We start from the raw sequence: 67555 nt of genomic DNA on the forward strand, positions 1-67555 counted from the left end.
ACATGATTTAACTAGAAAAACTAACTGGGTTTGGGCAAAGAGGACAAACTCGTTGGATTGTAACCGTAAAGGATAAAACAGATCAATATTGAAGATAAAGGAGAAGAGTGAAATTAGGTGCAAACATAAAGGATAATTTCTGTAATTCTGTCATAATATTATTTACCTTTTTTTTTAATGTGATGCAGCATCTTTGATCTTTGTACACCCATATATCCTGCATATTTCCTTCCACTAGCATCTCTAGGGAATCTTGCTAAGGTATTTGATTGATATAAATATATCTTGATGGGGAACTTCCATATATACCCCTACAAACTTGAAAAATATCATGTATACTCATGTAAAACTAAAAATTCATATATGCTTTTACAAACATACCAATTCATTAAAAACAATTTAATAAATGACCATTTTACCTTATTTTTCTAAAACTTAAATTTCCATATATGCCCCCATTTTAACTTATTTTTTTATTTACCCATGTTTTCCTTAACTTTTTTTTACCAATTTTTAACTTAATTTATTTTACTTTTACTCCTAAAACAATAGTTTTCTCAAAACTGACTGCTTATCATTCAATTATCATGTGGTTATACCTGGTTTGGTTACTTGATTAAAGTTCGATTACTTGATTGAGTTCGGTTATCTAATTCGAACATCGATGTTCGATTATCTTCCGTCGAGAGAACAAAAAGGAGAGACGTGGTTTGGTTCAGCTTGCTTATCGTCGCTGTCGATCAAAATCAAATAAAAAATAGGGGTTAAACAATTATATATAAAGGGTTAGAATGGCCATTAGGTAAAATTCATCAAAGTTGGGTATATATTACATTTTTAGTTTAGGTTGAGTATATATGAAATTTTTCAAGTTTTTAAGGGCATATATGAAATTAATCCATTCTAGATTATGCCACATTAAATGCTTATTTAATATTTGTGCATTTGTGTTAGGTATTTTAGAGAAAAAGGTATTCTTTGTGATACTTGAAATTAGTTTTGTGTGATTGACTATTTGATCAGGCTGTAGCAAGAGGGCTAAAAGATCCTTCTTTTCGGGTGATTCAAAATCATTTTGCTGTTTCTGGAAACCTTGGAGACGTGGCAGCAAAGGTATGCAACAAAAGTGAACCGAACAAACATAAATGGAACATGTTCGTGTTTAACTTTAACCAAATAAATAACAGGCCATGGACAATTAAACGAATGCGGTTTTCTTTTTTGTGTTCGCTCGTCTAACTTTAACCGGACAAATGATCGAACATGGACATTTAAACGAACACAGTTTTCTTGTTCGTGTTTGTTCGTTAAGAAAATGAATGTGTTTAAGGTTCACCGGACGTAAAAACAAGAACTTAATTGAAACATAGATGAACAGTTATAACTGAACCAAAACTAGTTAAAAGTTAACGTGGAAAACTTTTGTTGGGCCTAAAAAGTTATTAAAAATAGACTCAATTGAAGTGAGCCAAAATAATTTAAGTGAATATATTAACGAACGTATAGTAGCGAGCTTAAACAGCAAACATAAATGAACTTAAATGAATGAACATAAACAACATTAAATGAACGAACGTAACAAACACGCTCAAAGAAACGTAAACTAACGAACATAAATGAACGTAAACGAATGAGCATAAACAAGTAAGAAGAACGAACATAAATGAACAAACCTAAACTAACGTCAACTAACACATATTAATGAACCAAAATGAATGAACATAAATTAGTTTTTATTGAAATGAACATAAACGGAAGAACTTAAACAAACGTAAACTAACAAACATAAATGAATGCAAACGAATGAACGCAAAAGTTCCTAAGTGAATGAACGAGACATGCATCCATGTTCGTTTGTTTAACAAAATGAATTACGTATTTTGTTCATGTTCGTTCATCTAAAGAAACATAAACAAACTTCCCGCCGAATAGTTCACTGAACATTCGTTCATTTACAGGCCTAGGAATGCCTATAGTCACTTTTACATATTCGCATTCTATCAAGTTGTTAACTACACATGTCAAAAAAAAGATAATTCATTATTTGATTAAATATTTTCAGGAAGAAGTTTGGGAAGTATCCGCACAGCTCATGGGCCTTGGTCTTGGCATATTGATCTTGGTAATCATAATGAGAACATTGCATATTAATGAAACAAATTTAAAGATGTACCCGACATTTTTTTTGGTTAACATAACCTGACCCTGACCATTTGACCAAATTAAAATTGACTCGTTACCTATTCATCCACATTACAACACCTTATTGCAGTCGGCACCTGGCCTTGTGAATTCATATCCGGTCCTAGCATACATGGATGACAATGCGGCTTTTACACCTCTTGGCTTCGTTATCAGTCTCTTTCAGTTCTTCAGTTTAATACAGTGAGATATTATAAGGTTATTCAAGATTATAAGTTAAATCTGAACTTAAGTTTTAACTTTTTAAACCCTTTGGTTATTAAGGTAAATCTAAAGCGGGCCCGGATCTTGGTGAACTTGCATGTCTCAACTTCAACAGTATTGGGTAACATTTGTGTCTTTTGATGTATATATAATATGATATTTTAGCATGTAGTATATAAGTTTCTGATTTTTTTTTTAAATTAAGGACGTGAGGAATGCAATAAAATGGAAATATCTTATCATGGGAGAAATTTTCAGTACCACGATAGTTTTTGGCGTGTCTTTGTCCGACATGCTCGCTGGTGAAACATCAGGCCTCAAGGTATTGCCTTAACAAAGTTTTTACTTTTTACTGAAGTCATATTCTGTTTCTATTGAAGGGTATTTTAGTAATTTGAGTGATAACAGATGATAATGTTACTGGTTTTTGATAGGTGAAGAAGCTTCTGGAACTTTAATCCAAGGAGAAATATACTCTCTTGTTTTGAACCCAGCAGCCTTTCAAAGATTTTGAAATCTTGTCTCATTTAAGGTATGCATCTTACATTTTACTTTTCTTTTTTGTTTAGCAATATAATCTTTGGAAAAATATATCTTCACTCATTTTATTATCTAGTAAACATGACCACATATTGTTCCTGTATCCTAAAAACCATAGGATGGAGCTACAAGCCTCTCGGTGTTGCGAAGTGTTTGGCAGGCATATTGGCTCTACAAGAATCACAGTAGACAAGAAAACATGTTTGATCAGCTTCAAGAAAGCCTGAAAGAACTAGATCACCAGTTTGATCAGTTTTTGCAGCAACTGAGAGACGTTGGATGGGACATGAATAGTATAAATTTGAGAGTTTGTAATGATGTTTTAATCGAAGATTTTCGGTGTATTGAGGATAACATTTGAGTTACATTTTACAAATTAACTAGTAGCAAACCCGCGCGATGCTGCGGCGACGACATATTGCAACACGGCTACCTCGTTTTTGTTAGTTTATCAATCATCTCGTGATATATTGTGGGGCCAATTTGAAGGCAAGGCAAGGCTTGTCCGCCATTTAGGGCCCGATTAATAAAATGAAACCATTTGATGTTTCATGCAGACTCGTTTAACTTAATGAGTAAATGAAAGTGACCTACTTCATTAAAAAAACAAAACAGTGAAAAACAATTATTAAAGAACTACTAAAATGCAAGAGCAAGTCAATTGCTAGCTTAACATGAAAATATGAATTAACACTCATTTAAAGTATCTCTACATATAATATTAAATATAGAATATGAAAAAGTAGAAAGAGATCTAAACTCAATCACGATAAATTCTATGTGCATGATAACAAGTAAAAACTAATAAGTGTACTACCAATATCTCGCTTGTTCTTGTATTATTCTTGTTGGATCATCAAATGTTTACACCATACACGAATCAGGCTAATATCCAGGCCAAGATACAAAGAAAAATCCGATAACTTTTTTATTTCTTATTGTTTAAATCTTATCAGAACATCGCACAAAAATCCACCTTTACTATTACCGAACGATTTGAAGTTGAGCTTGAACACAAAAATTTTCCTAAATGCAAATGCAATATCTCTTTTTTTTTTCCTTGTGCAGCATACCAAATTACTATGTCTCTTCTCTTCCACTTTCTCCACTTTCTTTTTATAAAATAACGTCTATGGAATTCAATTTTCAATCCACAGACAACAGTTTGAGACATTAAGAACATAACCTGCTAGTACATTTTCACCAAAATAATATTGCTCACATTTAATCTATTGAAATGGCTAAACATTACCCGGTGGAGACTTTTCATTAAGATTAGTAAACAAGCTGACTTTGATCTTAACCTTTTAGCTCCTTAGGATTTGTAAACGAGCTAAGCCCAAGCTCAATATTTTAGCTCGTTAAGATTTATAAACAGTCGACGGTTCATTTATAGCCCTACCGTCGGTACATTTTATTTTTTTAGTAACAAAGAATCTCAAAGACAACAATTAGAATTAGGATTTCATCGCTGATATCATGATGTAATGGTACGTGAATTAGAAAACATACTTAATCCATATCCAAATTAAGATTTATATATACATATGTATAAAAAGGAATTCAACTATTCATGTACCAATGTAGAGACATCTTCCTTTATTATAGGGACATTTGAATCTCAATTGCATTTGGTGACAAATTTGAATATAGTGACAAAGATAAGCCATTTCACGCTCATACTATGCATCAACATGAGTAGTCTACAATATATTCAAATTAGATATAGATGTATTTGTTCCCCAGTTTAAAATTACAAATGCTATTTCTTTCTGAAATTATTCAAATAGGTATTTCACATTGACCAAAATACACTTTATGATACAGATTTCCTTTGACTATCCACCAGAGTAAATTTTGACCCAGAACTTGTCAAACATTACCGACTTGCTGCTACTTTTTACCCAAGTTTTTTATTTTCTCAACGTTTCCGTACTTACACTTTTTGTCAAAGAATCTTCTAAAGCTTCTAAGGCTGCTTGGATTCACTTCATTAAATTTGACCCATTTACTAAAATTATAATTTTAACCCGTTTGGTATTTTTGACTTATTAATCATTATTAGCTGATATTTTTTTTTGGGGGGAACCTGGTAAACTTAATTAATAAAATGAATAACCGTATGCAATACAACTAAGAAAAAGCTAAAGACATACCCAAAGACGCCTCAAAGAAACAAAACCCTAACTACGAACTAACTTAAACAATAAACAAACCCGTAGTAGATGTGGAGCCCAAATGTGACAATCACCAAAATAGTCTACATAAAAACAAAGGACCACTTTGTTGCTTACCACCAATATGTTAATGAGCATACTTACCAACATTCTTGTTCCTAAAAGAGGGGGTCGGTGTTGCCATTATTTGGGCTGTCATCTTTAGAACCGAGCTAGACAGAGATTAAAACTGTAGGTTCGTTAACAGCTACGTAAGCATTTTTAGGTTCATTAACTGTTGTTGAATAACAATTTGATGCTGTGGACTTTGGACCAGGCCTTGGGAGTCGATGGCTTCATAAACCGCTTTTCCCTTGGCTTTTTTAGTCTGTTCAAATACTTCATCCTGTACATAAAAGTAAAAATGTAAACCATATATTTTTTTAGACTTGTATTAGGAGGTATACAGAAAAGGACTAAAATAGCCTCACAAGATTATAGAACTATATGATTTCAGTAAAATAGATTGTGTGTTTATTGACAACACCATACATAATATTGTTTTAAATTTAGTTTTTTTTGCGGTTGACTTTTTTGCATGTTATATAAAAAATGAAATTTAAAAGCATTAAGTGGATTATATATTTAAAATATCTAAACTAATAATAATATATCAACTCTAAGTCATGGCATCAATGTCTTACAATCTGATTACGTGGCAGTGTTACTCGAATGTCACATCTGAAAACCTACAATCAAAATCATAAACTGCAAATGTACCTTGATGCATGCTTAACATGCCCACATAGTTACTTGTTTTAGTTTAATATATTACATTACATAAAACATTAAATCACTCACATGAGACAACATCACAAAAGAACAACATCCAGAATTGAATCTATAGATATAGAGGAAGTTGAGAGAGATACATATCGGAGAGGGATATGATTGTGAATTGTGCATAGTGGTGATACTTCCACCGGTGTCGGAGACCCAACCAAGGTTGTAACTGGCGTGGTCTATAACATTTGTGATGTTGTGGAGGGAACAGTTACTTAATCAGAACCATACAGTTTTTGGTATTTTTTATATATAATGTTTATGTAGAAAAATAAAATAATTGAGATTTGTTCTAAATTTCAGCCTAACAAAATAATCTAACTTAACTATATCTAAATAATTTTCTATCATAAAATCATACGTGTCGCTCCCCCACCCTCTTAAACCACCAGATTACTTTATTTATGAAGGTCAGTTATTGATTTGATTTAACCCGTTTACCCTTATATGGGTCATAACATCTCCATCTTCCTTTCTCAAGACATTGTCATCTCGAACCTGAAATTGTTTATAATAATAATAATAATAATAACCCTATCTATTTATAATTTCGGTTAAAATCCATTCTTTCGTTCCAATAGTCGATTCATCATAAGGGTATCAAATCTTCACAGATCAAGGTATGTGCGACTCACTAATGTTTATTATTTTGAAAAATATCAAACCCTAAATAGATATGTTTTTTCACAAATCCATAGGTATAGGAGTCAGATTTTTATTCCTTATCGTCTGTTTTCATATCCCTTGATGATTTAGGGTTCTTGTAACGCCAATTTCTATGCTTCAATTAATTATCGGATCTCTTCCTTGAATTTCAATAGTATCATGTAATGTAACGATTTCCGAATTTTATTTTTGTTTTTGGCAGATTGTTTTTAAATTCGTTTGCCATGTTATCCAAATTTATCTTTCAATCTCCAAATCAGAGTAGTTCGATTTGTTGTTTTGTGAGATGTTTTCGTTGCCAATCAATCGATTTAAGGTAAAATTCATCTTACGAAAACATCATTTGTTGGTGAATTTGTTTTGTATGTGTGAACCTCTGATTCAAGGTAACTTTTTTTATTTTGAGTTTTGAAGAAGATATATTAACAGCTTAGTTTACTTTCATTCAGTTTATATTCTATCTATTTTGATTTTGTTATTTGATCGCCGTGTTCTTACGAAGAACAGGCTTCGGATTCAAAAGTACGATTCAAGGTAACTTTTTGGTTTTGAATGAGATGTGTTTATGAATTGAGTTTTTTGTAAATTGTTTATTGTTTTATCAGTTCGTTAGTATTTTGTTTTGTTTTTCTCAAATAAATATCGGTGACATATTCCGTATGATGATAAAGATTGTTGTTTTTTAACTGCCTACATCACGAATAATATGTAATATGTAATTGAAACATTGATTAACTCAAATGCACATAATTGCAAATATATAATATCAAACTTTGTTGATAAGTTTGCGGGTGTGTTTGGACTGCCTACTTGAACCAAAAAAAAAAAGAAGAAAAAAATAAGAAAAAGAAAACTTTTGGATCCTTTTGACTTACAGCTTGTGTTTGTGCAGGTGAAGATTGTATGGTTTACATTCTAAAATGAGGTTACTTGCCATTTTGTACTAGATAAGTTGACATGATGTTTTCAATTATTTCTCTAAGAGTGAAATGACAATTTCTTTCCTAATGTACCGTACCAAAAATGGCTACGGGTTAGTTTTGGATCTGAATGATAATTATTTGCATTTGTTTTCTTGGTTTGTATCACACAGATTGTAGTTAATGAGCTGTAGTTTTATACTATTTTGGTTTAGTAGTTCACTTGTGTCTAAAATTGGTCGTTGTTCATTTAGGTATAACAAAGACTGGATAGATGCAAACTATTTAGGAATAATTGCTTATATAAACTGTTTATCTGATTATCGTGAGTAAATTTATCAAAAAGAAGATAGCCAGTCTTCTACTTGTGGGATGTTAAAGGAGTCACAAGATCATATGATAATTTAGTGGAACTAATAATTTTGTATATGATAATCTTTGATGTGTGTTGAAATCCTTCTTTTGCTTAAATCTGGTCATCTATTTATTTAGGTTTAACAGAGATTGGGAGAAGTAAAGTAGTGAACTACTTATGAATAAAAAAAAGAAGAAGAGATAAAGAAAGAAAAAATATGATGGTTGGATATAGGAGATTACATATTTTTCTTCACGTAACTCATCTTTGATGGCATGCTTAAACATTATGCTCACACCAGTATTCATGAATGCTCTAAATTAGTTTACAACCACAAAACCTACTTAAAATTTTAAAATAGTCTTTTGACTACATATTATGTTGAGCATTTATTTTTGATTGCGAGCAGGGTAGTTTTTTGGTTTTGGCCATACAGATGTCAATGGCCAGTTTTTAAATTTTTCTGTCTCACTCTAGCTATAGTAAGTAATCAACACGACTAGATGCTTTGTTAAATGTTGACTTTTTTATTGACGTTGAAATTTTTCAGGCTCTCAAATCGGTTTGATTTAGAGTTATTTTCATGCCATTATATGTTGATCTTTAAAGTCGAGCTAAGTTGTTAGCGTATTTTGTAAAGTTTGTCTCAATGATTTCGCTTTGAAATAGAGATGAGAAGATGGAGTTAGGGGTTGAAATTGAAGAAGGGGAAACTTATTTTTAGAATATTGTCAATGAAGACTAATTACCATCAGCTGTGTATTTGTTTGGTCAAAATAGCTTTAAAGGGTAATACAATACTTGGCGCACACTGTTGTCTCAAATTTAGGTATGTAATTTACAATTGAAACTCACGATATTAATCTTATTTTTAAAAAATATGGATAAGTATTAGTATTCTTTGATGATTTCAATTATCTGCCTGATGCTTATAACTGTCAAGGTAACCTTTTTTTAAGTTTTAAATTTTTTATTTTTTTTATAGATATTTGAAGATATGCAAATTTGATTTCATCATATAGTCTTATTAAGGTGAGATGGGCATGTTAGTATGTTACAATTTACTTAAATGCAAATTATATGTTACCCGTTCTGTTTTTTCCTTTTTATGGTTCAATTTCTATGCGGAAATAGTAATGGCAGGCAGTCTTGGCATTGGCTTACCAAAGAGAGAAGACATGATACGTTCCCCAACTCGGTGTCGTTTCTTCTTTTTTTTTATTGTAACCCGGTGGCGTTTGTGACCATAATGGACCGAACTCGATTACCGAATACCAGTCGTCGTTCTGTAGGTGTAAGTGTGTAACAGCTGTATAAAGACATTTAAAAAAACGTGCAAACTATACTCCTACTCTATTTATACATACCTATTTTATTAAAATTGTATCTTTTCGGAAAAGGGGTATTTTTTTTTCTTTCATTATGTCGCTATCGTTGATTCTGTGGTTCGGGTGTTGGTCGATTGGGTCTTGGGTGTCGTTTAATTTGTCTGCTTTGGTCGGGTCCCCGGTAATGGAGTTTGGGCAAGCCAGATGTAGGTTTCGGATGGGACTTTGGTTTCTGAAGCAGAACTCAACGTAAAGCAAAGCACAAACACTTTGCACATGGTTGTATTAGTGGGGTTTTTTAGACATTAATTGCTTATGTTAATAAATTTATTGCAGTTAAACGAAAAATATATCATCCAAGACATTAGAGGCAGGCATTTGAGAAATGGCTTCAAGGTTAGTTTTACGTCTTATATTCGTTTATAAATATAATTGGATGAATATAATTTTTACTGGTGGATAACCTATTGCTTAAATAAAGCATAAATTGGTGGTAATCACGTGTAAGTGTTGGGTAAATTGTGTATACCACATCGTTTAACACCTCATGTAAGATTCATCATTGCATTTTCTCAGGTGCAGTATTATGAGAGCCATGAATGAGGAAATTTTAACATTGTTACTTTTCTTAGCAAGAATGCGTTTTCTACAAGACGATTTGTAGATGTGGAGGGGATTTATTATATGCATGTTTTATAAGTGAGTTACTGTGTGTATACACTTTAATAAATTATTACACTCCAAATGAACCTACGATTTATTTACTCTCAACGCTTATTAGTTTTTATGATATAGTTTGTCAAAACTATCTATTTTGATGTGACTTAATCAAATTAACTTATAATCATATTTAAATATTAAAAAATGACTATTTAAGTAGATGAAATGGAGGTTGTTCTACGAGGATATTTATATGTAAGTTTAAATTTTCGTATAAAATAGGAAAATTATAATCAATCAAAATAAATTAATAATTATAATCAAAACAACTATTCTAATACAAAACTGTGTTATACCGCTTACGTGCAACAAAATAAATTATTTTCAACCAAAATAAATTGTCAATAATCGAAAGAACACATGTAATAAAAACGCATCTAATACTTTTACATATAAAATATATTCATAAACTTATAGTCTGAAAAATCAACATGAACATTGAATATAATCATGGGTTTCATAGTTTCATGGAATTGGTTTTCATTTAGTTTAAATGAACGAACACCCATTTTCAAAACATTCTTACAAATTTTAAAAAGAAAATATATGATATAACCAACAAAACATAATTTTGTTGTTAAGTTCATGTAACATTTAATTTTAGTACAAAAATCCTTAAACGATATCCACAACACGGATGATGTACACATCAAAGTTTATGTTTAAGTTGATATATAAACACATCGAACTGGGGGTACTCTCACTGGATGCAGTCTCTCTATTTGTATGAGGTATATGTAAGACTGTCTACATCATACTTTTCTCAGAATCTACCACAGCTTTGCTATTGGTGAGATTTACTGAATACGATGATGATGATTTTAAGAAAAACTAAAATACAATGAAAACTAAAAATATACCACAAAAATCATAAAAAAGTTAATATTATGGATAAGATGAAAAACAGACAGACAAAAACCTCAAACATTAAACCACCTCGACTATAGAGAATAAAATGATAAACTTGATACAACCAACACAAACAACATACATTAGCCCATTAGGCTAAGGGGTGTGGGGGGCTCTAGTAGGGGCTCCAGCCAATAATATTATGACGTGTGGCAGAGAGAGAAACTGGATAAGGGGGGTGTTGGAGCCCCCGTTGGAGCCCCTGGCCCTGGTGTGGAGGGGCTCCAGCTAATATATATTTTTTAATTAATTCCACACCCCTCAACGGCTCTTTTTCGAACTCCAAGACACCTTTTATCTCTCTTCTCCCGCGACCAGCCTCACGCCTGCCTGGATTTCCGCGCTCGCGCCCCTGCTCGCGCCCCGGTGGTGTGGGGCTAGCGCCCCGGGGCGCGAGCGGAGGGGCTCTAGCGCCCCGGTTAGCGCCCCACACCCCTCATCCTTATGTATATTTGAAATTAAACTTCACCCAAACAGTATATATAGCCCGGTCGAAAAAAATTACAACCAAAATGACAAAAAAGTATCAGTCATAGTTCATGTAGATTAATTAATTACTATAACAAACTATATATTTAAAATAATATTAAAAACTACTAAATAAACCCGCGTAACACGCGGGCTTAAAACTAGTGCTTCATATACATGTACATTGATGCATCAATAACCTATAAATTATAATCCACATCTCAGTTTTAAAAAATATTTATATTAAAACGTAGATAAAAATAAGAGCGAATGATATGTTTAAATTTTTTTAAAAACGTAATATACTTAAAGATATAAGAGAAATAGTGGAAAAAATAAGTTTGAGGAATATATTGACAAAGATAAAGGGGTGAAAAAATACTTATGGCTTAAATTTACAAAAAAAAAAGAAGGAAAGATGAAGATAAAAAATGTATCCTTGAGTTTGCTGACCCATGGATCCTAATTGGAGGATGGATGATCCTTACTGGAAGATCGATGATCCTTGAGTATGCTGACCCATGAATCCTGGTTGAAGGATAAAGTAAATGTTACATAAAATACTAGTGACTAAAGGAATTTATTATCCCTTCAACTTCAAAAATTCATGCTATACTATATTATATATAATAGAGATAGTCAGCATGAGGTTTTGATGATGTTAAATCATGTAAGAATTTTTGTTTTGTTTTGTGTTAAGGAGGCATTAATTTTGTATAATAGTTCACATGTGGATATAACCAAATTTACCTTGTAAGGTATATTGCCCCTAAATTGTCCAATCCACTTTTCTTTAGCCAAGACTCGTTTTATTCATTTTTTTTTGTCTTCGTTTTTTGTTTTTTATTTGGGTTTTGTTCTTGATGTTTATGTAAAATACAATAAGAAGTTTTTACTCATTATCCACTTATGTTTTAGAAAACCTAACTATAATTCATAATGATATTCATAATTTGTAAGAAGTATGAAATTTGCGTGTGTATATATTATCTATACTATATATAAAGCATGAGTGAAGGACCTTTTAAATTTTAAGAGGAACCAAACTCAATGCTTTATGCACAACACACAATGCATTAAAAATATAAAAATTAAGGGTAATTAAGTCTTTTCATTCCTTTAAAATATACTTATAACTTTGGTCCCTCAACTTCATTTTTTTTGTAAGTTTAAATAATAGTTACACATATGCCCCCCTAATTCAAAACCAACAACCCCTTGACTTTTTAACGGTCATATCTTTACACACGTTAAGATTTTTCTGTAACATCCCAAATTTTCGTTCAGATAGTAATAATAATAATAAAATATGATAGGATAAGTAGGATTTTAGATGGACTTAATTATGAACCAAAAGGGAAAGATGAGTCTTAGGTCCATGGGCTTAAGGGAGTATAAATACCCCTTAAACCCTAATCCTTTCCATTATTATCAATCTCTACACACTAGCATATACATTAGAAAACACACACAACACCATCTTATAACCCGAACCAAGATCCGAAGGCGAAAACCCGAGCTTGTTGGTGTTGGAACGTCGTGACGGACCAAAACAACATCAAGGCTTAACCGTGTTCGTAGTTCGACTCGTTCAAGGTACGTTTATAGTTAGAAATCGTTCGTATAGGTTCGGTTTGATTTGGGAAATCATAGATCTGTGTTAGTTTGTTATAAACGAACCCAAAACAACAAATATTACTGGAATTGATTAGCATTTGATAGGTTAATTGTTAACCTAAAAGAACCCGTAACCTATATGCCTAAATCGCACCCCTTAAACATCGATATTAGGCCGATTTGATGGTTGGGGTTTGTAGGCGCTGGTCAGACGATTCCGTTGATACCAAAATCGTGATATTTGGTTAAGAAACGAAGGTTTAATTGCAGATCTAAGATCTGTTGACTATTTGCTGTTCTTGACGATTTTGACTTTGACCCTTGAGTCAAAGTCTGGATAAGAACTATGGGTGATTCGTTATGGGTGATTCTTTAGCTAGTTCGTTATGGGAGCTTAGCGAATCAGAGGGTGATTCGTTAGCTAGTTCGTTATGGGAGCTTAGAGAATCAGAGGGTGATTCGTTAGCTAGTTCGTTATGGGAGCTTAGCGAATCAGAGGGTGATTCGTTAGCTAGTTCGTTTTGGGAGCTTAGCGAATAGGAGGGTGATTCGTTAGTTAGTTCGTTATGGGAGCTTAGCGAATAAGAGGGTGATTCGTTAGCTAGTTCGTTACGGGAGCTTAGCGAATCAGAGGGTGATTCGTTAGCTAGTTCGTTATGGGAGCTTAGCAAACCAGAGGGCGATTCGTTAGCTAGTTCGTTATGGGAGCTTAGCGAATCAGAGGGTGATTCTTTACCCAATTCGTTAAGGGCAAAGTAACGAACTAGGAGTTTAATATAAAGACAGAATGGTCCCTGGACTTAGAAAAGAATTATATAATTACATAACAGCCCTTGGAGTTTGGAAATTTATGAAAGATACCTTTAAAGGTTAATGAGTAACGATTAACTGACCAGGTAATGATTTAATGAAGTAAAACAGCTTAGACGTGTAAGACTAATTAAGTAGCAATGAGATGACTAGAGCGGTACTTAATACTGTAATTATTAAACAGTTAGACGCGCACAGCTCGAGAAGGAGTAACCGTTAGCAGAAGAAGTAACCGAGTTCAGGTGAGTTTCTAGCCCCATTCCTTGTTATGTTTTCGGGGCTGTGTGCATACTCGATGTGTTGTTAATACATTTATCCTAAGTGATAAGTGTATGCCATATGTGATATATGTGATAGATATGAATGATTGCTTGTCGGTACGCGAACGATCTTCGGATATTGCGCGTACTGTCAGGTTAAAAATAAAGGTATGGATATTATATATCGAAGATGTATGAACATTACAAATGAACACTTGTCAGGGCGTGAACGATCTTCGGATATTGCACGTATCGACAAGGGGTATGGTTGTTAAATGAATGATGTAAAGAACGCCTAGAGTGTTCTTATGCTATAATGTAATTATTGTATATGTGAAGTATGTGTATACAGGTACACTAATGGTATCTGAGTCCTACGTTCGACATAGTAAGTTAGCATGGCGAATCCCTCTAACTTCTGTTGGACATAGACTTGGCAGGTGATGGCGTAGTTAAGGACTGGGGGCCTTATACGTGATGTAGATGATAGATGTAAACGTAGATAGGGACGGTGGGCCTTATACGTGTTATAGGTGATAGACGCCAACGTAGATAAGGACTGCGGACCTTATACGTATTGTAGATAGGCGTCAGCACAGGAAAGGACTGTGGACCTTATACGTGCTATATTTGTGTTAGCATAGGGGAGGACTGCGGACTTCGTACGTGCTATGGTTTAGGTTGCAACATAGGGAAGGACTGAGGACCTTGTACGTGTTGTCAATATAGGATGGTACAGGGAAGGACTGCGGACCTTGCACGTACCATAACTGGTGAACATAGGTAAGGACTGCGGACCTTTTACGTGTTTACAACCTTGAGTATAGGTATAGACGGCGGACTATGAACGTACTCTCGGTAGACTAGGATTAGTGATTGTATGTATGTATGTATGTATGTATGGTAGTAGGGTGATTGGTTAAATGGATATGTATCTTCGGATATGTATGAATGTATGATATGAGTATGTATTGTATGGCGTCTGATTAACTAGAACTCACTCAGCGTAGCTGACTTTTAGTATGCACGCAGGTGATCAGACCAAAGAACTAGCATGAGGATGGCACATGGCATGGATTGAACTGCTGACATCTTAAGATGGAAGAAAAGATGTTTTAAATATAATGTTTTGTGTTATAGTATCAAAGAAAAGATTTAATATTTTGTAATGAATTATTTAAGTTGACGTTTCCGCGAAAGTTTTAATTAACTCTGATTGTAAGAACTGTGTATATGAGTAAATCCGACGCTAAAGTAGGGCTACCGGGTACGGGGCCTTACATTTTCTTAAAATAACTATATCATAAAAACGAGTATTTTATTCTCTTTAATTTGAGTATGGTATTGCTATAGTTTTTTAGTTTTAAAAAGGTAACATGTTACGCGATTACCGTGTAGAACTGGTAACAGGTCGAGTTGGGTGAGATTGGGTCATTTGTAAAAGTGGATTAGGGTCAGAACAAGTCGATACAAGAAAAAAGGTTAATTTGGTTCGGGTTCGAGTAGATAGGGGCCAGGTCAAACCGATGCCGAGTCGGAACGTGTTTAGGGCCAAAAACGGGTTGGTTTACAAAAGTGATTTATTTGAAATTACTCTATATTTCGGGCTTGTTTCTTGAATTTCAATACCGGTTACGCAGATATCGTTGTTTACATGTACCGGGGCCAATAAATGCGTGTTCAGCACCACGTAACGCACATAACCAAATCTTGGGAAGCGCTCAAAATAGCGCCCTGCACCGGTAATGTAGGTTCCCGCGGGGCGTCGCTGATCGATACGAGATCCGCACGAGGTCTAGGAGTGCGGAATCCTCCTAGACTCGTTTAATGGTGTAGAAGACAAAGAACACGATTACACACATACAAACACACGAACAAACACACGTCTGCAGATCTTTTATATAATAACCGAAACACATTACATACCAAACACGAAAACAAATGACGGCCGACCCGAGGTGAGCTCTACCTCGGGCCGTCACACACGACTCTCCCTCTTGGTTTCTCTCTAGACAATTAAACTGATCACAAAACACTCTGACTTTCTGGATAACCAAACCTAAACAAGACACATATATATATAGACAAAACAACTTCGCGGGCTTGGGCTTGGGCCAGTAGGCGAAGTTGTTATAACTTCGCCTATGGCGAAGTTGTTCTAACTTCGCCTATGGCAGAAGTTGTTACAACTTCGCCTATGGCGAAGTTGTTATAACTTCGCCTATGGTGAAGTTGTTCTAACTTCGTACTTCGTTTCCGCTGATCAGAATTGCATAGCGACGGTCACAAAATGCACCAACAGACTCCCCTTTGACCGTTGCTCTCAATTCTAACAAACACAAAAGATCATCTGTTACAAAACATGCACCAACAGACTCCCTCTTAACTGATGATCTTCTGTTTGCTCTTCAACCAGCCGTGTCTGAAACTGTCTTGTAGCTTCACAAATCTACCAATCACCCAGCGTCTTCCATATCAGATCTCCCCTTCAGTGTAAGCTTCTCCGACTATATAGATTGAGGTCTTTGAAATGCATGCATCCCCGTGCCTAATTTATCATCTCAACCAATCACGTGAGTCCTTCTGACTTCACCAACACGTGAAGTTCTTCTAACTTCACCAACACGTGAAGTTGGGCTCCCTCCACAACTTCACCAACACGTCGGCATACGATAGGTTTAATCTTCAACTACTCAACATCAAGTGATCAATTTCATCACAAAACCACCTTGACAGAATCTAACACACATGACCATTAATTAATCCGAAGCATCTTCAATCACCAGGGATAACGATCAAGAACATAAACACTTTAATTCCCGATTAAATCCAACTTGTTCCAGGATTTTCACTTTAATAAATAAGCATCACGTTTCAGGATCCAATTCTCGAACGCCTTGAAAATAACATAAATAATATGCTCTGACCGCAATCCAGTAATGACGAAAACCTTCAGTTCAATTTGACTTTCTTCAGTTGGTCAACCTCGAACAACAACTATTTCATTTGCCCACAAACACCCAAATATGTGTCAATATCCAGTTTCAATCAATATCCCATTCACAACCTCAACTCCATATCCAGAGTTGACACGTATTTGTTTTACACGTAAGACCAAGAGATAACAAGTTTCACTCGTTGACGGAACAACGTCTTCGGTCTCACAATAATCGTGTACACCTGGCCATACAGACGAAAACTCCAAATAATATTTTTTTTAATTTTTTTTTTAACTTCGCCTAAAGTCAACTTCGCCTAAAAGTCAACTTCGCCTGTCCATAACTTCGCCTGAACCTTAAAATTTAAGCGACAACTTCGCCTGAACCCCATAACTTCGCCTGCGGCGGCTGTTCGGCCAAAAACGCATCAGAAACGTGCCAGAAACACCAAAACGCAGATCTCGAACCATAGCATAAGAGCCTAAGGCTCTGATACCACTTGTAGGTTCCCGCGGGGCGTCGCTGATCGATACGAGATCCGCACGAGGTCTAGGAGTGCGGAATCCTCCTAGACTCGTTTAATGGTGTAAAAGACAAAGAACACGATTACACATATACAAACACACGAACAAACACACGAATGGGATAAACACATCTGCAGATCTTTTATATAATAACCGAAACACATTACATAACAAACACGAAAACAAATGACGGCCGACCCGAGGTGAGCTCTACCTCGGGCCGTCCCACACGACTCTCCCTCTCGGTTTCTCTCTAGACAATTAAACTGATCACAAAACACTCTGACTTTCTGGATAACCAAACCTAAACAAGACACATATATATATATATAGACAAAACAACTTCGCGGGCTTGGGCTTGGGCCAGTAGGCGAAGTTGTTATAACTTCGCCTATGGCAGAAGTTGTTACAACTTAGCCTATGGCGAAGTTGTTATAACTTCGCCTATGGTGAAGTTGTTCTAACTTCGTACTTCGTTTCCGCTGATCAGAATTGCATAGCGACGGTCACAAAATGCACCAACAGACTCCCCTTTGACCGTTGCTCTCAATTCTAACACAAAAGATCATCTGTTACAAAACATGCACCAACAGACTCCCTCTTAACTGATGATCTTCTGTTTGCTCTTCAACCAGCCGTGTCTGAAACTGTCTTGTAGCTTCACAAATCTACCAATCACCCAGCGTCTTTCATATCAGATCTCCCCTTCAGTGTAAGCTTCTCCGACTATATAGATTGAGGTCTTTGAAATGCATGCATCCTCGTGCCTAATTTATCATCTCAACCAATCACGTGAGTCCTTCTGACTTCACCAACACGTGAAGTTCTTCTAACTTCACCAACACGTGAAGTTGGGCTCCCTCCACAACTTCACCAACACGTCGGCATACGATAGGTTTAATATTCAACTACTCAACATCAAGTGATCAATTTCATCACAAAACCACCTTGACAGAATCTAACACACATGACCATTAATTAATCCGAAGCATCTTCAATCACCAGGGATAACGATCAAGAACATAAACACTTTAATTCCCGATTAAATCCAACTTGTTCCAGGATTTTCACTTTAATAAATAAGCATCACGTTTCAGGATCCAATTCTCGAACGCCTTGAAAATAACATAAATAATATGCTCTGACCGCAATCCAGTAATGACGAAAACCTTCAGTTCAATTTGACTTTCTTCAGTTGGTCAACCTCGAACAACAACTATTTCATTTGCCCACAAACACCCAAATATGTGTCAATATCCAGTTTCAATCAATATCCCATTCACAACCTCAACTCCATATCCAGAGTTGACACGTATTTGTTCACACGTAAGACCAAGAGATAACAAGTTTCACTCGTTGACGGAACAACGTCTTCGGTCTCACAATAATCGTGTACACCTGGCCAAACAGACGAAAACTCCAAACAATTTTTTTTTTAATTTTTTTTTTTAACTTCGCCTAAAGTCAACTTCGCCTAAAAGTCAACTTCGCCTGTCCATAACTTCGCATGAACCTTAAAATTTAAGCGACAACTTCGCCTGAACCCCATAGCTTCGCCTGCGGCGGCTGTTCGGCCAAAAACGCATCAGAAACGTGCCAGAAACACCAAAACGCAGATCTCGAACCATAGCATAAGAGCCTAAGGCTCTGATACCACTTGTAGGTTCCCTCGGGGCGTCGCTGATCGATACGAGATCCGCACGAGGTCTAGGAGTGCGGAATCCTCCTAGACTCGTTTAATGGTGTAAAAGACAAAGAACACGATTACACATATACAAACACACGAACAAACACACGAATGGGATAAACACATCTGCAGATCTTTTATATAATAACCGAAACACATTACATACCAAACACGAAAACAAATGACGGCCGACCCGAGGTGAGCTCTACCTCGGGCCGTCCCACACGACTCTCCCTCTCGGTTTCTCTCTAGACAATTAAACTGATCACAAAACACTCTGACTTTCTGGATAACCAAACCTAAACAAGACACATATATATATATAGACAAAACAACTTCGCGGGCTTGGGCTTGGGCCAGTAGGCGAAGTTGTTATAACTTCGCCTATGGCAGAAGTTGTTACAACTTAGCCTATGGCGAAGTTGTTATAACTTCGCCTATGGTGAAGTTGTTCTAACTTCGTACTTCGTTTCCGCTGATCAGAATTGCATAGCGACGGTCACAAAATGCACCAACAGACTCCCCTTTGACCGTTGCTCTCAATTCTAACAAACACAAAAGATCATCTGTTACAAAACATGCACCAACAGGTAATCGTTATGAATTACACGCGTGGTGTTGGTTAAGCATGTTTTAATGTTAGTACGTGCATTCCGGACCGGTTACGCGTGTTCAATCTTCGATTACAGGCAACTGGCTTTGCATGAGTTACGTGTCAAATTTCGGGCTACGTGCACACTGTCATCTGATGACGTATGTGCTGACACATACTATACATTCAATGTCAAGTTGCGTGCACACCCCGCTATATTGCGCGGACACTCAGCTAGTATATTGAAAAACAAATGTTAATCACTTTGATGTAAAATTGAAAAACAAGTATTTGTTTATCTTTCTCCACTCTTTGGTTTCATCTTCCTTCTCAGTTGTGTTTTTTTTTTTTTAAATTGTATTAATCGCCACATATGCAGTGTAAAACCTACATACACATTTAGATAAAAGACCAACTATTGTATTTAAAAAAAAAACTAAAATTAATGAGAACGTACATTCTAGTCAATATATATAATAAATAGTAGAAGATTTTTAAAAAAAATAATATTTTACTCATAAATTCATTTAACCCTTCTACTATAGGATTTGAATGGAGCACCTATTACACCAACAAATACCACTTAGCCAAATACCCTTTCGTAAATTGTAAAAGATTACATATAATTCTCAATACTTAGAAACTTGTAAATAGATTTGTATAAATAAGAACAGAAATTGATATGCAATCGGCTTGTTCATTACATAATAAATAACCAAATCTTTTAGTGACAATTAAGTATACCTATCATCAGCCATTTATCATGACTAGATTTGATTAATAAATGCTAACAAATGAAGTACACTTTACAATCTTTTATAGTACCTTAGTGTACAAAGATTTTAGCTAATCTCACCAATAATCCCCACAAGAGCATTTCCCATCTTTAAAATAATGAAATCTTCTGACATCCCTAACAATAATCTCCCTCTCAACAACCTTAGAAATAAACTTAGTTGCAGAATGACAATCATTACAGACCCTAAGATTCTTCACCACCCTAACCGGAACACCAGGTGGCAGGTTTATTAACCCAAACGCGATAGCCAACCGCTCACTGTGCCCACACAACAAACTCTCCTTTTCCTTCTCATTCACATTATAAAGAACACATGATGTATCAGTGTCAGGTCGTGCTTAGAATCGGATCTTAATCAATCATGTCATAACTCACACAAAATTAATCGTGTTGACAAGAGAGTTAATGACGGGTTACTAAGTTTAGAAAGATGACCGTTTGTTAAAGGCGGAATCAATAACAAACATACGGTTGCAATGAATATTCAAAATACGAGGACACACGAAGGATTCACTCAAAAGATTTCCATTTATATAACGTTAATCATACAAAAGGATAATCGATTTAGGGTTTAGGAGGAATCCTAGGACAGCCGTCAAACACACAATATTCTCTTAATTAATGTGTCGGTCTTATCCACTCGTATATTCTGTCTATCTCGTGTCTGGCGGCGTGCCCTAATTATTCTATTTATAGCCCTGCCAACCTAAGACAGGCTGTCATTCCTTCTAGAAACCCTATCCGATAGTACATACTCAATTTACATATTCAAAAATATACTAAGTGTAAAACAAGTCTTCCGGGTAAGCTTTTCATTAAACTTCAGTTTCCGAGTACGCAGTGTACTCGGCCTTCCTTCAGACTTGGTAAACATAGAAGTGTACTCGGAATCAGTTTCCGGGTAGACTATACTTAGAGAATATTTTACCAAGTAAAATATTCACCGAGTAGACTTCAATCTTCTTGGACTTATCAAACTTTGCTCGACAAATCCTCACGAGCAACCTTGTTCTTCTATGATCCTGTTCGGCTCTTTGTTAGTTGACTAACTTATTTGATAAGGCGTACTCGGGAGTACATACCTTACTCGAGCAGAACCTTACTCGATATAACTTAGAGATATTCCATCAACTCATCAAGTATACTCGGACCATAATTATTAAATAATACCTTGCCCGGTCTTCCAATTACTTGGCTTCTTGGACTTGGTTGACCATACCTTACTCGGAAGAGTAAAATACTTGGTCTTGAAGAACAACTCTGCTTGACAAAGTGAACCTTACTCGGATATGCCAAATAGATGAACCTTACTCGGAAATCACCAAAAAGCATACCTTGCTCGGATATCCACTTAAGAAGATTCTTTGAAGTAAACCGTGCCCGGAAGGCAAAATCTCGTACTCGGCTAAGTAAAAGCTTACTCGAAGGTCCAAGGTGTACCCGGATTCAATACTTAGCAGTTTCTGAGGAGGTTGAGAAGATTCCAATCTTCAATATTCTTCAATTAGGTTAAATCTTCTCATTTGGGTCAAACTTTTGACCCAACAATCTCCCCCTAGATTGGAACACCTCAGCTGACCCAAAACACTCTATGGTTACTTACACTTAGCAAAATACACATCAAATTTCATAATTGAATTACATAAGTAAAAAATTACATAATCAAAGGTTTGTCCGAAGACATTACAAAGCAAAGCCTATTCTATCTCATTTGTCTTTTCCTCTCATTGTAGGCTGCTTGTCTTCTCAGCTGGATCACAGATGCTGCCCTTTCTCTGAATATATTGAGCACTTGGTAGTGAATGTGTCCTTGTATCACCAAGTCTCTTATATCAGCAAGATCATCATTATGTAGGCATGTCAGATCTGCATCCTTCTTAATTGTTGTCAAGGCCTTCCCATCTGAATTCCTCAGCACATAGTGGCCAGTGTCTTCTCTGTATTCAACTTCTGTAATGACACCATTTTTCTGCACTGTGTAATTCGGCCTTCTCATCCTTCTTCCCAAGCTTATACAAGTCTCCATGTTGGACAGAGGATTTTGATCTCGGACTCTCATCTGGAAGTTCAGCTCAGCCCTGTCCATTTTCTTCAGTTTTTCTGACCTCTTTGACTTGTGAAGTTGGATCAGTCTCCAACTTCTCTTTTCTTTTAAAAATTTGAAGCCATCAGCCGCCTGTTCTTGCAGATACTTAGATAAGTCATTCATTTGTCTTCCTGCTGATCTGTCTCTGTCCCTGAAATCATATAAGTGAAGTGACTCCATTCTTCTTAGTTGTTCTTCTTTGTATTCTCTGAAATCACTTCTTACAACAATCTCCCTTAACTGCCTACTTTCCATTATGACTTTCAAAGAATCAGTAACTGAATCATAGTAAAGCTCTATTGGTAGATCCACACCAGACTGTGGTCTTGTTCTTTGTTGCACTGAGCTACTTGATTCCCCTCTTCCTGCTTGTCCTCTTCCTCTTTGCATTCTTTGATGGATTGGTGGTCTGAATGGAATTGATTTCTTGGGCTTTTGAGGTCCCAAGTTGAATGTCTTCACATATATTGCCTCCACCATCTCAGTAGGAAGGTTTGCAATCTCTACAATGTCATGTCCTGCTGACTCCAGTTCTTTTAACATTTTAATCATTCCCGGAGTTCTAGCCAGTCCAGCAGGCACAAATCTGCCATCAGAGTAATATCTGGGATTTTCTCCCTCCCTTAAGGCTTTTTCCCACTCATTCTTCTGCAGATAGAAAAGAGTCTTCAGATCCTCTTTCTCCAAAGCATTAAAATCTGCCTCAGTCATCCCTCTTTTGTTTATCATTATGTTTCTTAGGATGCTGATCATTTCCTCATTCTCCCAAGGCACAAATGGTTCAGTTTCTTGTTCAGGCTTTACATCATCTTGAGGGATATGAGTTTCAACAGGTTTGACTTGCTCCTTTTCCATTTCTCTTAATGTCTGAATTCTTCTTTTCTTCTTTTGAGGCTCATCAGGTAGTTCAGTTTGAATTGTGCTCTCAGTATAGACCCTTTTCATCTCTTTCTGTTTCATCTTGGAATACTGGTCAAATACTGCCTCTTTACTTAAATTTCTCACAACCTCAGGCTTTATCCTTTTCTCAATCAGATAACCACACATTCCATCATACTTTTTGGTTAATTCTTCCAATTCAATCTTATCATCTTGTTTCACAAATTTTTCTGCAACTATCCCTTTTTCATTGTTATAAAGATCTTGAATTTGTTCAGCAGTGTATCTTTCTAAAGCAGCTTCAGGATACCCTCTAACCTTCAAAAAGATTTTATAGTGCTCAGTGTTTTTCTTTCTTTTCTCAACCTTCTTTAGGACTTCCTCTGCATTTATTTCAATTATGCCCCTTTGAATATAAGTTATTTCAGCTTGAGGGGTCTCAGCATTAGAGCTTGTGTCAACTTTCTCACCTCCTTGATCAGGGTGATCATCACCCTTTCCATCAGACTCCTCAGAGTCATCCTCCCCATCATCTGATAGATCATTCATGGCATCTATCTTTGGTTCATCAGAGGCAGGATGCTCCGGTTCAGCAATATCAATATCATGAACCTCAACCTCAGGGATATCAACATCAGGAACCCCTAGTAATTTTTCTCCTGGTTTCAGTGTTTTCAAGGGGATTGCCCTGATTGGTTCATCAACAGTCTGTTCAGCAGATTTCTTTCTTCTTTGATAGGTCTTTTCATATCTTCTTTCTCCCCAGTTACTAGCAGGGTTCTTTTTCATGTCTTCTTTTACTTGATCAACCCATTTCTTAGCAGCTTCAGATGCAATTGACTCCCCAATCTCTTCAGGTATAATCATGTCAGTGTGGAGATTGGTTGATGGTTCAGCAGTCTGCTCTTGTTGCTCTTGAAACTTGTTAACCACCTTTCTCAAAGAGTCATCAACCTCTTGAGTTTTGTTCATATTCACCAGTATTTCAATAACCTCTTGATCTGCCACATCTTGGAATATCTCTTTTGCTACATTGGCTTCATTGATCAATAGGTCCTGTTGTGCCAACTCTTCTTCAGTCAAGGAAAGGGCAATTGCTTCCCTTTCCATTGAGTCTTTAATCAGTCTTTCTCTCTCAGCAAGAGCAGCAACAGCAGCAGTATCAACAAAGGATACATCTTTCTCAACATATACAACAGGTTCATCCTCTGTAGCTATCATTTTACCCTTTTCTTTTCTTCTCATCGCCTGTTCTTCATCCTCTTGTTCATCACTTTCAAATTCATCTATCTCTTTGAATAAGTCTTCCAATTCAGAGTCATGCTCTACCCTCTTGGAACTAGCTTCTTGATCATCAATTGGCTCAGTGTATTCTAGTTCCTCAGTAGCAGCATTCACATTCACATTCTCAACAGTCAGTTCTTCATCAATAATCTCAGTCAACTCTTCTGTCAGCACATTCTCAACATCATCATTCACATTCATTACAGATTCATCACTTTCATCATATTCATTCATGATCCTCATCAAACCATCAATATTTTCAGCACTTTCAGCATCAGTCTCTTGATCCATATTCTCCCCCTGTTTTGGGGCAGCTGAGGTCTTCTCAACCTCCTGCACCAGGGTTTGAATCATCCGTTCAGCCTCAGCTAGCTTTTTCAACAATAATTCATTTTCATTTGTCAGCTCTTCATTCTTTCTACTCAACTCAGCATTTTCATCCCTAACCTCCTCAACTCTCCTCTTTAGCTCATCATTCTCCAACATTAGTTCAATATTTCTTTGAAGTGTGTTTTCTTGTTGGCTTGAGGGTGGGGTTGTAGGTAATGGTTCATAAGTGGGTTGTTTAGTGATGGATGGGGATTGTGTGTGTTGTGTGGAGGTTTCTGGTTGTTCTAAGTTGAAAGATTGAGGTAGTGTTTGATGTGGTGAAGTATGTGGTGGTGATTGTGGTAGTGTAGGGATAGGTTGTTCAAGTTCTTCATGTTGCTCCCCTGTACTTGTGCTATAATCTCCATATCCAGACCATCTCCCCAATCATTTCCATCTTCATCATCATCAGAGTCTCCTCCAGCACTCTCATTATCACTCCCTTCTTCCTCCTCTGAGCTCAGCTCAGGTACAGGCATAACAGCCAAATCATGGTTTAACAACCATGGCAGAATTTCCAATGGAATACTTGCATCAAAATTGTTAGAAACACCAGGATTCTTTATTCTCTTGTATGCATCGGGATCTTGCAGTTTGTGGGTGGTTCCAATTGTTGGTAAATCATGCAGTGTGCTATTAAATATGATCTGCAGGAATCTCGGGTACTGTAAAAATCTTTTGCTTTCTGGTTTCTTCAGATTCCCCACTAGCCCATCAAAAATCATCTTGGAAAAATTAAATGGCAGATCAAAAATTGTACCAACGGTGGCATTTGCTAGATCAAGGCTCATCAGAGTCCATGATCCCTTTCTTGGAGCAAATCCATGAATAATTTTAACACCCCGAAACCGCAGCGGAAACGTAAACGGGATGCAACAGACACCTCTGATATCAACCACATTGTTTATAAAGAAAACTGAATACATTAATATACTTCAAATTACATTATCTCGTATTTCATTACCGTTTAGGTGATACACACATCATACCATACGATACATAATTCTATTTATTATAATATATCCTAACATCCCACACGCAAATCTTACACACATCAAGCACTTAGCATGTAAGCAATCACTTCATCTTAATTGTACCTGAAAAGCATGTGAGAAAACGGGTCAACTACGAATAGTTGGTGAGTTTCACAATTCGAGTAAACCATGATAAATCATTATCAAAATATAATATTATCGATGTAATTATGCTGAGCCCACAAGTGAAACCTCTGACTATCACACACAACCCCCGTGGCATATCCCCCGCCCACGGACCTGCCCCAAACCGCTATGTCTAACATTACATAGCAAAATATATATCAACAATAAAATAGACATGTGCACCTGGCTGGGAAACATCAGCAAATCCATGCCGGACCAGTTGGGTTTGTCAGACCAATAGTACTATCCACACTCTACCGGCTTTCAGTTAATCACTCGTGTTCCGGGGCCTTAGAATGTTAGCAACTCAGACAATTACCATCTTAGTACATTTCCGTACGATTCCCGTACAATAAAATATATATAAATCCACGAAAATCCATGCGTTCAGTATGTACTTAAACATTTCAGTAGTAACATGCTTCCGTCCCGGGAAAATATTTGAAAACAAATCAGAAAAAGGGGCTCGTGAAACTCACCTTGGCACATGCAAGCAGGTAACAACAATCATTATCAGTTAACACGTCCAATCTGTAATATGATCCCTACGATCGTTACTATACACTCATTATTAATATAACTTTAACCAAGTTAACTGGTACATCTGGGGACGCTGTTAACCCAGCACTGTACACATTCTGGGGGCAATGTTAACCCAGAAACACATCTAGGGACATCTGGGGACACTGTTAACCCAATACTGTACTCATTCCGGGGGCAATGTTAACCCAGAAACACATCTAGGGACATCTGGGGACACTGTTAACCCAGTACTGTACCCATTCCGGGGGCAATGTTAACCCAGAAACACTTCTCCGGACTCAGATTGTGATATCGTTTAGAGTTCAATGGTCAAAATTATTATTAGTCGTTTTTCCCGTTTTGCGTGCCTAGCACGGTTATCCGTTTTTACGTTCCAAAAATGAGTTTGGTCACACACGACCCGAAAATAGTTGTTGACTGATAATTTAGTTAAAGTTATGAAACTAGAGCTCGGTTTAGACGCCCCGTTTGGCCGCGGGACCCGTTTCCGTCTTTGGCGTACCGGAAACTGTTAAATCGGTTAAAAAAATACCCAAATCATCCGAATTATTTTCGGATGATTCATTTTTACTTGTTTAACTCTATTATATGAAAATAGTTCATTTTTAGGGTTTTTATACACCAGTCAGTTCGTTTAAGCGAACTTTACCGGTTTACGCGTTTTAAGCTTTAAAAGTTTGTTTTTATTTTCTTTTTAGCACAAATAATTATCCGTTTAGTCTCGGATCTTGAAATTTTATACAAATCACTTATTGACAGTGGGGAATTTTATAAAAATATTTCCAGAATTAATTTTTATATTTAAAATTTATTTATCTATTTTTAAACACCATTTAAACACTAAATATGTCGTAAATACCAAATGACCTTAGAAATATCCCAAATTTTTCCTGGATGTCCCCTGCCATCCACATAGTCCCCTGTAATTTTTCCAGAACCAAAATCTTCTTTTACATGCCATTTTCACTAAAACCGAGCTAGAAAACCCTAGAACTCGTTTAACCGAAAAGCCCACTTAGAATTCTCCAACAAAGATTTAAACCGTAAAAATTCGTTCTTGGTTTGTTTAACTCCTTTCTTGGACCAAGATCCCTTGTATAACCCGTATACATCACTTGATCATGCAAGAATCGGTTTTCATCTTTGAAACCTCATTTTCTTGCAAACAAACTCAAGAAACGAAGATGAACACGTACATAACTCGATTTTTACCTCGGTTTTCTTGCTAAAAATCTCGGTTTTGGATCATGAAGTTGAGAGGATTGAAGAACTTGTTGAATTGTTGTGTAAAAAAAAAAAGAAAAAGGAATGGGGTTAATGGGAAGGTCCGATCGGAACTCATGGGGGGTGGGGTGGGACCCACTTCTCCATTCCTAGCCACACAATTGGATTCCCGTAATCCGGATAATGTTTTGGATAATCTGGTTCAGTTCGTTTTTCTGTTAAATGTCTAATTCGGCTTAAAACGAGGCTAAAACGGTCGTTTTTCGGCTAAAAATGAAATTTATATAAAACCACTTTAAAAAACTTAAACCATGACTTCCATTAACTTAAAATACCATGTTATTAATAATTGCGCATCTTTTTCGGCTTGATCGATTGTCTCTTGCTCGGTTTGGTATTAAAGGTTTCGTTTAACGTACCGACGTACCATTAAATCGAAAATTCTTTTTTTGTGCCGTACTTTACTTATCCCGAAGCGTTAATGCTTCGTAGAATCACTAAATATTATAGATATCGTCTATAATTGAACCCTCGATTCGTTCGGGTTTCAATAACTATCGATCGATTGATCGCATATTCAATACGATGAATTATATATTCACGTACAATCAATACAGTGAACCATGTATCCTCGTATAATTACTGTGGTAATTCATGTACCAGACATTAAATATGACGTAACGATGGTCTACCGGTTAGGGTATACCTGGTTTAGTCGGAATCGTTACAATAATGTGGTGAATCAGAAATCTGTACAGCATCGGAAATAAACCCTTCTGAAACTGTCCCTCATGAACATTTCCTTGATACCCCATTGTTTCTCTGAAAATCTTTAACAGATGCTTTGTATCGAAGCTGATGTGATTGTGATCATCGTCATTCAGTCTTAAACACCTTCTTATCATCCTTTCAGTAATCTGAATCTCTTGTCTGGCCACGGTCGCCTCGATTCGTCTTTCATTACCGTCTTCAACAAGCTCTGCTGATCTCCAGAAATCCAAAGAGTGATTTCTGTAGATAATCGGGCATTCAGTTAGTGCAAAGCTAATGTTTGACCGTGCCATCCATAGGATCATTCGAGCCATCGGTTCATTCTCTGGTGTTACTTGAAGTAGTGCGCACATATTGTGCTTTGGCTCAAACACATACTTCGGCTCGTTGTCTGCCATATCTGTAAAACATAAACAAACATATTCAAAGTGAAATTAGACCTAAAGTTTAAAACTTTAGACAATTTCAAGTTATAAAAATGAAGAAGAAAGATAAAAATCTTCAAGAACCTGTTCTTCGACAAATTAATAACCTAAACACATAAACAGAGTGTTAGTACTCGAATACATAATCAAGTCACAATCACAATCTAATCGTGATCGGAAAACATAAAATTGCATGCTTACCGAGTCGGAAATAAGTGGTTGATAAAAATTAGGGTTTTGATTAATCTTGAATTCGATAAGTCGGTTAATTTTCTTAGTAAGAGAGATTTGCAGTGGAAGGAGAGAGATAGAGGGAAATAATGTAGAAGAAATTTGCCTAAGTCCCTCTTTTATACATTTTGAAAGTGGGTTTTAAATGCTTTTTGTCTTCTTGTGAATTACTAGCTGTCAACCAGTAACATTATCCACTTGATATATTAAAAACATTTAATCTCATTTAAAATCATAAGACCTTACTCGAAAAATTAATTAATCCAAAGTCTACTCGGTCCTCTTCCACTAACAAACCTTACTCGGTCAAACTTTACTCGAAAAATATTCATTTTGAATATAAAGTTTGCCCGAATACTTCTCTATTTAAACCTTGCTCGATCAAGTAAATTAATTTAAAGTTTAAGATATAACGAAGAAAGCTTACCAAAAATACTTGATTTCTTGAGAAATAAATCGCATGACAAATAATCAAATATAGTTATCAAATAAACATTATTACTAAGAATCAATTAAGATCCTCCAAAAATTTCTCAAATTCAAATTAAAACTTATCTAGCATGAACCCTAAAAATCACAATCACTAACATATTCAAACAACGTATTCATTCAAGTATGAGTCTAAACAATTTTATCATACTAACTCACATATTCAATCAATGCATTCATTCAAGTATGCTTGTATGAAAATTGTGCTCGAGCATTCTTTCAAATGTAAAGTGTGCTCAGACAATAATCTTGTGCAATGTATACTCGAATAACTTTCATATAGTACAAAGTGTGCTCGAAACCAAATTCTAGCAGACAGTGTACTCGGAAAGTTGGGTTTTGAAAATTACCAAGTATATTAAAGGAACACAAGTGTACCCGAAATATAAAGTGTGCTCGGTAAACGAAGTTTGCCCGAAAACACTTGTAATTTCAAAGAAATCATATACAAACATATCAAAGAGCATGCTCGACATGAAATTAAACACAAACATTTACGTGTGCTATAGTCTAAAATTTCATAGAGCTTGCTCGAAAATCCTAAGTTAGCATAATGCTAGCTAGGATAAACACATTCAGACATCCGGTATGCCCTTGCTCGAGGGAACTTATCATATCAAACCATACCCGAAAATGACAAACTTAAACAGTAACATTTAAGCGTGCCCGGAAAGATTAACAAGTCTTTCCTAACAACATATTCACTCAAAGCTTACTCGGTACACTCACTTAAGTGCACAAAGTTTGCTTGACAACACAATCAGCATATTACATGCATAGCTTACTCGAAGCTAACATATAACATGCATAGCTTACTCGAAACAAGAATTTCTTGTTAACAGTTAGCTATTTCAACACATAATCATCTCAAGACTTCAAGCTTGCTCGGAAAGTGAGTGCAATAGTGCAAACATTTCAAAGCATGCCCAAAAATCATAATGTTAGTCAAAAATGACTAAGCTTACTCAGAAAGGTTGAAAGTTGTCAAACCTTACCCGAAACAACATATTCACACATAATCAACTGTTCTGTACTCGGAAAGGTTATAATTCAATAACCTTACCCGAAAATACATATTCAAACAGTTTGTGCTCGAGAAGGATTAGAAATCATCAAACCTTACTCGAACTTACATATTCAGCCTATTTTAGGCAAAATGCAACACTTTTTGACTTAAACCACTTTTCAAAGACATTTCTAAGTTATGTATCATTTCAGAACATAGTTTAAGAGCAAATGGTGCATTAAGAGATCAAATTTCAGTTATACTTCATTTCAAAACAATTTCTTTTATAAACTGAAAAGATCTCAGGAATGGGATCATATTGACTAAGTAGCTATTTCATTACTTCACTCTCAGCATTATTATGACAACTTAGATAGGTTAACAGCAGGTATAAACTTAGCATGATTTTCATCTCTTTAGTGATATGATTAAGGTTCAATTTGAGCATAATGCAATAATGGTCAACACTGTGCTATGATGCCTCATATCTCTTCTCAAAGCTTATTTGGCTTTCCCCAGATCACCCCAATTTGACTCCAACCTCCTGTATTTGGTCAAAAATAGTTTCTTATGACAGAACTTATTGTATTTTTTGGACTTTTTATATTCAAACATGTATAGAGGTTGAACGTTGGACTTACAGTTAGCAACATACCTTTCATTCAAGATGAGACAGATTTTGCCAACATCTTTGTAGTTCTTGTTGTAACCCTCTTGTTTGATAAAATATTTAAAACATTTATCAACTTTTGGTTGATTTATTCATTCTTCCCCTTGTTTTTTTTTTGATATTTTCTCAAATTTTCTTAAAGCATGTTCTTTGTCATATTTAAAAAAATGTTTCATTTTGGTTGATCAAATAACAACAGGCTTGTGTATGACTGGGTAATCACTTTTCTGCCATATCATTCGGAGAGATCTATCTTGAGACATGCAAAACAACTATGCATCTCCACATAAAGATTAGCATATTCATTATGTTTATATCACCTTAGATTTTACATCATCATGGGAAAGTAACCATACATGTTAATGACTATACTAAGGCCTTTTTAGCCTATTAATTCCATATGATCAGCTAAGTAGTCAATGTACTATCATTTCCTATATATACAGTTTAATATTCAATCACCCCAATACCTCTTCATTGTCAGGTTAATGGCTATCCTGTATTGACTAAAAGTGATCAACAGGACCAAACATACATGTGAATATATGTCCTGTCAAAGTCAGAGTTATTGACATAGTTTTAAGTGAAGGAATAAGAAACAAGTCATAATTGCCCCAAATGCATTCAGTTTTCAGGTCAATGGCTATCCTTTGAATCTATAGAGATTTAAGGACCAAACATACACAAGTGCATGTCCTTTCAACTGGGCAAATAACATAATTTTCAGCAAAAACAACTGTTTGAGATCTTTCCCTTTAAAAATCCTTCTTTTAAGCTTCTTAAAAACTTGAACTGAATAATCTTATCATATCTCTTCACCATTAATCAACTTGCTCATGTTTTGACCAAAATCTAGTATTTATGCAAAATTCATTAAAAATTTCATTGAATCACATAATTTTGACATAAAATACATTTTGACACAAACAGTTGCATCTCATACTCAAATCTTAATCATTCTATCATCATTAAGAAAAAACAGACTGTAATCTCATTCAATGTCTATTCTACCTTAACAACTTCAGAAGATCAGATTAGGATCATATTCAAGTAATCATAAACATGTGATTACTCATGACATTATATAAGCAATTAATCTCACCTAAACAGATCTAATTACTTATCATAACATCAGATCAGTTAACAAGATAGTCAAGTATTATCATCAAAATCAACCAAATTGCACAAGTAGTCACTCAAGTACCTATCAGTTAACATCAGAGCAGTGACATAATCAAAACATATTAAACAACATATTCAGCAACATATTCAGCAACATATTCAACATGTGTGACCTCTTTTAAAATATTCAAGTAGCTCATAGAGGTACATAACTAAGCACACATCCTTAATCAGATTTCATCAGAGTTGATCATCCCCAGGGCTTTCAACAGAAAGTTGAACCTGGTTCTATCAAGTGTTTGGTGAATAGGTCAGCCAGATTATCACTTGTATTAACTCTTTGCATTTCAATCAAACCCTTTTCGCTACAATCTCTGATGAAGTGATGTCTGATTTCAATATGCTTAGTCTTAGAATGTTGCACAGGATTCTTAACAGTAAAATATGCAGCTGTATTATCAATCAGAATAGGGGTGTTTAGAAAGTTCAAACCATAGTCCAGCATCTGATTCTGAATCCAGAGAACTTGTGCATAGCAGGCAGATGCAGCAACATATTCAGCTTCTGCAGTGGAGATTGACACTGTTGTCAGTTTCTTGCATTGCCATGACACTAGCCTTTCACCTAAAAACTGGCATCCCCCTGATGTTGACTTTCTACTCATATTGCATCCATCATAATCACTGTCTGTGTATGCAATCAGATCAAAGGATTGGTTCTTTGGATACCAAATCCCTAAGTCTGATCTTCCCTTCAAATATCTGAATATTCTTTTCACAGCATTCATGTGGGAGACTTTTGGATTTGATTGGAACCTAGCACATACACACACAGCAAACATGATATCTGGTCTTGTTGCAGTCAGATACATCAGTGATCCAATCTTGGCTCTGTATTCATGTTCATCAACTGGCTCCCCCTTTTCATCAGCTATCATCTTTTCTTTGGTGTCCATTGGAGTTGAAGCAGCCTTGTAATCATGACAGTTGAACTTATTTAGAATGTCCTGCACATACTTAGCTTGGTGAATGAAGATTCCTTCATCCTTTTGTTGAACTTGTAGTCCCAGAAAGAAATTCATTTCACCCATGGAACTCATGCTGTATTTGGACTTCATCACCTCTTCAAACTCCAAACACATATTTTCATTTGTAGATCCAAAGATGATATCATCAACATAGACTTGTACAAGCAGCAAATCTGACCCTTGTCTTTTGTAGAAGAGTGTCTTGTCTATGGCTCCCCTTGTGAAGCCATTTTCAAGTAAATGAGTTGATAACTCATCATACCATGCTCTAGGAGCCTGATGTAAACCATAAAGGGCTTTGTTTAGCTTATACACCCTGTTTGGATACATGGGATCCTCAAAGCCTGGTGGTTGAGTCACATACACTTCTTCATCAATCTTTCCATTAAGGAATGCAGATTTGACATCAAGCTGGAATAATTTAATGTTCTTTGAGGCAGCATATGCAAGAAAAATCCTTATGGCTTCCAGTCTTGCAACTGGTGCAAACACTTCCTCAAAGTCTATCCCTTCCTTTTGAAGACATCCCAGTGCTACAAGTCTTGCTTTGTTCTTAATCACCAAACCCCTTTCATCCCTTTTATTTCTGAACACCCATTTGGTTCCTATTGCATATCTGTCATGTGGCTTGTCTACAAGATCCCATACATGTAAATCTCTGAACTGGGCCAATTCCTCTTGCATTGCCTCTACCCAACTATTGTCTTTTATAGCTTGAGCAATATTCTTTGGTTCTAATTGGGATAGAAAGCAAGAGTACAGACAGATGTTAGCTATCTCAGAATTCTTTCATGCAGGTCACCAATGATATTTCCAGCAAGATGATTCTTTTCAACAGTAGGAGTTTGTATTATCATATTTGTAGACAAATTTATGTCAAGATTTGTTTCATTGATTTCAGGTTCTTCAATGATCAAATCAGCTTCTGCATCATGAAACTCTGGTGCTTCATCATTGGTTTGTCTTGAAGTGGATGCACCATTGTTTCCCAGATTCAAACTTTGAAACAAGTCTTGGAATCTTGCTGTTGTTGCAGCTTCTTCATCATTTGTTTTGTTGCCTGTGACACTCCCATTATGAACATGATCATTTTGTACATCAGTACTATCTTGACTTGTCATTTCCTGATCTTGTTCAATGTCATTGTTTGTGGAGCTATTCACAAAAGTGTATTCTTTTTCTGTTCTAGCAACTTTCTTCCACAATTCTTCTAAGTCCAGTTCTTTCTTCTTATTTTCTTCAAGTACACTGGTCTTGTAGAATGTATCATCAAAGTCTTCAGAATAAATCTTGAATAACTTTATCAATTTTTCATGATCAAACAGCCATGTTGCACCACTGACTGTGTTGAATTGATTCTCATTAAAAATAATGTCAGATGACTCTATCACACTCATGTGATCTTTCACATAAACTCTGTAAGCCTTTGAGTGAGTAGAATATCCAACAAAGAAACAGTCTAGTGACTTAGTTTGAAACTTGTTCAAATAGTCTCTAGTGTTCAGTAAGAAACATTTGCAGCCAAAGGGCTTGAAGAACTTGATGTAAGGCTTTCTATTGTTGAAAATCTCATATGGAGTTTTATCATGCCTTTTGTTCACAAGCACTCTGTTCTGAACATAACAAGCAGTATTGATTGCTTCAGCCCAAAATGTGACAGGTAAGTTAGCATCAGCCAACATGGTTCTTGCAACTTCTATTAGTGTTCTGTTTCTCCTTTCTGCAACACCATTTTGTTCAGGAGTTCTTGGAGCTGAAAATTGTTGAAGTATCCCTTTCATAGCACAAAATTCTTCCATGACTCCATTCTTGAACTCAGTACCATTGTCACTTCTCAGCATCTTCACTTTCTTATTCAGCTTGTTTTCAATCATTGTGACACAGCCTTTAATCAACTCAGCAGTCTCATCTTTGGTACTTAGGAAATAAACCCAAGTATATATTGAATAGTCATCAATGATCAGCAAACAGTATCTTTTCTTTCCAATACTTGGTACACTCACAGGACCAAAAAGATCCATGTGAAGTAACTCAAGTGGTTGATCAATTGAGTTGATGAGCTTTGTCTTATGAGTAGACTTGTGTTGTTTTCCCTTCTGACATGAGTCACAATGATCATCTGACTTAAATTCTCTTGTAGGTAAACTAATCACATGTTCACCCTTGACCAGTCTATTCATATTCTTTAAGTTCACATGACACAACTTCCTATGCCACAATTTAGATTCATTTTCAGTGGCTTTGGACACAAAACATGCACCACCTCTTGAAATAGCATCTTTCATATTCAACTCATACAAGTTGCCATTTCTTGGTGCCATCATCATAATCATGTCAGGTGGGATCACAAACTCAGGTTTTAAGATGAAACAATGAGAATCGTCAAAACTGACTTTGTAACCCTTATCACACATTTGAGATATACTCAACAAATTGTATTGTAGTCCCTCAACATGAAAGACATTGTCAAAAGACACCTTCCCATTTGTCAATATCCCTTTACCCACAATTGTTCCTCCATTTTCATCACTCCCAAAGGCAACTGGACCCTCATACTTCTCTACATAATTCACAAGTGACCTCTTGTCACAAGTCATGTGCCTAGAACAACCACTATCCATATACCATATATCATTCAATGGAGTGGCCTGTTCCTGCACAAAGTGAAATTTGATTAGTTTGGTGATGAGATGCAAGCTTCTTCAACTTGCAACTTATCAGTGTCAATTTTAGTGGCAGCTTGGGAAGTGAGTGTAGTAGGTTCAGGATCTTCATGAGTGATCTCCAAGTTGTCAGAATGGTCAGTTTCATACCCACACTCTTTTGGTGTCTTGACAAGTGAAGCTGAATTGTCAAGCTCAACTGAGGCAGTTCTCTTTTCTTGTAAGACATAGTCCTTAGATTCTGAGAAGTCTCTTACATCAGTTACAGCTTCAACTTTAGCTCCAGTTCTGGGTTTCCATGTGAAACCTTGTGGTTCATATCCATGTTTCAACAAGAACTTTTCATCACCAGTGAGTACAGCTTGTTTCTTTCTTTGATATACAGCTTTTCTTTTTGATTTCTCACTGCCTGATGATTCTTGTGACTCATCAGACTTGACTGAATGAGTATTTTTGGTAAATTTCAATGACTGATTTTCCCTTATCACCTGCTTTTGCTTCTGAGGTGATTTACTTCTTCTCACATTTTCAGTCATATGCATCTTCTTCTTTGTCTCACCCTTCACTTCAACTCTTGCCTCTATTCTATTCACATTTCCCTTTCCCAAATACATTGCATACTTCTCTTTGTACAAAACAAAGTCTTGACCAAACTTTGTTCCATTTGGGACATGGAATGGCTTAAACTTGATTCTCTCATTACATGAATCAGTATGGTGTCCATATTCATCACACTTTCTACACCACACCTTTCTTTTGAACATCTCATGTTCTTGTGGTTTCCTGAATCTTTCACTTGGTTTGGGCTCTCTTACACCAATTGTCTTTTTGTTTTTCAGATTGTCAAAATCAATTGAGAATGGAACAAACTCAGCCTTTCTAATGTCATTTCTTTCCACATTCCCTTTAACAAAGACAACCTTTTTTAAGTTCAGTGGTTGATCATCTTCATTCATTCTATATCTTGACTTCCTTCTTTCATATTCCTCAACAGTTTCTACCTCTCCCACATCAAAGTCTTCAACACTTGAAAAGATAGGATAAATAGGAGTAAAATATTCTATATCCATTTCTTTCTTATCTACCTTCCTTTTCTTGTTCTTTTCTAACTTCTCCAAAAACTTTTTGCTTGGAGGTCTGACAGCATTGTAACTCACATTCTTCTTTTCAACAATGTCAAACGAAACATGTTCTCTCTTAAATTGCTCATTCATTCTTTTCATTTTATGTGTAACTGGAGGATACTTTGGAAGTTGATCAACAGATTCAGGCCTTTTATATTTTCTTCCTTTTTCAGCAGCTTGAATTTCTTTTTCAGTGATTTGATCACTCAAATCACTTAGATCATCTTGATCTAATTTATCTGAATCAAAGTCATCTTCAGAGACTTGAACTCCAATTGACTTTTCCTCTTTCATTTCTTTCTTCATAACAAATTCACCATCTTCACTCACCTCAACATTTTTGTACAAATCTGCAACATCTTCTTTGTCTTGAAACACATCTTTGAATTGTTGTAGATAAGCACTTCTCTTTTCTTTGTCAACTTTAGGCATAAAGTTGTTGTTGAATGGTGGTGGAACAGCCTTGTACTTTTCATCTTCTTTTACTTTATTCAGAATTCCACAAATGTTTCCAGTTGAAACTAAGTTCTTTAGGAATTCATTTTCAGTTTGCAGCTTTGTATTCAGTACCTTTTCATCAATCACCATCTTCTTCAACCCACTAATTTCTGTTGTGAATCTTGTCTGAGCTCTATAGCTATTCATACAATCCTCTTCCAAACTTTTCATTCTTTCCTCACTAATAATCTCATTTGCCTCATAAGCATTGATAATGCTTTGCTTCTTAAAACACTCACTTTCCAACTTACCAATCTTTTCTTTTAATTCATTGACAAGTTTAGGTAAATCAGCATTAGGATCAGAATGTACCTTAGATGAAGATGCAGAGTCTATGGCCATGAATGCCACATTAGCTCTTCTGATATCATCTGCTATATCTTCCTCATGGTTACTCCAGTCAAAGCTTCCCTCATGCTGAGTAGTTACTGCCACATTGCCTTGATTTCTTGGTTGATTTTGGTTTGCTGGAATGTTTTGAGTTGCAGGGATTTGAACAACTTGATTCTGATTGTTGTTCATTTGATATACTTGATTCTGATTCATTCCCTGCTGGTTGTTCATCTGAGGCTGATAGTGGTTATTAAAATTGGGATTGAAGTTGTTGTTTGGATGGAAGTTGCTGTTGTTGGGATTGAATCCTTGGTTATTGTTGAAGTTCTGCTGGTTGTTGTTTCTATGCACATTCTGCTGGTATTGTTGTTGGTTTCTAGGCTGTTGGAACTGATTAACTTGAAAGTTCCTTGGCAAATTGCACTCTCTTGCAAAGTGTCCAGGCTGTTGACAGTTGTAGCAGATAGCCTTGGACTTATCAAATCCTATTCTCTCATTTGGACCAGAAACTAGTGATCTACCAGTTCTGTTGTACAGTCTCTTGCTTCTTAATACCAACATTGCAGCTGGCCATTTGAGATCCATGTCTTCAAGGTCATCAGCATCTATTTGTTCCAAATCATCCTGCAGTACACTTGTGTGAATCATGTTTTTGGCCACAAATGCATTGTAGGACTCAGTGAACATAGACATTAGGGCTTATGCCTCACTTCCTTGAACATGCCCTGCACCAGCACTTTGAGCATTTCCATTTCCCACAGAAACTGAATCATCATCAATCAATTGAACATTAAATCTCTGTTGACCACTTTGATTGCTTGAACCACCTCCAATGAAAGACCTAGCAGTCTCATTGTTGTGATCACTTGGTTCTTCAATGATGGGAATTTATTGTTGATTCTTTGTTGTAAGATTCCCCATTGGAGCAATTAAAGCATTTGACACATTGAAACTTGGTTTATCTTCCTTGATCATTTCATTCTCAATCATTTCAAGTTCAGCAGCTTGAAGAAAACATACTACATCATCCAATTTCAATTCATTGAAATTTTGCTTTTGAAGGATGAATTTACAAGCAGTATACCATTCTTTTGGCATTGAGTTGAGCAACTTTGTATTTAAATCAAAGTCAGTCATTACATAGTCAGTTGTTCTCAACTCATTCACAATACTCAGAAAACGTTCTAGTATTGACTTCAACCTTTCACCAACTCTATACTTGAATCTTTCTAACTGTTGCTTCAGTCTTTGCTTCTTAATGTTCTTCAATTCAGTGTTCCCTCCATACATCTCAAGGATTGCATCATACATTGCCTTAGCAGTTTGATGATGTGCAACCTTTGTGAGGATTTCCCAAGACAGACCAAGTTTGAGCATAGCCAATGCCCTGTCATCAACCTTTCTCATTCTCTCTCTAACAGCAGCAATAGCGTTTGCATTAGCACCTTCTTCAACTGCAGCTTGTGGTCCATTCTTGATAGAATTCCACATATCCACATCATTATAACAAACGGCAGCCTCAAAAAGCACTTTCCACTTGGTAAAGTTCTCCTGACCATACAATCTAGGTATCTTATTAGTAGACACCTCTTGTTCCTCATATCCAGACATTTTCTTAAAACAAAAGTTAAGCTTTTATCGAAAATAAAGTAAAATAATCAGATCTAAGAATAAATTCTTAGATCTGAGGTGTCTGATATGAATAGGACAAGATTCAACAATAAAAATCAAAGCTTTAAGTGAAATAAGGAAAAGAAAACACCTAAAACTTGTAGATCTGGAAGAAAAATGAAGAACAGAGCCTCTGACGTCACAAATCAATCGAACAGTGCTCTGCTTACATCATTCTTCTTCAAAACTTAATCAGCAACAATCTTTCTAAAAATAGCAGCAACAAGCTCTGATACCACTTGTCAGGTCGCGCTTAGAATCGGATCTTAATCAATCATGTCATAACTCACACAAAATTAATCGTGTTGACAAGAGAGTTAATGACGGGTTACTAAGTTTAGAAAAATGAGCGTTTGTTAAAGGCGGAATCAATAACAAACATACGGTTGCAATGAATATTCAAAATACGAGGACACACGAAGGATTCACTCAAAAGATTTCCATTTATATAACGTTAATCATACAAAAGGATAATCGATTTAGGGTTTAGGAGGAATCCTAGGACAGCCGTCACACACACAATATTCTCTTAATTAATGTGTCGGTCTTATCCACTCGTATATTCTGTCTATCTCGTGTCTGGCGGCGTGCCCTAATTATTCTATTTATAGCCCTGCCAACCTAAGACAGGCTGTCATTCCTTCAAGAAACCCTATCCGATAGTACATACTCAATTTACATATTCAAAAATATACTAAGTGTAAAACAAGTCTTCCGGGTAAGCTTTTCATTAAACTTCAGTTTCCGAGTACGCAGTGTACTCGGCCTTCCTTCAGACTTGGTAAACATAGAAGTGTACTCGGAATCAGTTTCCGGGTAGACTTTACTTAGAGAATATTTTACCAAGTAAAATATTCACCGAGTAGACTTCAATCTTCTTGGACTTATCAAACTTTGCTCGACAACTCCTCACGAGCAACCTTGTTCTTCTATGATCCTGTTCGGCTCTTTGTTAGTTGAATAACTTATTTGATAAGGCGTACGGGAGTACATACCTTACTCGAGCAGAACCTTACTCGATATAACTTAGAGATATTCCATCAACTCATCAAGTATACTCGGACCATAATTATTAAATAATACCTTGCCCGGTCTTCCAATTACTTGGCTTCTTGGACTTGGTTGACCGTACCTTACTCGGAAGAGTAAAATACTTGGTCTTGAAGAACAACCTTGCTTGACAAAGTGAACCTTACTCGGATATGCCAAATAGATGAACCTTACTCGGAAATCACCAAAAAGCATACCTTGCTCGGATATCCACTTAAGAAGATTCTTTGAAGTAAACCGTGCCCGGAAGGCAAAATCTCGTACTCGGCTATGTAAAAGCTTACTCGAAGGTCCAAGGTGTACCCGGATTCAATACTTAGTAGTTTCTGAGGAGGTTGAGAAGATTCCAATCTTCAATATTCTTCAATTAGGTCAAATCTTCTCATTTGGGTCAAACTTTTGACCCAACAATCAGGAACATAACCTTCAAGTCTCAACCTTTCCATTAATGTTTCAAGAAACTCGTAAAGCTTCTCGCTTTGCGGGTGGTTAAAATCACCCGACACAAACTTGTGAACCTCATCATCAAACTCAATCCAACTGCAACCGGGCTCTTTTTTAACCCCGTTTCTGATCATAATTTTCCTTGTTTCATTTTCCTTTTCCCATAATCCAACAGCTGAGTAGATGTTTGAAAGAAGCACATAATGGCTTCAACATCTGGCTCGGTTTCAAACAGATAACGGGCTGCAATCTCACCAAGTTCAACGTCTTGGTGAATCCAACACGCGCCAAATAAGCTACTATAAGCACCCACTTTGTTAAACTGTGAAGGCATGTTGTTTATGAGGTCATAAGCTTCGGTTGCTCAACCAAGTAAGTCAACCACACACCCGTAGTGATCCTCAGTCGGGTTAACACCAAACTCGTCTTTCATTCTGTCGAACAAACTTTAACCCTCGGTTACCATTCCTGAGTGGCTACATGCCGCAAAAAGTGAAATAAACGTGACCTCGCTTGGTTTGACTTCATCCACCATGTGGTCAAACAGTGATATGGCGAGATCTCCTCGCCCGTGCATTCCGTAAGCCATGAACATAACATTCCAAGTAATCACATTCCTCACGGGCATATTATCAAAAACGTGACGTGCGAAGTTCAAACAGCCACATTTTGCATACATGTCTGTTAATGCACTTCCTACTGCCACATCATATGCCAACAGGTGTCTAACAGCATAACCATGGATCTCTTTCCCCTTAGCTAAAGCTGCTAATGCTGCACATCCTGGAAGAACTGTCATTAATGTTATCGAATTCGGTTTACACGCGTTTGTTTCATCTCTTTGCGTCATTTTATGCAGCAGATCCAATGCGTGTTCGTGACACCTGCAAACCACATATCCGGTAATCATCGTATTCCACGAAACCGTATCTTTAACCTTCATACTATCAAATATGTTTCTTGAAACATCAACTTTTCCCATTCTAGAATACAAATCCATCAATGCATTTTGCACATACTCGTCTTCTGAAAATCCTAATTTCACAACATAACCGTGCACGCCTTCTTTATCAAGAAACGCTTCACAGTGCGTAGAAGCAGGAATTACACTCGCCATAGTTGTAGGATTTGGAAAAAGACCCGAAAACTCAATCATTTCAAGAAAAACAACCAATGCTTCTTTGTAAAATCCGTTTTGCATGTAACCAGCAAGCATTGCATTCCAATTTGCAAGACTTCGATTCACAAGCCTATAAAATACCCTAAAGCCACTCGTAACCTCTCTACAGTTACAATACATATCAACTAACGCGCTACACACGTATGAGTTTTCTATCAAATGCGTGTTTCTTAATGTGTAAGCGTGAATCTCCTTCCCATTGTTAAGCAACTCCAAATGAGAGCAAGCGGGAAGCACGCTTGAAAGTGTAACTCCATCGGGCTTCATCCCTTCACGAATCATCACCAGAAACACCGCCATTGCATCCTCAAAGTTATCTTTCTGCGACAACGAGCTTATCATGGTGTTCCAAGAAACCAAGTTTTTACAACTAAAGATTTCAAATATCGAAACAGAATCCTTAACCCTTCCGAGTCTCGCATACATGCACATCAAAGAATTATCCGTAAAACTCATACTTTCACCAGTTTTCAACGCGTAGGCATGAACTTGCTTTCCTAGCATGACACAGCGGCGAGTTTCCAGATTCGAGCAAGCAACCGCAACGCGTGAACGAATTCGGTTCAACTCGATCAAACTGCATTCGCCTAAACATATCCAACGCAAGCTCCCATTCCTCCAACCGGCATAACAAAGCAATTAAAGTGTTCCATGAAACTTTATCTCTTTGAGGCATTTGATCAAACACCTTGAGTGCATCATCAGGAGAGCCACATCTCCCGTACGAATTCATCACCGTATTCGCAACCGTCACCGAGGAGTGATCATACCCATGTTTAATGACAGCTCCATGAATCTGCTGACCCAGATTCAGGTTGTGGGTTTCGGTTGTTGCTTTTAAAACCGCGGGTAAAGCGAAATTGTCCGGGTGGTGACCGGAGGCTGTCATGTCCATGTAGAGGGAAATGGCTTCGTGGAAGCTGTTGGAACGGGTGTAGGATCGAAGTTGCTCGACCCATGAGCGTGAATTGGAGGTCAAGATTATATTGTGGGGTTTGTGAATGGGTTTTCGTGGTTGTTGGTGGTGAATTTGTGGAGAGTGAGACAGTTTTAATGTGGACATTAGAAGAAGAAGAAGAAGAAGAAGAAGAAGATTATGATGGAGGGAACTAGGAATGGCCTCAAATACATATTTCTTGTGGATATGGAAAACATATATCAACTGAAAAAGCCTCACACGGCTCGCATCTATATCTATATATATTAGACTAGTTTTTAGCCCGCATATTACGCGGGTTTATTTAGTTCTTTTTAGGGGCATTTTTATATATACCGTTATAAATATCAAAAATAACATATATACTCATGCAAAAACTAAAAATATCGTATATGCCTTTACAAAGTTAACCATATTACTCTAGTTTAATTAGATGCGATAAAAGGTTTTACAATGTAGACCATTCGATCCGATAAATCTTCGAATGGTTTGCAATATTGAAGAAGTTATGAGAGACGATATGGTTGTCGTTAAATGTGAGAAACGACGACTATAATTAAAATAATAACATATGGTGTAAACAAATTATGTAATAAAAAGGGGTAAAATGGTCTATTCGTTAAAAAATGAGCATATGTAAAAGTTAATTTTTTTGAAAAGTAACGGTAAAATGGTATTTTCATTAAATTATTATATATATATATATATAATACTTTTATTGAGTTTATAAGGACATGTATGATATTTTAGTTACTTTGTAAGGGTATATATATGATATTTTAAGTTTTACTTTGATATATATGATATTTAAGATATTTGTAAGGGTATATATATATGAAATAAATCCTTTTTTTAAATGGTAATATTTTTTAGTATTGTTTTGAATATATAAATTTAATTAATTGTGTGTTATAATATTTTGGTATGTCGAACGTAAAATTCCTTCAAATGACACGATGGGTTGGGTCAGTTTTGGGTCAAACCATAAATATGTTTAGCTAACAGCGTCCTTTTCGCGTCAACTCTACGGGTACATGGGTTTACCTATTATTTATTACTTATTTTAAAATTTTGATGTACAAACTTAAACTATATGAGTATTTTTTAACAAAATTTTAATTTTGAATTGCCATATTTTAAACGCAATAGTTGGGAAAAAAAATAAAATTATCAATACTTAAAATTTTAAAATATTAAACAAATTTTTGTTTGGATAAAATGGTGTCATGTTTAAGTTCGTTCACAAGTGACATGATTTTCAAGTCTATGTTTTGTTCATGTTGAACTTGTGTTCATTCCAGATTGCCAACCAGCAAACCGGACCCGTTAAGCAACTCTAAATTAGATCAGCATTTCCCTAATTAATTCTACCTTTATTATTAAAGAGCATAATGAGACATTCGTAGCCTACATGACATCATTGTTGATCAAATTGCGTCTACATTTGTTAAATAAGAAAGTGAAGAATAAATGTCACATATGAAAAGGCAATACAATTTATAAGCTTTTTTGGTGCTTCACGAATTCATGTTTAGATTATATTCATTCTTGAAAAAGTTATATTTTTAAATAATAATAGCCTCCACCTTAGCACAATTTCTGATAAACCAAAAAAACATGATGCTAAACCCTTTTTATTTGTAAAACAAAATAAACAGACAACCCCACATTATACGATATAGCAAAACTTGAAACTTTAAAGAAATGTCTCATTCCTAGTGTGCTAGGTATATCTTGTTGGACATTATAGTCTTTAGCAAACACAATAAGGACTTTTTCTTGGGTCGTATTGCATTTGGAATTCATACATACAACAACCGTTAAACAGATTCGGTAGCCACATGCGTTCTTTATTCATGCTAGCCCACCCGTTGTAATTTAGGAGTGATCTTTGCTTTTTTGTTTCCACTCTTGAACACCCTTCAGAGACCAGAGTTATCAAAAAATACCCGCTCTCAAAAAATCCCACCCCGAAAAACCAAAAGATCAAAGACGTGGAACTCAATTGGTTAAAAAGTATCTTAAATTGGTCGGTCCGGTCAAATAAAGAAAATAGCAAATAAGGAAGAAGAGTAATGAACCAGCCACATTCCATGGTGATTTTAAAATGGCGGCCCCTACACAAACCCGAACACCCAATGTTCTCGCATTGTGTTTTGGCACTATGTGTAGCAAAAAGTAAATTGTCTTTTAATTGAATACTCAGGACTCATAAGATACAAATAAACAGGTTAGCATTGATGCTAAACGGTTCGGGTCATAAATGGGCTGACATTGCTAAACCAGTTAAGTAAACGGGCCGGGTCCGGTTTGATCTCAACTTGGTTCTAACCCTCCAACCCATCTAAAGACAAAACCTCCAAAACTAAATGAGTGCGAGGCTACTAAAAATGTGCTGTAAATGGGTTGTTGTATGAACTTGCATCAGTTTGGTTACTTGACCCGTAAAACTATAAACAACCCCAATTAACGACAGTTCGGTTAAGCAATAACCGAATAACCAAAAACTATGGCTCTGTTACGGCTTTGATGTGTAAAATAATTAAATTAATCGAACCGATTATGCATATGTTATGTAGAAACGTATCGAAATCTGAAGCAAATCTAATTAACTAAAGTCCCTTTGACTACTCGCACCATAACTAATGACGTCAAAAGCAGTTTTAATATAAGTTGGTCCATTACAATCTACTAAAAAGAGATGTTTGTTGCTATAACAGTAGGTTCATGTACTAACCTCAAACTCTTTCAGAGATAAATACAATCCTTAGCATAGATCATTAAGTCCAAATATATCTTTCCTGTCACAATTTATCTAAAGCTACCTCCTCAAACTTGCTTATAGCTTAAACTCCATATATATATATATATATATATTCTATTACAATTAATCCACAGCATAATTAGCGTAAGTCATCATGTCCAAATATTATATTAAACTAAATAACCAATGATACTCACTTTTGAAGCTTATCCAGGATCATCGTTTGAAACATCGTGTGATTTGGAGTCACTGATTTATGTTGATTGAGGTTGGCAAAATATTCGAGCATGTGCTTCCTTATCTGTTATCCTAACAGAATAAAAATAACAAAAGTTGGGTTCTCGTTACAAAATTGTGTTGATGATTTAAATATATCAAAAGCATATACTTAACAAACCATACTATTACTATCCAGTTCCATATAACATGGAGTCAACCACTTGAAGCACCTATGTTTAGAATATTCGTATACACAAACACATCATTTATAAATTTAATGAATTAATCTTGCATAATATTTTATGGGTTTTCTATTTCTATAAAGAGTTGTACAATGCATAAGACATCTGATTACAGATACTTTAAGCTCATATAGCAGTTGTTATGCCATCTCCTGAATCAAAACCAGATACTTTAAGCTCATCTGATTTAGCAGAAGCGAAAAACAACCTTAAGGGAAACAGGCTTCTCCAAAGCTAGTGGAAGGGTTGGGACTGCACCGTTTATCGCATCCTCTAACATGGTTGCTGATACAAGAGTTTTTATTGGTGCTCCAAGTTTATTGTCACATTTAAAAAATACCATAACAATTTCAGGCTCTTCATGATTAATCAACTCAGATATTGAGCCCTACAATCAAAAGAAATGAGAAAATAAGAATCAAACCTATTACACGGGGTAATAAGTGAACCCTACTATGCTTTCTCAATATGTTTACACTAAGATGGTTTGAAATGTGAATGAGTTCTTTTAAATTTGTTTAGGTATTCATAATTTCTTCAAAAAGAAATAAACATATGTAATAAATAAATAAACAAAATAATGTGTTCATAATCATATATAAAAAAAATGGGTGGATAAAAACCACAAGTTGTGAATCGACCAACATTATCAACTAATTAAACCTATCAACATCATTTTGTTAAATATATGAACTAATCAAGATGTTTTCCGAGTTGAGATTTGTATACATTTAAAATAACTTGATGACAATAAGATCGATTTGTTGAAGTGAGTTTTGGTTGAAGCATTTCATCAAACATATTAGAAGGAAGACATGTAATTCTCTCATATATATATGACACACTACAAACACCTAAATCGAAATTTATATCACAATATGCCCATAAAAGTCATCAATACTGAACTATAGCTTCATCTATTGAATCTATGCACATTAATCTCAGATTAAGATTTGAAGAGGCAGGAGAAGAGTGATGCTATAACCAGATTCAAACCCATCAGTACCCATACCCGCTAAAAGACGCCTTTATATTCAATTGATTTATAAATCATCATCAGTTACAATCCCATTGGCACTTGATTAGGCCACGAACACGTATTCAATTGATTTAAGCTTCGGTTTCCATTGATTTCATAACGAATGGCTATTATATTCATCTGTCTCTCTCTAACAAAACCAGATCTTATTTTTTAGGTTCAATGAAATTGTGTGAAGCAGAGGTGACAAATGACAGAGACACCGGTGAGGCGGTGACTGAAGCGGAGGTGAACATACGCTCGAGATCAGGCAAACGTTTTGACCTAATTGTAAGCTTTTGTGGTGTTAAACGATTGAATCAATTGTTTTTAACCTAATTGATTGTTTGGTGTTATAAGTTTGTTCTTCATTGTTTTCAATTTTTGCAGGGTTGCTGAGTCGATGAATTGAAGTTTCTGGTGTCCAATTGCTTCAACTAAATGTCATCCAAAAATCCGATGCTTCCAAACTCACTGCCAAGGTATCGGATTTCATAGGGCTTCCAGTAATGCTTTGTTACACATTAGATTTTAATATATATTTTTCATGTTATTTTATTTATTCTTGTTGTGTCTGTTCAAGAACACGCTGATTTTGCTATTAGACTATTAGCGAACTTAAAGACGAACTTACCTGGATCAGATTTCCATTAGTTAACGAGAAGGATTAGAATTTGGAAGTAACGATGCTGAAGTTTCACAGTTTCACTCCTTCAAGAACAGGTTTGTTTTTAAAATTTGTTGGGTTACCATAGATTGTTTGCATAAACATATATATATATATATATATATATATATATATAGTTGTATGGTTATGTTAATTAGTTTGCCCTTTCATTACTTAATTTCCAATTTTTCATATTATATGTTCTATTAAACATTAGGGACATACACTAATCAAAGTCACTGATGCAAAGATGGATCTTTTGGTTCAAGTGCATTTCAACTCTCAAGTCAACGAAAGTTATGAAAGCAATGAAACAACAAAGACCAGGAAAGTAAAATCATGAGACTGGCCAAAATACTATACTGTTAATATGGTTGTCACCTATATTAACTTACTTATTAAAAATAAAAAGTTACGAAGTTAATTTAAAGTTTAGGTTACTTCGTGTCGCAATGGGTTTTAGCCAAAATATAGTGGGTTGAAAATAGTTGTTTTAGAAAAAAATAAAATAAATCAGAATCGATTCACAAGGCTTAAAAGATGTTTTGATGAGATGGTAAGCCATGGGCAAAATGGTCAACTTGCTCAAACGAAGTTAAATGATTCCAACATTATTTTGGGTGTATTTAAAAGTATGATGATAATTCGGCTGTCTGGTCATGAAGGAACTTATTGTTGAGTTTGACTTTTTATTTGTCAGGTTTGACTTTTCTAGGATCAAAATTTATTTTAGCCTGAGTTGACTTTTGCTTTGTTGAGTTTTCCTTGGTTACCATTGCTGCTTGGTGGGCTGTTGTTAAACCTTTGTTGTTTGTATGCTTTAGTAATCAGATTTAACATGTAGAGAGTCGTTTCCATGAGAAAATTTTGATGGTTGCCTATTTGAGCTTAATGTTTGACAAGAAATATATGAAAATTGGTCGAAGTGGTTGTTTTCTTCCTTGTTGAGCGGTTGTTACTCTTTATCTTCTTGATTCCACTCTCTGTAAGTAACCTTGTTTTACTTTCAATCCTTAAAAAAGAATATTAACTCCTACCATGTTCCTAAGATCACGCACCAATGCATTCCCAATACTTTATACATATTTCTGTAACTAGACATGATCATTTTAGGATTAACTTTAATCAAGGTAACTCTTAGTTTACCGTTTCTCTAATTACCGATTCAAACACAATTTCCTTGTAATACCACCGTATAAGCTCTCTAATCCATTTAATGATTTCGAATAATTTTCCTACATACAATTTCCATCCATCTATATTGGTTGAAGTTTCGTGTTTCACTATTATTGATCTTTGAAAATTTAGATAAAAATTAGTTCAAATTACCTAAATTTCAAAATTTATTACTGAAGGGATTAATTATTTTCGTCATCTTCAACCAAAACTTGTTTAAAACTTGCATGAGTACATGAGAGTTTGGAGTGTAAGGTTATGGTTTGGTTCCGGTTAAACTGGCAATGTTATAATGGTATCACTTTTTTTCAAGTCATTTGAAAAGGGTAATTTGGTTTCCGAAGAAAATGGTTCATTTAGGTAGCGAGCTGGTTTTGGTCACAATGTATTATTTTAAAAATATATTGATTTGGTTCGGGTCAAAACTGACCATTTTAAAAAGGTATTTGTAGCAGGGTGTTGATTACAAATAACTGAATTTTGTATGATGCTTGTTGTAGGGGTGATCACGGTTTGGTTTAAAACCATGAAACCGTTCAAACCGGTCATCGGTTTGGTTTCACGATTGGGTTTTTATCTTAGCTTATGGTCGGTCGGTTTCAAAATTTTCAAACCGTAGTGAACGGTTTGGTTTACAGTTTACACCAAAAACCGTCTGTATAAAACCGGACTTGATTGTTTGATTTAAATTTTTTAAAAATAATTCATATTAGATATCAATTATGTATTCTGTATCAAACTTAACTTAAATACAATTGAATGGAGGCTAATTATCTTAACTAAACTAGCTAAGTGGCTTTAAAGTTCCCAACCCTCTATTGTTAACTATAGGAATCTATTTTAAAGTTAGTGACCATTGAAATGGCTTTCTAGGATGCTTGAATTGCTTTATGCATTATGTTTTTTTATCAAGTTGAGCATTTTATGTTCATGCTAACTGTTAACTTACATGGACTGTTTTAAACTTTCTTTTTTATGTTAACTGGTGTTTTTTTTTTTTTTTTTTTGAGAAGTACTATGTTAGCTTTTATATCTTTTACGTAGTCTAAAACGTGAAACCAAAACGCCAGTAACGGTTCGGTTTGGTTTTAAATTTCAATGGTTCGGTTTCGGTTTTCAATAATGAGAAACCATTACTAACGGTTTGGTTACGGTTTGACCCAAAAACCGGTCAAATCGGACCTTGAACACCCCTACTGTTTGTTGTGTAGATATGGAGAACTGGAGATGGTTAACCGACTGATATGCTACAAGATTTTATAACTGGTTTAGCGAGGTAAATTATAAATGTTGTTTGCGTTGTATAATTATGAAGGTAAGGTCTAAGGATTAATTTAGACTTTGTTGCTACTTGTGCAGGGAGATGAGAAAGGAGTTTGGCTTGAAAAACTTAACTGTGGTGTATTCGGTCTTGGCAACGCCAACAGTGCATTCTTCATCAACTTGGATGGAGTTTGTTCTACCTTACACAGATTTTTCCGCTTAATCGTATGATTAAGTTTGTTATGGTTAATTGGCTGTTGGCACGCGTTTGATTCGGTTCGGTTAACTAAACATGATTTTTCCGCTTAATCTCTGTTTGTTAGTAGGCATTGCAATTTGTACAAGAGAGCCCCTATGAGGTTCGCCCGACTGGATGGAAGCCTGTGGAAAGTTCCTTGAAGCCAACCCGAAGGGCAGCAAAGAAAATTCGCAGCCATATAGTTAGATATCGGTTCTTACTTTGTTTTCAAGATTTAGTATTTTTTTTAAACTCTTCTTTTTTCAGCAAAACTCCAATATTTTGTCGACACATTTTGCTTAACTGGGTATATGTGAATGTCTAAAATATCCTATCAGGAATGACAAGTAAGGTGACCTTGTGTCAGATTCTCGAGATAGAAAACATCGATATGAGAACGCATGGATTCACGAGAGATGGCATACCAATGTAGAAAAAAAGGTGACGAGGATCGATATTATGGGAGACCTTGTTGTACAAAAAGTGAGTACTAACCAAACCTACTTCAGGTAAAAGATTTTCTTTTAATTACGGTAAAAACAATTATTTGAAGAATTATTGAAAATCTTGATGAATTTAAATTATTTAATATTTGCAGGGCTATTGCAAACATTGATTTAAAACTTGATTTTGTTCGCCCGGCAATTATTAACTTTGTTTCCAAACTTATTGGTAGCGGGCTAGCGGCTTCAAGCTATATAAAGAGTTGTACATCTTAGTTACCTCGAAAGAGAAGGAGTGCACACAAATCATACATTTGACTTATTTTGGGAAAATGTGTTATATCCAAGCTAAAGAATGATGTACTTTATAACCTTTTTGTCATGTTTCCTAATCGAATGAATTATTATATACAACAAAAAAAGAAAAATGCCAAGTGCATAATTTTGAAAAAGAACATGTATTGGTTTTGTATTAGAAAAATCTGGTTTCATAGTGTCAAAACACAATCTGCAAGAAAAATCTAAAATTTGGTATAGTAAATGTTGGTACCATACGAACTAAACCGCTGCCAAGCAAACCTTCTCTTGTTACCCGCCGCAACGCGCGGGCTCTCTTACTAGTAGGTTTATACGGCTGTATCGGGTAAAAATGACTGACAAGGGAACAAAAAAGACAACTACTTTTTGCAGCCTATACGACCGTATAGGCATTAAATAGCCCATATTGATAAACCATAAAACCTATACGGTCGTATAGGGCTATACGACCGTATAGAAAACATTTGCAGAAAAATTCAGACTGCCTTTTGACCAATGTTAATCGCTGCCGGGAAACAACTATGCGAGCCATATAGTGCTATGCGACCCGTATAGACAGATTTTCAGTTCTCTAAGCTTAAAACATGAAAGATTTTTATAATGGTTGATAAGATTAAGCTGAAAGTAATTTGACTGAATGTAATATCATGATTAAAGCTTAAAACGTGAAAGATTTGTTTGATGTTTATTAAGATTCTACCGAAAGTTGTTTAACTTCAATATAAAACATAATTTTATATAAGTGAAACAACACATGAAATGGTCGAAAAGGTGAACGTTTAAAATTGCTAAAAAATATGGTGCAAGTAAGATAATATATCAAAAAAATGTCTATACGGCCGTATAGGCCTATACGACCCGTATAACGCTATACGAGGCACTATAAACGATGGCCGACAACATCAAACACAAACTGACACTATTCAGGTGAAATACGACCGTATGGTCCTATACGAGCCATATAGGAAAAAAATGGTGTGTGAGGATTATAGGTGGTGTGGGAGGATCCTAAGCTTTGAAAAAATATAATGACCAAAATCTATAACAAAACGTAGAAAAACTCAATTAAAAAATAAAATGAACAACCAATAACACAATATATGAAAACCCACTAATTTTTATTATACAACAATATAATACTCGTATTAAAGATAAACACATGTTATGGACGTCTTATAAATAAGCTAACAACATGGACTTTTGTTGTGGTGGTGAATATTTTTTTAACAAAAGTTGTTGTATAAAAAAGTTATGGACGTTTTAAAATTATACGAGAATTAACATGTGTCTTGTGCGTAGAGGAGATAAAAAATCAACAAAAGTGGTTTATTTACTTTATGCCATTCTCGTCAAATTTTCCTCTTAAATTAATCTCTGTTGTTCAAAATTCAAATATAAGAGCATTTGATAAATTCCTTCACACCTTTATCATTTTGTTGTCATGTGCATTTTACCCTTATCCATAAAAAACAACGTTATAAGAATAAGATATAGTAAGAAAGAAAAGAAATGGAAAGAATTGATCAAAATGGGCCTTACAATTTTTTTTTTATTTTTTTTTTTTGATAATGATTTAAATAGTTATTCGACCATTCCAATTTCAAATTTTGCCATCTCTTTCAAAAACATTCTCAAAATAGTCACCTAAACCATCGCCACTTACATTTCTTCATGAGTCACCAACGGTTTAACCCTATTAACCGACGAAATTGAAGATGGATCTGACTGAATACTCAATGAATTTTATAATAACGGAATAGATAAGTCGGTTGACGGATTTCGAGGACACGTGTCAAGTCTTGATGGTTGCATAAACCGTCGGATGTTAGGTTCTAAACTGTCGCCCGACTATTCTTAGAAATTGTCATTTTGGATATTTTTAGAAATGATGGTTGGTAATAGAATATGATTGGTCAAAATGACTATTTTTTTTTTGCTATTTTCCTTGAAGAACACGTTTGTAAGCTCTATGCATCATTACAAACGTGAGTTTCACAACCGGTATGAGTTACCAAAAACAAAGTAGTTCTATCGTATAGATAGAACTATACGGTATGAGTCACCTAATGTGAAGCCTTGCTAGCCTTTTTTTTTTTGTCTTCAATTCTGCTAAGTACTTTAAGCAATTTCTCTTTAGTGTAAACTGTCAAGTCTAACCATAGTTAGGGTTCCATGGGTTTTGCTTTCTCCTTCCGCACCGTCTTGCTGATACGTACCCAATCGTTTATCAAATGGTCCAAAGAAAAGAAAATAAATAGAAACCAGATTAGCAAATAGAGAGAGATTCAGATTCTTTAATTCATTTCATTCACCATTCTCGTAAAGCAAAATACCAAGGGCTTAAACCACCCGTAGTGGTGGCATTATCGCGCGTTTTGACAATAGCGTTTTCTACAAAACACCAATATGGCACAAACCTTAAGAAGAACGATGCTTGCTGTTGGATATGTTGTTGTTGCTGGAACTCAACTAACGATCGTTTTCTGATCAGGTGAGAGGACGAATCAGAGTGGATTCCGGTGAGTGGTGACCAGTAAGGGTTTTGTCGGGTGGTGGTGGTGTTGTGGTTGATCAGGGGGATGGATGGGATTGATCGTCCGATGTTGAAATAATCGCCAAGGAATCCCAACGACATGTTTCCCGGCGAGTTGATGTTGACAACGACTTTTCCAGTGAATTAATTAAATGGGTAGGCAGGCATTGAGAGAGGGTTCGTGAAAGTGAAATCAAAATGCAAAATTGGATTGATTTGGTTTTAAATGTAATATTTTTAATAAAAATATCATTACTTTGTTTACTTTTAATAAAATATTAAAAAAGAAAAAAAAATGTTAATGTGACTGAGCAACACGTGACACAAAATGTATAAGGGTGAAGAGTTATTGCTTTGTAAAATTTGGAAAAGCCAATTGGGCGTCAAATAGCGCAAAATACCCACATGTTGATAGTATATAGCCTTACAAAATAATAAGCCACTAACACACTAATTAATTAACTGCCTAAAAGAAACTTTAATAAAGGAAATACAAGAATTAAAAGGTGTGATGCATGAAGTGATGAAGACGAGCGGAAGCGGTGTTGTGGCATGACAAGTTTTTGGGCATACAACACTTGCCTTTTCTTTTGCCTTTTTGGGGTTATGTCTAAACCATTAATTCTCTCTCTATGTCTATATATTGCAATTGGAATCTCCTTGAGTTGCTCGATCATATTAAAATAGTGTTGAACTCCATATTCGTTTGAAGTTTCGAAACCATGGTGTCAAGCATCAGGCAAGATACACCGGGGGAATTATCAACATGTTTCACTCAACTATCTTTTAATGCCTTTGATGTAGGGTCTTAGGGATTAATTCATGCCCCTGTTGAATTCTTTGTCCAAGAAACAACGTTTGGTCGACTACAATTTTGATACATAATCCTAAAGGTTGCATGCTAAGCAATGTTTTTCAAATATCAAGTATGTGTTCAAAGAGTTTCAATACAACGTTCACTAGACAAGATCAAATGTACAATGTTTGGTGAAATGAATATTACAAAATTTTCGAAACAAAAAATATTATTATTTAGAAAAATAATAATAAATGTTGATATTAGGAATGTCAAAGATAATAGACCTTTGATTTAGTTGATAAATGTTTATTTATCTGTTTAACATTTAAAGATAAATAATTGAGAGAACTTCGATTTTGGTCCATCTAGTTTATTTAAATTATTAATTTTGATCCAATAGTTTATTCTAGTTTTTTTTTGGTACAATAGTTTCAATTAACTATTAGTTTTAGTCCAACCAATTAATGTCATCCACCAACTGTTAGTTAAAAGGTTTTGTTTATTGTATTTTCACCAACTTTTAATCCTACGAATTTTGGGTTTTCTATTAAGTATAAGTTTTATACTTTTGTTATTTTTTAGTATTATGATTCCTTATATTTGTTTATATATAAATATCTATACACTTTTTATTTTTTTAAAAAATATTTTTTTTTCGAAACTGACGCTTTATGCAAGTGTATATCTATTTATTTATATCTAAATACTTTTATTTTTTCACTTTTTATAGTTGTAACAGTATGTAATTTTAAAAATTGTGTATATAATTTTATTTTGAAGTACGATTTTTAATTATAAACTTTTACTAACTACAAGTGACTTAGAAAATCAGAATTCCTACTCTCGAAGATATAAAGAGCATATATTTGTTTATATTGTTTTGCTTACTTTTCAATTGATTGACGGTTTTTGAAAACATTTTTTTATTTTAATTCTTGATTGCATTTAGTAATGATACACAGTTAGCTTATTTTAATTAGTATTTGTGAAGCTTTGATTGGAAAATAGAGCAGGGAACATTTAATAAAATACTTGGAATTATCAATATCATTTAGCTAGCTAGGTGTAAATAAAAGATAAATCATCTTTATAAAAACTAAATTAAATTAAGTTAATTATGTACCATTATTAAATACAAACCAAGAAGTCATTCTCATTATGATTGCGTGGTAAGGTGATTAAGACATGAAATAATTGTTTCAAACTCTATAAAGTATAAAAATTTAGTTGTTCGAAAAGAATGCAAACCTAGAATTAAAATTAATAAATAGATTTTTAAAAACCCTCATTCAATTGAAAAGTAAAAAAAAATATAAATTATATTTTACCACCAAGAAATAAAAGTAGAAAAGTTAATTTTTCAAAATCATTTATAGTTAATAGAAGTGTAGAATAGATATTCTATTTTCTAAATCCTAGATTCTATTACGTCAATAAAAAGAAAAATTAAAAGTACTCAAATATAATTAAATAAATATACAATTGCGTAAAATAAACATACATATGGATTAAATGTCACACCCGGCCCTGATCGGCGGAAACAGCCGGGCGCGCGCGAGTGGGGATTGGTACTTAAGCACGGGCCATTGCAAACATTCAAGATAAGATTTTCATTGCGCATGAAATGTTTAATACAAATGCATTACATTGTTTAAAAATTACATAAAATCATCCAAGTATAAAAACTGTTGAAGATTTCCACGCCATATCCCCTTGCGCGGCGGGAACAACCATGCGCATCGAAGGGATAGAACTAAAATCTTCCAAAAAGCTAGTTTTAGATGTTCAGCGTGAGGTGCTCTAAGTGTGACTCCATGCGCTACCTAGTTATCTCCTGAAAGACACGTAAAACATTTGAATCAGTATAAACTGAGTGAGTTCACAAGTTTTAGTAACTTGATAAATCGTATCGCGTCATAATCTTGATAAAAATCATTCTATAACATAATTCTGACAGCATCATTGAAACACATGCTTAGTAAAACATAGTTCTGATAACATAATCTGATAAAATCGTTCCGCGGGTTACGCGCGAACATTTCTGGGAACTGTGCTCGTCTATGCAAAGTGGCGCTGCCACTACGAGCTAAAATAAGTAATACCGTCCCGCGGGTTACGCGCGAACGTTTCAGGGAAATGTGCTCGTCCATGCAAAGTGGCGCTGCCACTACGAGCAAATCAATAATTCCGTCCCGCGGGTTACGCGCGGACGTTGTGCCGGAAAACAAGGCGCTCGTCCATGCAAAGAGGCGCGACCCCTACGAGCGGGCTCAAACCCATAGTACTGCCCCATGACCATACTAGGCACTCGTCCATGCAAAGAGGTGCGACCCCTACGAGTGGGTGGATCAAACCAGCAGTCCCTACCCTTAGAGTTCCAATGGTAAAGTGATCACTTACTCGAGTTCTAGCGCACATACATCGAAAACCTTAGATAACCGTTCGCATTGCTCATTATGAAATATAATTTAAACACATAATCGCTTGCATAGCTTGTAAGTATACCATGATTGTAACACCCCGTAACCGCAGCGGAAACGTACACGGGATGCAACAGACACATCTGATATCAACAGCATTGCTTATAAAGAAAATACCACTACATTAATTTATAACATATTACATTGTTGCGAGTTGCGTTACTGTCTAGGTGTTACACACATATATTACCAATAAAACATTAATAAATTCATTACAAAACATAGAGCAGCAAGCTTCCAACAGGTAGCACAGATAGTTAAGCACATATCAATCATTCCAACTTGGGCATACCTAGAAAACATGTAAAGAAAACGGGTCAACTACGAATAGTTGGTGAGTTTCACTAATTTAAATAAACACTGACAAATCATTTTTAATAATCATTTATTAACCATATAATCATGCTGGGAACTAAGTTACCCCAGAACATTTCCAATAACTTTCTGGGAACTATGTTACCCCGGAACAATAATAACCCCTGGGAACTATGTTACCCCAGAATAATAATAACCCCTGGGAACTATGTTACCCCAGAACAACAATAACCCCTGGGAACTATGTTACCCCAGAACAATAATAACCCCTGGGAACTATGTTACCCCAGAACAATATAACCCCTGGGAACTATGTTACCCCAGAACAATATAACCCCTGGGAACTATGTTACCCCAGAACAATAATAACCCCTGGGAACTATGTTACCCCAGAACAATATAACCCCTGGGAACTATGTTACCCCAGAACAATATAACCCCTGGGAACTATGTTACCCCAGAACATTATAACCCCTGGGAACTATGTTACCCCAGAACAATAACACATTATAAACATTTTATATATTCTATGCATCAGTCCATATATATATAAATGTACAAGTATTTCCATACGATCGGTATGTACTTAAATACTTTAAATAAGACATGTTTTCCGCCCCGGGAAAATATAATTAAAACAATTCATTAAAAGGGGCTCGTGAAAACTCACCTTTTTGGGAGTCGGGGTAATATGAGGAACAGCTACGTGCTGGGATCTGTAATAGGATATCTAAGTCGTTACTATATAATTCCCACAAATTAAATCTATGTAAACTGTACATCGGGGAATCACTGATAACCTAGTTAAGGTGATGAAATTATAGCTCGGTTTGACACCCCGTTTGGCCGCGGGGCCCGTTTCCGGTATTTCGGTGCCGGAAACGGTAAAAATCGGGTAAAATTACCCAAATCATCCGAATTATTTTCGGATGATTTATTTTTACTTAATTTACTTAGGTTTATGAAAATAGTCTATTTTTAAAGTTTTCGTGTACCAGTCAGCTCGCTTATGCGAGTTTTGCCGGTTTACACGTTTTAAGCTTTAAAAAAAAACTTGTTTTTATGTTCATTTTAGCACAGATAATTACCCGTTTAGTCTCGGGTCTTGAAATTTTGCACAAAACTCAATTTGACAGTAAGAACATTTTATAAAATTTTCCAGATTTATTTTCCTATATTTGCATTTATTTACCTATTTTTAAATCTCATTAAAACACTAAAAATATAAAAAATACCAAAATACTTTAGAAAAATCCCAAGTTTTTCTGGAATGATCCTTGTCATTCTCATAACTCTCTGGAATTTTTCCAGATTTATTTTTGTAAATTTACATATATTTATCTATTTTTAAATCTTATTAAAATACTAAATATATCAAAAATACCAAAACACTTTAGAAAAATCCCAAATTTTTCTGGAATGTTCCTTGTCATTCTCATAACTCTCTGGAATTTTTCCAGATTTATTTTCGTAAATTTACATATATTTATCTATTTTCAAATCTTATTAAAATACTAAATATATCAAAAATACCAAAACACTTTAGAAAAATCCCAAATTTTTCTGGAATGTTCCTTGTCATTCTCATAACTCTCTGGAATTTTTCCAGATTTATTTTCGTAAATTTACATATATTTATCTATTTTCAAATCTTATTAAAATACTAAATATATCAAAAATACCAAAACACTTTAGAAAAATACCAAATTTTTCTGGGATGATCCTTGTCATCCTCATAACTTTCTGGAATTTTTCCAGATTTATTTTTGTAAATTTACATATTTTTACCTATTTTTAAATCTTTATAGAATACTAAATATGTCAAAAATATCAAAATACTTTAGAAAAATACCAAATTTTTCTGGGATGATCCTTGTCATCCTCATAACTTTCTGGAGTTTTTCCAGATTTTAAAACTCATATTTCAAGCCCTTTTTACCCAAAACCGAGCTAAAAGCCCTAGAACTCGTTTCACCGAAAAGCCTACTTAGACTTTTCCAACTGAGCTCAAATTTTGTGGGTGACTTTTATATGTGATAAAAAGCTTATCTTAAATTTTCCAGAATTTTTCATCATGTTTTGCTATTTTTCACTATTTTTGGCCAAAACCGAGCATTAAATTCACCAAATATTCAACTTTTATCCAAAAATTACCAAAAATTCACAGATCTCATATTTTCATGTGTAGATCATCTCTGTGAAATTTCATGACCCGACTCTAAGCACACGAAAATCTGTCCAACTTTCTCATACACACGAAAACCGAACTATCTTGTGTTTTCTAGCTTTAGATCACAAGGATCTCGGTTTCTAGCCTTTGCTAGCCGCTAGATACAACACTTACAAGCACAACAACACCACACCAAGCAAACTATACCAACAATCAAGCCATCTCTTTCAAAATGTCGGTTTTTATGTAAAAACAAAGATTCTAACCGTAAAAATCTATTCTAAACACTTTTAACTAATTACTTGGATCAAGATCCTTTGTATAACTTGTATACATCCTTTGATCACACAAGAACCGGTTCCATCTCGGGTTTTCACCCATATGTCACTTGGAACCCTTTTGTTCTTGCAAAAATAACTCAAACTAAGTAAATAATATCAAAGATTATGCAATATAACATGCTTATACCTTCAAAATCTTGGTTAATATGATGAGCTTGTGGTTATACTTGAAAGATATGAAGGATTTTGAGAGAGTTTCCAATGAAAAAAAAAGAAAATGGATGATAATATGAAAGGAGAGGGGTGGCCGGCCCTTTGTGGGTGTGTGTGGGGGCCCCACATCTCCAATATTGTCCACATATCTAGATTACGCAATCTGGATAATGTTGTGGATAATCTGGTTCAGTTCGTTTCTCGTTTAAACTCGTAATTCGGCTTAAAACGAGCCTAGAATGGTTGTTTTTCGGGTTAAAATAAAATTTATATAAAACTGATTTAAAAACTTTAAAAAACTTAACCCATGACATTAAAACATCATATAATTAATAATTACGCATCTTTTTCGGCTTGATTGATCGTCTCTTGCTTGGTTTGGTGTTAAAGGTTTCGTTTATCGTACCGACGTACTAATAAATCGAAATCCTTTTTATGTGCTATAATTCACTTATCCCGAAGCATTAATACCTCGTAAATATCACTAAACATTATATACTTCGTCTATAATGTAATTCCCGATTCGTTCGGGTTTCAATAACCGATCAATGATTAATTGTAATTCCAATACGATTCACTATATAATTGAGTATGATTCATACTTTGAACCATATATATTCGTGTCAATGTGCTATAACTCATATAATCAATATTTAAATGACACGTAAATAGTATATTCCGGCTAGGGTATACCTGGATTTGCCGGAATCGTTACATTCTCCCCCCGTTATAAAAATTTCGTCCTCGAAATTTTACGCGACAACTACTTCCTTTTGAGGAAACAGATGGGGGTATTTCTTCCGAAATTCGTCCTTTCGTTCCCAAGTAAATTCTGGGCCTCGTTGCGAATTCCATCTAACTTTGACCAACGAGATCTTATTGTGTCTAAGTTGCTTGATCTTACCGTCTACTATTTCGATGGGCTCCTCTACGAAGTTGAGCCTATCACTTATTTGAACACCCTCTAAGGGTAACACCGATGTCTCATCCGCCAGACATCTTTTCAAATTCGACACATGAAACACGTTATGAACTGCACTCAGTTCCTCAGGCAGTTCTAGTCGGTAAGCTACCGGGCCGATCTTTGCAGTAATAATGAATGGTCCAATATATCTAGGGGCCAACTTCCCCGCCTTTCCAAACCTGACCACTCCTTTCCAGGGTGATACTTTCAAATATACCTTTTCACCCTTCTCGAATGACAACGGTTTTCGACGGGTATCGGCATAACTCTTCTGCCGATCCCGCGCGGCTTTCAGGTTGTTCTTAATTTCAAGAATCTTGCTGGTCGTTTCCTGGACCAGATCCGATCTAATGACCTGCGGGTCACCCACTTCAGACCAGCAAAGTGGTGATCGGCACTTCCGCCCATACAATGCTTCATAAGGTGCTGCCTTTATACTGCTGTGATAACTGTTATTATAGGAAAATTCAACGAGTGGGAGATGTTGATCCCAATTTCCCTTAAAGTCCAGTACGCAAGCACGAAGCAAATCCTCCAAAGTTTGAATGGTCCTTTCAGACTGACCATCGGTCTGAGGGTGGTAAGCTGTGCTTAGGTCAATACGTGTTCCCAATGCTTCTTGGACAGCTTGCCAAAGTTTGGAGGTGAAATGGCTATCCCTATCGGAGATGATCGAGATGGGGATGCCATGACGAGACACTATTTCATTTATATAAATTTGCGCAAGTCTCTCAGTGTTAAAAGTATTCCTAATTGGAATAAAATGTGCCGATTTGGTTAATCGATCCACGATTACCCAAATCGCATCATGACCTCGGGGTGTCTTGGGGAGATGTGTCACAAAATCCATTGTGATCTGCTCCCACTTCCATTCGGGAATTTCCGGCTGTTGTAGCATTCCCGAGGGTTTCTGGTGTTCCGCCTTAACTCTCGCACACGTCGTACACTTGCCGACGTATGTGGCTATATCCTTTTTCATACCTGGCCACCAGTAAAATTCTTTCACATCCTTGTACATTTTATCTGATCCCGGATGTATGGAATATTTCGATTTATGTGCTTCATCCATGATCAAATCACGAAGGTCATGGAGGGTCGGGATCCACATCCGATTTTTGAAATAAAGAATTTCGTCCATACGCTGTTCGAAATTCTTCTCATTCCCGTAAAGTCCTTCTTTAACCAATTGGCCCTCTTTCAACGCCTCGCGTTGAGCGACTCGAATTAAATCTGAAAGGTTCGACTGGACTATCATCCCCAACGCTCGCACACGTAGTGGCTTAACTCGATCCTTTCTACTCAAGGCATCGGCTACAACGTTAGCCTTGCCAGGGTGATATCGTATGTCACAGTCATAGTCACTCAGCAACTCGACCCATCTTCGTTGCCTCATATTCAGTTCTTTCTGATCGAATATGTGTTGCAAACTTTTATGATCAGTGAATATGGTGCACTTTGTACCGTAGAGATAGTGTCTCCAGATTTTAAGTGCAAAGATGACTGCTCCCAGTTCCAGGTCATGAGTAGTGTAGTTTTTCTCATGAACTTTTAACTGTCGAGACGCATAGGCTATGACCTTTTTATTTTGCATTAACACGCATCCTAACCCTTTACGGGATGCGTCACAATATACAACAAATCCATCGTCTCCGTCGGGGAGACTTAAGATTGGCGCTTGGCACAATATTTGTTTTAGCGTTTGAAACGCCGTTTCCTGCTCTTCACCCCATTCATATTTCCGATCCTTTTGAGTCAGGAGGGTTAAAGGTTGGGCGATGCTGGAAAAGTTCTCTATAAATCGACGATAGTATCCAGCTAAGCCTAAGAATTGGCGGATTTCTTTCGGAGATTTAGGCGCTTGCCAATTCTTAATAGCTTCAACCTTACTCGGATCAACGTGTATTCCTTGGTGGTTTATAACATGACCGAGGAATTGCACCTCTTGTAACCAGAAGTTACACTTGGAGAATTTTGCATATAACTTCTCCTGATCCAGGAGCTCTAAAACTAACTTTAAGTGTTGCTCGTGCTCCTCTTCACTCTTCGAGTATATCAAAATATCGTCAATAAATACAATGACGAACTTGTCAAGATAGGGTTTACAGACTCGGTTCATGAGATCCATGAACACCGCTGGCGCATTTGTTAGCCCAAAAGGCATAACTAAAAATTCGTAGTGGCCATAGCGAGTCCGAAACGCGGTTTTTGGGATATCCTCCTCTTGAATTCTAACTTGGTGGTATCCCGATCTAAGATCAATTTTTGAGAAATAGCTCGCACCTTGTAGTTGGTCGAACAAATCATCGATTCGGGGAAGAGGATATCTATTTTTGATGGTTAATTTGTTCAATTCCCTGTAGTCAATGCACATTCGAAGGCTTCCGTCCTTCTTTTTCACAAATAGTACAGGTGCACCCCACGGGGAATAACTGGGACGTATAAACCCCTTATCCAACAATTCCTGCAACTGGTTGGATAGTTCTTGCATCTCGGACGGTGCAAGTCTGTAAGGGGCCTTAGCAACAGGGCCGGCTTGAGGTAATAAGTCGATTCTGAATTCGACTTGTCGGGTTGGCGGTAATCCAGGAAGTTCCTCTGGAAAGACTTGTGGAAATTCGCGCACCACGGGAATATCGTCCACCCGTTTTTCCTCAGAATCAGCGGCCGTCAGGCTCGCTAGATACGCCACACATCCCTGACGTATATATTTCAACACCTTGAGGTGGGATATAAATGGTATCATGGTGCCGGATTTTTCTCCCTGCACTAATACCTCCTCGTCATCCGACACCCGGATCTTGACGGTTTTCTTTTCACAGTTTATTTCTACCCTATTACGAGCCAACCAATCCATTCCCACTATCACGTCAAAACTACCCAATTCTACCGGTAACAAGTCAATCAGGAAGGATTGTTCGCTTAGAATAAAAGGGCAATTCCGAACAATCCGATTAACTATCATGGTTTTACCGTTAGCAACCTCTACGGTGTAGGGTTCTATGGTTTCACCAATAGGAAGGTTTGCTATCGAAAGGAATCTAACGGAGACAAAACTTCTATCGGCGCCTGTATCAAATAATACAGAAGCGTAATGATCAGAGACGAGGAAGGTACCTGTCACTACGCTGGGGTCCTGGCGCGCCTCGTTCGCATCCCATCACAAATGCCCGGCCTCGCGCCGGATTGGACGCCGATGGCTGACCCGCGAGTTGTCTCCCGTTTCCTCCCTGATTCAGTTTCGGGCAGTTCCTTTTGAAGTGATCCGTGCTGCCGCATTCGTAGCAAGCACGGCTAGTGGTCACCATCTGGTTTCCTTGCGGGTTCTGCTGTCGGGCTGGTTGAGTTCTAAATGGTTGCGCCCGAATAGGTTGTGGTTGACGGTTCAGGTTGTTCAGATTTGTCTTACAATTTGGTGCGTAGTGTCCAACCCTGCCACACCGGTGGCACACCACCTCCTTGCACACGCCACTATGGTGGTAACCACATTTCCCGCATTTAGGAAACGTTCCCCTCTGCGGTTCTTGCCTTCCGCCCGAACTAGTCATGGCATAGCTCTGGGCAGCGGGCCTAGCTCGTTTGTTTTGCTGCTTCTCTCGGATCCTATTGTCATACGTACCTCGCTTTCCCCCAGCCGACTCCCCGTCGCCTTTATCGATCCGCTCCTCAAGAAATCATACGTGACAATACCAGCCTGTGTCACTGCACCCTCATACGTCTGGTGCCCTCCCCGCGTTAACTATGCTCCTCACTACTGGAGTAAGTCTCCAAATATAACGTTCCACCCTTTTTGACTCTGGGGTGACCAACCACGGCACTAATCGTGACAGCTCATTAAACCGGTTGGTATATCCCAAGTGGTCCGCCCCATGCATCTCTAGGTTCCACAACTCATGTTCCAGTTTCTGCAATTCATTCTTTGGGCAGAAATGTTTCAAAACAAGATCCTTAAGCTCTGCCCAGGTCATGCGGTTTGTCGCCGCCTGACCTCGAGTCTGTACAATGGTGTTCCACCATGTCAAGGCATGGTCTGTGAACGTACAGGTGGCGTACTTAACGACACAATCCTCGGGACAGTTGCTGATATTTACCACTGATTCTATTTTCTCTAACCATTTCACTAACCCATTCGGTCCTTCCGACCCATTAAATTCTAAAGGCTTGCATAACATAAAGTCCTTGATTGAACAACCCCTGGATGGTCCAGTGCGGTTGGTCTCTACAGAAGGGATAGGGCCATTACTGTCGGTAGCGACCACCGTAGGCGGTGCGTCAGTACTTGGCATAGTGTTGTCATTCCTTGGAGGATTAGCGTTTTGTTCCCCATCATTATTTATGGGCGTTTGATTGCTCGGAGGGGTTGGATTGGTCGAGTTATTAATGCTGGCGGCGATGCGCGATACTATATCCGGTATCGCCGCCTCCAACTGTTGAGCAATCAAACGGCTCACATCTACTTCCGATACTTTCGTTGATCGTTTCGGTGCCATTCTACACAATCATCAAAGAAATATATATAATCAATACCATCTCAAAATATAAAACACAATACATACATCATTCATTAGTAAACATTGATTCATATTACACAAACATCGATTTACATACTTTCAGTCAACATTACACAACTAAGATTTAATACAAAGGGCCTATGTTGGTATCATCCTCGACATAACCCGCAATGGGTCAGTGCTTGAATGATACCCAAAAGTATCGATAATGATATGCCCTACAAGAGACCCCCTATGGGCCAGTGGTTGTACTATAACTAAACAAGATTCACTCCGTGTTAGTATCACCACTTACTACTTACACGAGTATCAAAAAGCGGTTCAAAATTCTACCATCCAACACGTCTACACATGGTGGTAAACCAACCCCACCAACACCGCCACCAGCACCACCAGCACCGCCATCATAACCCGCATTCGGGTTCCATCTGGTCGATCAACCAGTGGGAGTATGAGCACTCCCTTTTTAACTGGTTGATAGCATACTGGTGGTCCAGTATGCTGTCCCCGAGGTACGCCCGCCTCTGTACCCCCACGACCAGGGCGGCAGAGTGCTCGTTCACCTGCTCGGTGAGAACACGTAGCCAAGCCGCCAAGTCCCCGTTCCCTGCCTTGGCAGACCCCACACAGGTAGGGTTGCAGGCTCGGGTTGGGGGCGGGAAGACTCGCCCCGGTGGTATGTGGATCTGGGTGGGGTAACAGTGGGCGGAACATACGGGGCACTGATCCGCGCCGTGAGGCGAGGACCGCGCCTGAGGGAAATCGGGGTGGTCTGTGGTGCGGGCGGGGTAGGAGACCTGGTAACCCTAGCAGGGGAGGGTACACTAGCACTCCTAGCTGGGGTGGTCTGTCTAGAAGTACTATGACTAGCCTCCGAAGGCTCGGAGCTGGGTGCTACACTTGGGCTTCCAGAGGCCCCGGAACTAGCCTCTTCCGGGTCCTCTTCCGTCGACACACTAGGTGTTCTTGCCATTATACCTGCACACAAGTTAACAAACATATAGTCCTTTTCGTAGTGTAATTTATAATTAAATTAACACACACTTATTTATACAACTTTACCACATAATAATATTATTATATATTTACACATATGTTGCCAATTTTACCTATTTAAGTCCCCCGTGACTTCCCCTGAATTCCCTCGTGCAGACAAGTCTGTTATTATGTTCCGGACCATAATAACCCACTTGTCCATCCAAGTTCATCCCGATCTCGT

The 67555-nt window shown here is 36.3% G+C and overlaps 1 long non-coding RNA gene and 2 pseudogenes across 1 annotated transcript; 2 read left to right on the forward strand and 1 right to left on the reverse strand.

Annotated features, from left to right (window-relative positions):
- Positions 1 to 188: 188 nt before the first annotated feature.
- LOC143602831 (protein root UVB sensitive 5-like) lies at positions 189 to 3307 on the forward strand (annotated as a pseudogene).
- A 17257-nt stretch (positions 3308 to 20564) lies between these two features.
- Positions 20565 to 43851, reverse strand: LOC143602832 (pentatricopeptide repeat-containing protein At3g57430, chloroplastic pseudogene; annotated as a pseudogene).
- Positions 43852 to 49566: 5715 nt separating this feature from the next.
- Positions 49567 to 51319, forward strand: LOC143602833 (uncharacterized). The gene is made up of 3 exons (XR_013147925.1): positions 49567 to 49620; positions 51023 to 51087; positions 51171 to 51319. It is a non-coding gene; the product is annotated as an uncharacterized LOC143602833 (long non-coding RNA).
- Positions 51320 to 67555: the final 16236 nt, after the last annotated feature.

Source organism: Bidens hawaiensis, unplaced genomic scaffold (assembly GCF_021521415.1).
Source record: "Bidens hawaiensis isolate Kalapana, Puna unplaced genomic scaffold, B.hawaiensis_p1.1 tig00059907_1, whole genome shotgun sequence".
Taxonomy (NCBI): Eukaryota; Viridiplantae; Streptophyta; class Magnoliopsida; order Asterales; family Asteraceae; genus Bidens; species Bidens hawaiensis.